General features: G+C 34.9%; 1 protein-coding gene and 1 pseudogene across 2 annotated transcripts; one reads left to right on the top strand and one right to left on the bottom strand.

Annotated features, from left to right (window-relative positions):
- Positions 1–20,745: 20,745 nt before the first annotated feature.
- On the bottom strand, positions 20,746–57,412 carry LOC149530290 (CO(2)-response secreted protease-like). 2 transcript variants are annotated; one of them, XM_089811050.1, is made up of 11 exons: positions 57,301–57,412; positions 57,001–57,143; positions 56,823–56,917; positions 56,646–56,743; positions 56,402–56,548; positions 55,072–55,174; positions 54,484–54,979; positions 54,278–54,378; positions 53,896–54,135; positions 53,482–53,810; positions 20,746–21,269 (listed from the first exon to the last, which is right to left on the bottom strand). In XM_089811050.1, the coding sequence occupies exons 1-11, from the start codon at positions 57,395–57,397 to the stop codon at positions 21,091–21,093; spliced, it is 2,028 nt and encodes a 675-aa protein (XP_089667176.1). In that variant the 5' UTR covers positions 57,398–57,412; the 3' UTR covers positions 20,746–21,090. The 2 variants fall into 2 exon arrangements, with proteins under 2 accessions (XP_089667176.1, XP_089667175.1); XM_089811049.1 differs by lacking the exons at positions 20,746–21,269; positions 57,301–57,412 and adding an exon at positions 51,723–52,436 and having other exon boundaries at positions 57,001–57,145.
- Positions 57,413–60,312: 2,900 nt separating this feature from the next.
- Positions 60,313–63,437, top strand: LOC149530289 (nematode resistance protein-like HSPRO2; annotated as a pseudogene).
- The last annotated feature ends 8,652 nt before the right edge of the window (positions 63,438–72,089 follow it).

The following is a 72,089-nucleotide window of genomic DNA, read 5'->3' as shown; positions in this document are numbered from 1 at the left end:
TCAAATTCAATCATTTTGATAAGTTTGCCTGAAAGGTTACACAACTTTGTACTTTTACCCTAGAATAATATCACAATTAACAATAAATTTCAAACTTAAAATAGTAAGTAGCATATGGGTATGTGCAGCATCATGGTGTGCCAAGAAGTGGTGATATGAAAAAGGTGGAGTTTTAAAACATCTAAAAGTGTTTCAAAATCTACTCTAACATTTTTCCACCCATCCTAATACCAAAGAAAAAAATGTGATACCATACCTTTTCGGGTATCTGATCCACTATTGTGTACCCGATCCCTTATCGGGTACTCAATCTAATATCAAGTATCCAATATGAGATAGGGTACCCAATACCTACAACCACAAAATTAAATCAAAAGATTGAGCACATTTTTCATTTGTTTTTCCTGTTGTTCTTGTTGTTTGTTAGTTACTAGGGCCCCCATTTCGACTATACAATCCCTGATTAAGTAGAGGATTTAGGCAACCTCAATTAAGTACTTTTTAAAAATTTATTTGATTATTTTCATTGAATTATATTTAAAATTAAATTTTATTTAATAGAAATTATTAACTTTTTTATTTTAATTAAAAACTATTAATACAAATAGTAATTTTTGGATTCTTTGTAATTTAATTGGCATGGCTAACCCAAATGATGTTGATAACACTGAGCCACAACACAATGTTTCTTGAAACCCTCTATATGTGGGAAATGTGGGCCTCAATCTTCACACACACTTCAACATTATCATTATATGTAGGATCATCCTAGAATGAACACTGAGTTGTTCATCCGAAACAATTTGACAAATCGATCTATTACCTCCTAACTAGATTTATTATGCTATTGCTCTCAGACTGAGAAGCTAGCAACCAACCCTCTAGTGTGAAGGATTTGTTTAAGCTAAATGTATGCAATTAATGTAGAAATAAAAGAAGCAAATTATGCTAGATGTATGCATTTTAAAGCTAGAATGATATTGTAATGCAAGAAAATGACAAGCTATGAATGTATGAGAAAATGAGTATTTCAACATAAAATTGATACTATCAAAATTATCAACCACCGTAATGAGGAATTAGAGGTTTCTTAAATAGAATCCCAAAATCGATCAATGGTCAAGACCAAGTAGAACAGATGATTGAGATTGGAAATGAGATTCAGTTAGAGTGGAAACTTCCTTGTGCAAATGAATTTAACCAATTCTCTTTTGCGTGTGAGAAAGAGTTAACTAAATGAATTCCAATTCACTCAAAGTTTCCATTTCTGAACTGAAGAAAGAATTTGGAGAGTATATTTAATTTAACAAAATTGAATAATTAACTTCAATAAATTAAAATGTGGATATAATCTTATTAAATCAAATACATTTCATTCCCTTGTATATTAGCAAAAAGATCATTTTAATTTAATTAAAGCATGAAGACTTGTAATTAAATTAAACTTAATTAATAGGTTTAATGTAGCCAACTTGAGTCAATACTTAGGGATTAAATAAAGAGTGTAATTAATACAGATTAGGGTTTTCTACATTTGACAGTTAGGTCGAGTATCAATTACCATAATTAGAATTACCTAGTAAAATAAGACTTAGCAATAGACCAAAATTGGTTTAGCAAGGCAATGTGCCAATTTTGGGGTATTACATTTGCCCCTCTTTGAATGAATGTGTGAGCAATGCGTTTAATTCAAATAAATTAGAAGTATGAAGCATAAATCAAGAAATGAGATTGGCTCTGAAATTGATGACACAGAAACTAATTGATAAGCTTTTTGTAGTGTCTGCCCCTAGTTCGCATTTTGTTATCATTGCTGAACTCTTTTAAGAGCTAGTTTCATGTTGATGGTTAGCAGCATTGTTTTGAGATTATCAGATATGGTGCTATGGGTTCAGTTTATTATGTGATGAGATTACTCAGACTCTACATTTCATGTATGTATGATGATTATTTTTAGTGTTCGCAATTATTGATGATGATCATTACATTACTTCCAGTTATTAATGATGATTAGTAAGATGGTTTATTATCATATGTGTTTTATTATGGATACTTACCCCATACTTGCATGTGTATGGTGTGTGTGTTTGCTTTGCATGTTTGCTTTTGTATGGCGTGTCTGATGTGGTCAAGGAAGGGAGTCGTAGTCACCTGCTAGTCGGGATCTACACGATGCACCACTTTCTGCCATTGCTTGTTTAGTTTAGTATATATTGTGCTTGTACATGCATGGTTTTTATGCAGGTTGCAGGTACCGGGTATCGACTTCCCTGAATTGCCAGGATGAGCGTACCCTATCACACTATCTCAATGATAAGAGAGGGGAGATAAATTCTCAAGTCCAAATCCCTACCTTTTAAGCCATTTTTTCTAATTGGAAAATTAGGACAAGTATCTGAGTTGAGTACCTTCCGAATATGTTGGATAACGTAATTCGTGATATTAACCCTTGGTTTGATTTTGTATGTATTTTGGCTATGATGGATTTCCGTATTTTTACCTTGTGAGTCTTTGATGTATTTTCTATTAATTAAGCCTAATTAAAAGATTTAATTAATGGTTTAATTAAATGGAAAATTAATATGGTATTTTAATATTTATTTTATTTAATTAATTGAGAAATTAATTAAATAAAATAATTAAATTTGAAGATAAAAGTTTAAAGTTTAAATTTGGAATGTGACAATATTTATTTTAATAATAATATAATTGGAGTTCATTTTTAAATAAATGACTAAATAATATTATTATTAAAGCTAATAAATATTTTAGCAATTAAGTTTTGGAAAATGAAATTTAAAAGTGGAAGATATATTTAAATTATTAAAAGATGCTAAATCTCATGTGATTAAAATATAAATATATTAAGATTGAAAAGTGGAATTATTAAAGTTAGTGCATGAGATTTAATAAATACATAAATTAAATTGGAAAGAGTAAAAAGTAAATATTAATTTAATTAATGTGCATTATTTTTAATATTTACTCACACATGAGTTGGCAAATTCTCGAGAGTTGTCATGTAGACAACACGGAAGTTTGCACTCTAAGAATGCATAAGTTGTCTACACTTAGAAGTTAGCATTTTTATTTAAGCACATGGTGTCTACAACCTCAAGACTTATCTAGAAGGTTGGAGAAGGCTCATGCTTAGTTGGCATGCTTATCTTCTAGTTGTTCTAGAGACATTCTAGATGCATCTTAGAGGCCTTTAAATAGAGGCTCTCCTAGTGTGTGTGGACAAGCCTTATGGAAGCTTCAAAGCTTACAGGCATTGGAGAAGCTCATATGTCTCTACATGTTTCTATGCTCCTTCTAGCATTTTTAGTCACTTGGAGATTCTCGGTTAGCTTGGATCTTGGAAGGAATACAAATGATGGAGAAGGAAAGAATTTTCTATGGACTTTTGAGGCATGACGGATTAGCATCAGTGTCCAGGTGCACTCGTGATAATATCACACTCTATTTGCACTATTTCCCTTCTTGTCTTCATCATGTCTGTTCTATGTGTCTGAATACTCTTGTTTTAGAATCTACAATTAAATTGGAATCTAGATATTCTATTTGATTGAGAAGAAAACATTAGAAAACCCTAGATCCAATTAAAGAGAAACTAGATCTAAAACGGGTTTGGGTTCGAATTAGAATTAAAGTGAGAAAGATGATTTCAAATTTATAGTTAAACCCATTGGATGAATTAATGGATATGTTTAGAAAACAATTATTTAAAAGGGAAAATTCTTGTTCTGATCTAAGTATATGTTCTCTTTTGTAAAATCTACATATATATATATATAAATATATAAATATATATATACAATGATAATTGATCATAAATTTTGTATATATATATATATATATACATATATGTATATATTTGTATAAATTGAAGTAAGAAACTTTACTTATTAAATCCAAATTTGCATATGGTAAAAGTGTTTTAAAATAAAATGGAAAATCGTTTACTAAAAATGATATTTTAAAATAAACATATTAAAATTAGGGAAATTATCCCTATGCCCCTTACCCTTTTTAATGGGCGGGTCAGGTGTGTACTACACCTCACTAACCCCACCGTACCTATGGTTTGGTAAGCGGCAACATTCGTGCTAAGTCGCACGGCTTCCATAGACGAGTTGATGTTTATTAAAGTGTTGAATATGTAGGAGGCCTTTTAAACAGTTTATATGTAACAACGTAGTTTTAAGGAAATTTATATAAACATTGTTATAATCGTTGGGTGGTATTATCACCAACCCCTCTCCCAGCGGCATACGTATACGAGTTTGCAGTGTACCCGTGTGTCCGCAGGGTACCGACGACCCGTGGGCCACACGGCCTTCACAATTATTGTGCAGCTTAAAGCCTGTGCCCGACACAAAAAGGGGTGTGTTCATATTTATGTTATAATATGATTTATAAGGTATGTAAATACAAAGAAACCGTTTGTTAATATGTCAAATTTTAGATTTATAATGTTTGTAACTCGACTTTAATGCATTCGGTTTTTATTAAGTTTGCTCAGGCTTAGATATTGAGTCATATAAGATTTAGTTATTGGGTAATATGTATATTAAAATGTTCTTTTGGAAGGATGATCTAATAAACAGTAAGGGTAGTTCTGTTGGGAAGATGGTTAGTCATCCTTTAATTATAATTATGATTAATAATTCAATTAAGAGATTCCAATTTGGATAATATTTAATCTAATCTTATTTAAGTTGTTTGAAGTTGCAAATGGCAAATTAAATGAGATTTAATTAAGTATTAGAAAGATAAAGAGTCATTGTTATATTATATCATTGCTATGTCATCATTAATACATAAATAACTCATTAAGAGTTGGTTAATGAAGCTTATGTTAAGTTCTTATCTGGATCGATTATTTATAGTTTATCATTTGTTGGGTCTACAAACTATTAATAAAAAAATGGCTAATTCAATTAGAATTAATCTAGAAGAGATTATTTAACGATTGGAGTTTTGTAAAGATGTTAGTTTTTGGATTTGAAGTATAATTGATTTTAATCAATTAATGAGTTGTCAATATAATTAAATGCGATAGAGATTTAACTAGGAAATGATTATCATTAATACGAAATCGTTAAGAAAGATGAATATGGATAAGATTTCCAAAATAACTTGTTAATATTATTATTATTAAATATTAATATTTGTGTATTGGATTGAGGTTGACTTTGACATACAAACTATTATTGGTTAATTAATATTCATTGGGTTGATGGTTTGAAATTATTTATTAAATCAATTAACTAGAGTTAATTGGATTTAATACTTAAGTTATAAAATGGAGATTTAATTAATATAAATCTTTTGACGAGATTGTAAATTATCTATATTGAGGTTGACAAGTCTTATGACTTGAATTATGATTTTAGATATTGTATGATTGTCAATGATGATAACGATTGAATTAAAAGGCTTAAATTTTAATAATATTTAATTAAGTCTTAATTAAGAATTATTAGAATGATAATAGGTCATGGATGGTGTACCTATGTTAATTGATGGATTTAATTGATCATTCTAAAGATATCTTATTCGAAGAATGATAATTGGTTCTCTTATAATTTAACGATTAATGATCCTTGATTTATGTGAAAAGTTGAAGTAACATTTAAGAAGAGTTAATTAATTAGAATATGGATCATGGTTAAAATAGAGAACAAATTTAATTAAGGGTCAATGATGATCAGTTTAGTGAATAATTATCCTTAAGTTATTCTTAGAATGTAATTCTTAATAAAAGAAGGATAATGCTATCGGGGAACAAATGGGTTGACTTGTAGGTCAAAAGATGAAACTTAGACATTTGAAGTATACTTGAAAATGGAAACTGAAACCCCTACACTTGAATAATGGAAAATGAAACTCTACACTTAATTCAACTATGAGATTATAGCAAAACCAAAACATGTGTTTGCATCGTGTATTCTATATGCTTCTTGTTTTGGGTTTTTGGGTTAACTAGTGTTGACCAGTCCTAGGTTGTTACCAGAGGCTCGGGGGTTATGAGATGTGTTGGCATGTTGATTTTATTTGGTCTCGATCTTTATAAGCCCAACCATGGTTATGTGATCGTATGCTCTATGAAATGTTTGTATTTATTCATCAGTCTTCATGTGTGAAGCTGAGATGTATATGTATCTGAGACACTTGACTTAACCATTAATTTTGAGTCATTGATCAGTTATCCTTGGTTTGTTTTCTAGTCACCATGATGGGACTATGATGTGGATTTATTTCTTGATGATGTCATGATGTGACATGTTTGACTCAACCATTTTGGAGTCTTTGATCAATATGATTTTGAGATATTCTTGGTTGCTTGTTGAGAACCAATGGATGTGATGATTTATTTTGGTTATTGAGAACCAATGGATACTTATGATTATCAGTGATGCCTTCAGTTGCCAATAGAGAACTGTTGTGGTCATGATTTTCTATGGATGTTTTTCCAGATGCTCATGGAGATTTTGATGATTCTTATCTTGGAGATTTGATGATTCTTATTATGGATATTTGATGCTTGTATTGTGGATATTTGATGATTCTTTTTATGGATTATCTTTTGGATTTCTTTACAGTCGCTTGTACAGGACTGTGGTGATTTATGGTTCCATGAGCATTAGGGTAGGTAATCTACTTGTAGTGTCGGGAAGTGGCTTGCAATGGGGGCCGAGGCCCTAAGTGGCTGCCAGGGTAACTCATTGTAAGTTTGGTTAATAAGTGATAACATTTACACACTAAATGGGGATTAAATGAACCTAAAAAGATAATTGTTTTGGATGTTCTCGCCCATGCCTTGAGCGCTTGTACAGGCCAGGATGGAAGTAGTGAGACGCATGGTTGCGACCATTGCATTCCATAGTATGCCTCGTCAGTATGAGAGGATACTAGTGGCCGCATGAGATCTGTATGGACCCGTGGAGTTTAGCTAACTGCCAGGGTAACTTGTACGAGATAAATGCGATGACACTTTTCTGCTTGCAGAGTAGGTTTCCTACATGTCATTGTTGTGCCTCTGGGAAGTAGATGTCTGTTTTGTGATTGGAACCTTTGAGTTAGTATACTTTTAGGATTCCTGGATTTATAGAGATTTATTCTTTGTGATTTGGATAGCCTGTTTGGGACTTGAGATTATCTCCTCAGCATGGTGGGAGTGGACCACTTAGGTACCACGCGGTCAGGTGGTAGTGTTTTATCACTCTTATCATTTGAGATCCGTCCGAGACACCGTGGTTGGAGTATTGTTGGTTGGTATTTATCTTCATTCTATTCTTGGATCATTATAGTAGGTGATATACCTTATGATGGATGAATTTGTTGGTATGTTTCTTATATTGATGGTTTGCATATGTTAGATGATGTTATCTTATGCTTTACTTTGCATGTTAGTAGGATGTTTTAGGAGTGACATTCCTACTATGTTAATAGCCGATGATCCCTTCGGTGCTTTGGAATGTTACACACTGAGGGATGGCTAGGATCCATGATGATCTAATGATGCTATTTACGGTTGGGAGGAACCGTGCACTTAGTTAATTATGTTTGTGATGTATGGTTATCATTTATGATGGATGATTATATCTTTATGATGATGGTGTATCATGTATGGTTATGGTTTCATTATGTTATTACATCATGGATTAATATTGGATGATGTTGTACTTTATTTACATGGATGTATGTTCTTTTAAGCTTTTCGTACCTTGTAACATGTATAGTGGATGATTGAGTAATCTAAAATGTACACTTGTATATTGTTTAAGAACATTAGATGTATCATTGTTATTTCATAAAGATGTGATGTTAGATGAATAAGTTATGGTTAGAAGTAATTCAACGTTAAGGGATCTTTAAAGAATGTAATCTGTTATGTTATGTTATTTTTAGTTGGATGTTACTATTGCTTCCGCTATCATGTAAGTGTTGTGTATGGTTTTACTTTCATGTTTTAAAAAAAAAATTGTTTGGCAAACTTAGTGAAATTCTTTGGATCCCTTGGCAGGGCATTACACTTTTTAAGGTTATCTCCAAAACGAAGCTTAGCCTTAGGGAATCCAGATAGAGCACCTAGATATCAACATCTGATGAGATTGTTTCCAAGATTGGTGACATGGAAACCAATTGATAAGCTTTTTAAGGTTATCTCCAAAATGAAACTTAACCTTAAGGGATCCAGATGGAATGCCTAGATACAAAAAATTGATGGAACAAAGATTGCCAAACTTCATAGAATTATTCCCAGAATGAGACTCAATTCTTAGGATTCGAGGTTAGACTGTCTCGATACCTGCTCATTAGAAGATGAAAAGATTAATTACAATTCATAGAATTATCCCTAGAACAAGGCTTAATCCTCAAGAGTCAAAGTTAGACCGTCCCAACACCTGTCCATTGAATAGTGATTAAAAGCAAGAGCTTAGAATTGTCCCCGGAAGAGTCATGAGTTGTAGAGTCATAGAGTCTCCAATAGATAACAAGACCTAATCATGAGTCATAGAGTCATCCCTAGAACAAGGCTTAATTCTTAGCACAAGTTAGGATTATCTCCAGAACAAAGCTTAATCCTTAGCAAGAATTTGAAATTATCTCCAGAAAGAAGCTTAATCCCCAGCAAGAATTTTGAATTATCTCCAAAATGAAGCTTAATCCTCCAAAGTCTAGATAGAACACCTGAATAATGGTCCATGAAAGAGATAAAAAAACCTAATCATGAGTCATAGATTCATCCCCAAAATGAGGCTTGATCCTCAGGAGTCAGGGTTAGACTGTCTCGATACTTGTCCATCAAACTTTGATAAGAACTGTTATAAGATTAATCAACTAATCAAAAGATAAGATAGATGGCATATGATGCCAGATAGAGAGGAATAAGATGCCCCAAGTGATGAGATGCCTCAAGTGATGAGGACATAAGATTTTGATTGAGTTGAAGCTAGTTTTGAAAGATTCAATGATGTAATCATCCTGCCCCCTTGGGAGCAAACTGAAAGATGACACACCTAAACAATGATGCAGAGTAGTATACTGAGAAATACTAAAGAAATCCAAGGTTTGAAAGAATATAGAAGAGATCAGAGGGATCTGAAGGAAATTTGAAGTCAATTCGAAGTGATTTTGAGGTCCAAAAGACCAAGTTGGACCAAAGTTGACTAGAGTTGACTTTTTCCAAAAGAAATGGGAAAATTTGAAGAAAATGTGATTTGAAAAGATTCCAAGATTCACAAAGTATTAGAAAAATGGGTTGCACAAGAATTTGATCGTGTCGGTCCCAAAAATTTAAAATGTGATTTTGAGTTTTTTAAATGTGTCAGATCTTGAATTTGATCCCAAAAATGAGTTCAGAGTAGTCAACTTAGCTAGGGGTGATTTTCACACCAATCAAAGCACTTTGAAAGATGGTGGTCCTCATGCATATGCATCGTTTTGAGCACTCCAAGCAACACAATCGACTGACGAACTACAAACCTCCGGTGAGTCATCAATAATCTTTCTTCACATTGAATTTTTCATGCATTTTGAGTTAGTTTTAGCATGTTTTTAAGATGTTTTCAATTTTTTGTGTTGATTCTTGCACGAGGATGTCATTCCTTGCACGAGTCCAGTCTCTCTTTGTGCGAAGAAGTACCAAGCCATTATTTCTTCGTCGGGTTTGGTGGGTTTCCTAGCACGGAAGATACCCATCTTTCACATGAGAAACCCTAAACTAGGTTGCTTGTTCACTGAGTCTTTTGGACTTTCTCGTGTGAGAAAGTGTTTCCTTGCACGAAGATGTGCAAGCTCGTGCAAGAACATGAAATCTCGTGCACAAATCTAATGTAAATGTGCAAAATTAAATCTTGAAAATTTAATTTTCACATTGATATTATACTCTTTCATTCATCATGTTCACTTATCTAAGACTGATTGTGTGCATGTTGTTTTCATGCGTGCAGGTTAGCTTTCCCAATGTCAAATTCAGATTGCATTACCTGCCATATGGAGCCTTCCTATGACAATTAGATGATGTTGATATGGCACATATTGATGCTCTAGGATTATCATATCTTTGCGTTATGTACTGGTTGAGTGTTTCCATTCAGAGATGAACACCTTACATTTGCCCCAGGGAGAGATGATGATCACACCAAAGGACATCTATAGGATTCTATAGATCCCATTCTATGGGCCACAAGTTGTCTATGACATAGTACCTCAAATAGGTATAGAGGCACTGAGAGCCATATTCGAGGAAGACCTTATCATGGGTAGAGCCATCACATGGGATGAGCCAGTACATATATATGAACCCACTTACAGGTTGCCATCAGTATTGGGTATATTTATCAGCTACTTTTTGATGCCTAACAGAGGTCAACATAGTTTAGAGTGTGGATGGGGAAGCATGTTGTAGTTGATGCTAGAGGCATCTGAGCAATACGAATGGATTTAGTGGATGCTCACTCACATATTCCATGAGATGCATAAGATCATATATCATGAGAGGAGCAGCATGGTCATCGATGTCTATGTGCTTCAGGTGTGTGCATGGGAGCATTTTCCCATGACAAGACCCGTTTTTGCAGATGAGAGATAGCCTATGGAGCCATATATATGTAGATATCGAGGCCAGTTAACCCAGATATCTCTGGGGAAGAATGAGCAGTGGATAGGTCGGCTAGATGACCTAGTAGCAGTGGTGTGGAGACCATGGAGGGAGACAAAGGCCTAGGATGATGCACCCACAGAGCTAGGATACATGTTTGCATCTTGACCACTGATTGGTCACTCTGTGCAAGTCATTGAGAGATTACCACTGGCACGAGTCTGGTGACAGTATGGTCAGCCATAAGACATCTCATAGGAGTACTACTCATATGTGCAGTTTGCAATAGATGTAGATCATGGGTGGTCAACTAGATTAGATCAGGGTCATTCAATGATCAATGTGTGTACCCTAGTGGTGACCAAATGGGACTACATGCTAGTGGTAGTAGATGGGGGGATGACTCCAGCATATTAGGCACACTTTATGATTCATCCCTTCTCTCGATTCACAAACCCATACAACTAGTATAGCCAGCACAAACACCACTATAGTAGCCATAGCAGGAGAGAGCTAGGGAGAGGACCCAATATATTTTGATTCCTCCTCGACTGATGGGGTTAGATCTGGATACTGGTGGTAGTGGGAGAGGACATAGATGTCCTTGCGATGAGATGGGATCACTATTAGTGATTAAAGGAGACACCTAGAGGCCACGTATAGAGGCAGAGTGGCCATTCGAGTAGCTAGAGTAGGGGCTAGGTGATGAGGAGATGTAGGATTAACCTGCTATTGGGCAATAGGGTAGATATATCCTAGCATAGACCCAGGATGCTCTTAGGAGGTCCAGAGATCAGGTGAGGACTACATAACGGTAGTTGGGAGAGATGCATACACAACTTGTAGTGTGAGACACATGGATAACAGAGCGAGATTGAGAGATCTGTGACTTATGAGAGTAGCTAGAGTGAAAGACTCACATATTAGAGTAGCAACAAGATGAGATTTGGCTATAGTTAGCAAGAGCAGCATACTATTATGCAACATATATTGTACTAGTGCTAGAGGAGGCAGAGCATGTTGGACTAAGTGCCGATGTTCCCCTTCGAGATTCGTGACATGGCTTAACTACCTCCTATGTTCTATAATTCTAGTGGTTGTATTGGGCATTAATAGGTTGATCTTTTGGTGCAACGACAACCCTAGCTTGTAACAAGTGGTATCAGAGCTTGGTCATAGGTTTGAATCTCCTCGAATAACGCTAAGGGGGGATTGTTAGACTAACTACCAACATTCCCCTTCAAGATTCGTGACATGGCTTAATCGCCTCCCATGTTCTATAAGTCTAGTGGTTGTATCAAGCATTAATAGGTCAATCTTTTGGTGCAATGACAACCCTAGCTTGTAACAGAGTGGTGCTTTTTTTAGTATGCTAGAGAGTCAAGAGGTGCACGGCCTCTAGCAAGACTAAATATGCCTCCTCCCTCATTAGTTGGGGGTGAGGGGGAAGGAGAGAGTTTTCTTTCTTCTGATTTTACTTTGGCTATGTATCGATTGGTGTGTTAGAACCATTTTGTATCATTTTTGAGATTGACAGTGCTTGAGTAGCGTATAGTTTTTCAGTGATATACATAGTTGAATTCACACACACACACACACACATATGAGATTTTTGGTTCAAGTACCTTTGTTGTGTCATCTTTCTCTGTTTATAGTTTTTTGTACATGAGATGTTAATGTTATGGTTATGAATGCAGATTTGATATGGGGCATGAATGCAGTGTAGATGAGATGAATCATGATAGAATGTATGAAATGAAAAATGTGAATGAACTAACATCTCATACAGTCTTCCATTTGGTTGACAGCGATAGCTATCCCATGAAGATCGATAGGACAAACCAAAGAACCAAACTCTTGTGTAGTCGTGAAGAAACATGATACTTTGAAGAAGCCGACAATCCCCCATTATGAAGGATGCAAGTAAATCAGTGATTGAACCATGTGCTTATGCAATATAGCCCTATGCTAGATGCAACCCTAAGTCTAGTTACCAAGATTCAAAAATTATCATCACTGAGCATTTAGCTAAATCCCAAGTGTCGTACAATTCCCACTAACATTGCAATCATGGAAATATGAATGGGACATATGTCCTAGTTTTGTCAGGATTAAATGTAAGCATTCAAGGCACAAGAAGCTAGAATGACCAGAACATTTTTCCCTTTTAATGTAGCAAGCTAACATAAGCATCAGAGCATAAGCGCTAGGATGACCAGAATGTTTCTTGCATGTAGACACACCAAAAACACACGAGATCCTTCTTATGTTAAGTAATCAATAAGTATTATGTCTGCAACAACCCTTGCATTCGTAACCTAAGATAGAAGTGTGCTAGGTATACTCACAGTGACTTGTGCATTTACTTAGCAGGACAAGTTTTAGTATTTACTATAGCATAAAGAGTTTACTCCAACAAGTAATGAAAGAACCAACCTCAATCAAGAGTCCATATAAAATGAGTCGAGGTACACATAGCCATCCAATACAAGATAGAGGCTCTTATAGTGGACAACCCTTTTACATGAATGCTTAAGATCGTTGGATTCTTGAACTTTTGTTTATTTTACAAATTTGGACAAGTTTAAAGACTCGAAAAAGACACACTTTATCCCTATAACCAAAAATGGTATAGGAAGAAAAATTTTTGTCTCACAACTTATGTGCATACGTTCACCTTACATAGTCGTGTCACCCCACTAGAGGGTACCTATGTTTTCGATGTATTCCAAGGACTCAATAACATATACTCTAAATGAACACCATTGTGGTAGGGGTCAAGCATGTATACCACCTTCCAATGTCCAGATACATGCCTATGGTGAGTATCTATAGGAAAGATTTTTCCCCCTCCTTACACAAAGATTATGCCCCCTTTTAGAGGTAAACTAGGTAGCAACTAACTAAGAGGTTTTTACTTGGCTTCAATTCATATTAACCCCTAGTGGTTTTGTGAACAAAGTTGAGGCTATCAACCCACACCAGCATTTGTAAGTGCACACACTTGACTAGTAAGACTAGGGCCAGCACCTACCAATGTAGTATATAGAGTGTCTTCTTGATATGTGATATTAGAATGAAGAAGAGGGAATTAACATGGCTTTAGATTCTTTTTCTCAACAAAGCTTCTTTAATATAGTGATTTGGAAACTCCAGAAAAAGGAATGTGCTCACTTGGATCGTTCCCAGATGTTGGATCACTCTAATAGGCCCTCTAAAAGGTTGACTCAAACTGGTGGTTTGGATCTAAGGGTCCAACTTTCTAATTTCCCGCAAGGGGAAAGAGTATACTCCTCTACCTTGCCACCTTACCCAAACACACTGAACATGTTGATCACCGACTTAGCTTATCGATCTTGACTTGTCTTTTCTCAAGATTTTTATTTCCTAAAAGGAATTCATCATCCCTTCATAAAAAAGACTCATATAGGAGAACCACTAACTTTCTTGCCTCCCTAGGGCACCGTCTTCCAAAGGTGCCTAGGTTTCTAATTTACTCAAGGGCATCACTTCCAAGTAGCAAAGAGCATACTCCTCTATTCCTTTGTCTAGAGCCCTACAAAGTTCACAAGCCCAATTAAACTGTGTAATAAAAGAAAACACAATGTTTAAGTAGGTTTCAACTAATTCTTTGACATGTGTATCTTTGAAAAACATCCTGCAATCAAATGGTCAGTATTGTTTCAAAGGTTTTTAATAAGGCATCTTCGACAAGCATCTTGCAAACCACTATTAAGTTGTTGAAAATCATAAATCAAAAATGAAATTGCTTCAGCAACAACTGTTAGTTAAATCATCATTATAAAGACAAAATCTAAAAGCCACATTTTGCATTTACTGATGCAAAATTTCATGTGAAAACCTACAAAAACCTGCATGAGAAAATGGCATGTATTGCACGAGAAACTACACAATTATACACTTTTTCATGTGAGGAAGTGTAGTACAAGGAGCAAAATCTCAGTTTCTTCACGCCAAAAATGTATGCAAGAAATGTGAGCCTCGATCTTCACACACACTTCAACATGATCATTATATGTAGGATCATCTCGGAATGAACATTGATTTATTCATCCAAAATAATTCAGCAAACTGATTTGTTGCCTCCTAACTAGATTGATTATGCTATTGCTTTTAAACTGAGAAGCTAGCAACCAAACCTCTAGTATGAAGGATTTATATAAGCTAGATGATACGCAAATTTAAAGCTAAATGTATCAAACTAATTTAGAAATAAAAGAATAAAATTATGATAGATGTATGCATTTTAAAGCTAGAATGATATTTTAATGCAAGAAAATGACAAGCTATGAATGTATGAGAAAATGAGTATTTCAACATAAGTTTGATACTATCAAAATCATCAACCTCCATAATGAGGAATTGAAAGTTTCTTAAATAGAATCCCAGAATCAATCAATAGTCAAGATCAAGTAGAACAAATGGTTGAGATTGGAAATGAGATTCAGTTAGAGTGGAAACTTCCTTGTGAAAATCAAGTTAACTATTTCAAACTTGAGTGTCATGGAGAGTTAACTTATTCTCTTCTGAGTGTGAGAAAGAGTTAACCGAATTAATTCAATTTCCAATTCCAGTTCATTCAGAGTTTCCATTTCTAAGCTGAAGAGAGAATTTGGAGAGTATATTCAATTTAACAAAATTAAATATGACCTCATAAATGCATAATCTTAATTAATTAAATAATTAAATTCAATAAATTAAAATAAGGATATAATCTTATTAAATCAAATACATTTAATTCCCTTGTACATTAGCTAAAAAGATAATTTCAATTTAATTAAAGTATGAAGACTTATAATTAAATTAAACTTAATTAATGGGTTTAATGTAGCTAATTTGAGTTAATACTTAGGAATTAAATAAAAAGTGTAATTAATACAGATTAGGATTTTCTGCATTTGACACTTAGGTCAAGAAGCAATTATCAAAATCAAAATTGCCAAGTAAAAGAGGACTTAGGATTGATCAAATAGACCAAAATTGTTTTAGCATGGCAATGTGCCAATTTTGGGGTATTACACCCTTCACCAAATGACATATGTCCCTAGGGGTCCTAGCATCCATAGGGACATTGTAATCGATTATATGGGTCAAAGGGGATCGTAGGCTAATCTATGACCCCCTTCAACCCATTTCATCATGACATGTGTCCCTGGGGTCCTAGGACCCATACAAACATATTGTAATTGATCATATGGGTCAAAGAAGGTTGTAGGTTAACCTATAACCCCCTTCAACCCATTTCATCACAACATATGTCCCTAGCGGTCCTAGGACCCCTATAGACATATTGTAATTGATCATATGGGTCAAAGGGGGTTGCAAGCTAACCTACTACCCCCTTCGACCCATTTCATCATAACATGTGTCCCTTGAGGTCCAACGACCCCTTGGGACATATTATAATTGATCATATGGCTCGAAGCTGGTCATAGGCTAACCTACTACCCCCTTCAACCCATTTCATCATGGCCTATGCCCCTAGGGGTTCTAGGACCCTTACAGACATATTATAATTGATCATATGGGTTGAAAGGGGTCGTAGGCTAACCTACAACACTTTTGACCAATTTCATTATGACATATGTCCCTAGGGGTCCTAGGACCCCCAAGGACATATTATAATCAATGATATGGGTCGAAGGGGGTTTTAGGATAAGCTATGACCCCCTTAACCCTATTTCATCACAACATGTGTTTCTACAGGTCTTAGGACCTCTAGGGACATTTTGTAATAGATCATATGGGTCGAAGGGGGTCCCTAGGACCAAGGTTATCCTATGACCCCCTTCAACCCATATGATTGATTATAAGATGTAAGACCCCTAGGGACACATGTTGTGATGAAATGGGTCGAAGGGGTTCGTAGATTAGCCTACAACCCCTTTTGACACATATGATTGATAACAATATGTCCCAAGGGGTCTTAGGACCCTAGGGACACATGTTGTGATGAAATGGGTTGAAGGGGGTCATAGGTTAGCCTACGATCCCCTTCAACCCATATGATCAATTACTCATGATGAAATGGGTCATAGGTTAGCCTACGACCCCCTTTGACCTATATGATTGATTATGATATGTTCGTAGAGATTCTAGGACCCTAGGGGCAAATTTTGTGATGAAATGGGTCAAAGACGCTCGTAGGTTAGCCTACGACCCCCTTCGACCCATTTCATCATGACATATGTCCCTAGAGGTCAAATGACCCCTTTGGATATATTGTAATAAATTGTATGAGTTGAAGGTGATCGTAAACTAATCTATGACCCCTTCAACCCATTTCATCATGACATATGTCCCTAGGGGTCCAAGGACCCCTACAAACATATTGTAATTGATCATATGGGTTGAAGGGGTTCGTAGGCTAACCTAAGACCCTCTTTGACCCATTTCATCATGACATATGTCCCTAGGGGTCTTAAGACCCCTAAGGACATATTGTAATGATCATATGGGTCAAAGAGGGTCGTAGGTCCCTTTGACCATTTCATCACAACATGTGTCCCTAGGGGTCCTAGGACCTCTAAGGACATATTGTAATCGATCATATGGGTCAAAGGGGGTTGTAGGTTAGGACCCGTTTCATCATGACATATGTTCCTAGGGATTATAGGACCCCTTGGGATATATTGTAATTGATCATGTGGATCAAAGGCCTTTTGACCCATTTCATCATGACATGTTTCCCTAGGGGTCCTAGGACCCTTAACACATATTATAATCAATCAATGGGTCAAAGGGCGTCATAAGTTAACCTACGACCCCCTTCAACCCATTTTATCACAACATGTATCCCTAGGGGTCATAGGACCCCTTGGGATATATTTTATTCAATCATATGGGTTGAAGAGGGTCGTAAGCTAACATACAACCCCCTTCAACCCATTTTATCACGACATGTGTATTATAATCAATCATATAGGTCGAACAAGGTCGTAGGCTAACCTATGACCTCCTTTGACCCATTTCACCATGACATGTGTCCTTAGGGGTTCTAGGACCCCTAGAGACATATTTTAATCAATCATATGGGTCAAAGGTAACCTACAACCCCATTCGACCCATATCATCACAACATATGTCCCTAGGGGTCCTAGGACCCCTTTGGGACATATTGTAATTTAATAAATTATATAATACTATGTAATAATTTCTAATACTGTGTTAAAATATATATTATAGTAGTATATTTAATAATATATTTTTAATATTATATATATAATAATAATATATAGATAATATTTATAATACTAGAGATAATATAGAATATTATATAATAATATATAGTACTATGATCCTAATATAATATCTAATCATGTTTAATATCATATATAATATTATAACAATAAAATTTATTATATATAATAATAATAATAATAATAATATACAAATATCATTATATCTTAAATGTAAAACATATTTAAATATGTTTTTAAGACTTTTGGTTTAAAATGTACAATTGGTCCCCAATATCTCAAATTTGAAATTTTGTATTTTGCCACCATTTTTTGGGTACCTAATCCCATATCAAGTACCCGATTAGGTTTGGTATTTACCAAACCTATTTGGTCAACTCGAAAAACATGTTTGAGCCATTTTTTTTTACATTTAGACTTCAACTGGTCATTTGACAACTATTTTTTCATCCAAATTCAATGAAACAAAAAGGATTTCTTGATAACACTCTCAATATTCCACCAATATAACTGTTTTCAAATTATGAGTTCGATAAGTATTTATTTTCTAATCTCTAATGAAGATGTATGTAAAGTGTTAATTGACATACTGATTGAAAAATAGCTATAAATTTCAAATGGTATAACATTTTTGAAATCCAAAAGTTGCATCACATTCTATGCTTCACCTAGTCTAAGAAAAGAAAAAGGAAAAAAAAATTATAAAGTTTTCAATTAGTTATGGTGATCAGACACAGTAGTTTTTTTATTTTGAAAAATTTATAGTAGAAAATTCATAATTAATTATTTATTTGGAATAAAAATATCCAAAAATATGTGTCAGATCCGAGAATGAGTCTACTTCTTATGTCTATAATTATATTAAAAGATATAATCATTTGATTTTGATCTAGGTGGTTAGACATACACCTACTTTTTATTTTTGTCCTGAAATTTTTGTAGTACTACATTAAAATCCAAAATCTTGACCAATCAAATATTTGTTTTCTCCAAATAAGGCCTAGTACTTTACAAACTAAATTCAATTTCATATAGATTTTTTTCATACAAATTTTTGATATATAGTTCATAACTACTTTAAAATAATGCATCAAATTAACATAACCTTGATTTGCTAATTTTTCACTACCACTAAAAGTCATAGTTTGGTTCACCATGATCCTGCACATACCCATACACATAAAAAAAATCTACAAAATTTTTTGACACCGATATTTAACTTGGAAAGCCAATTTGGGATAAACCACCAAGTAACATGCTACTGCTTTTCACTCTTTTGAACTGAGCTAGCTTAGGAGCCAACCCTATTAAAGGTTACAAAACACACTATTAGGTGTGACCTTGTTAAAGGATTTAAATCACCTTGTTAGGAGTGGCCTTATTAGAGGACTTTAGAACATTCCTTTAGAATGTCACCTTGTTAAAGGATTCCAAATGATTGTTAGGTCAACCTTAACCAAAAGGTTTTTACTACTACTACAATGATTAGAAAGTAAAAGCTAGGTTTGATCTGATAACATACAACTCACTTTGAAAATTTAGATCTCCATTCAACTCAATATCATTTCATTGACTAGAATCCATCTCTCTCAACAACTCAAATCTTCTTGGCATCTCTTCAAGAAATCTTCCTCATCACAAACTTCACACTTCTCCTTTGCAATTATGTTCTCCACTTGTCTTCATAAATTCTAGTCCTACAACCAACATAAAATAGCTCTTATGAATCCTTAAATAGGTTCTTAGATTTTTTCCCGCTTAAACATAACCATAGCTCTTAGGGTTATGATTAGATTCAACAAATTCAATGAATCTAGCCATCTTCTTCTTCTTCTTCTTCCTTCTTGAAAACTCTAGAAACATTCCCTCAAATATTAGGGAATGTCACCTTGTTAAAGGATTTTCGAATGATTGTTAGGTCAACCTTAACTAAAAGGATTTTACTACTGCTACAATGATTAGAAAGTAAAAGCTAGGTTTGATCAGATAACGTAAAACTCACTTTGAAAATTTAGATCTCCATTCAACTCAATATCATTTCATTGACTAGACTCCATCTCTCTCAACAACTCAAATCTTCTTGGAAGCTCTTCAACAAATCTCCCTCATCACAAACTTCACACTTCTCCTTTGCAAGTATGTTCTCCACTTGTCTTCAAAAATTCCAGTCCAACAACCAACATAAAATAGCTCATATGCCTCCTTAAATAGGTATCTTAGATTTTTTCTGCTTAAACATAACTATAGATCTTAGGGTTATGATTAGATTCAACAAATTCAATGAATCTATTTTCTTCTTCTTCTTCTTCCTTCTTGAAAGCTCTAGAAATATTCCCTAATATACTATCTAATCATGTTTAATATCATATATAATATCATAACAATAAAATGTATTATATAATATAATAATAATAATATACAAATATCATTATATCTTAAATGTAAAATATATTTAAATATGTTTGTAAGTCTTTTGGTTTAAAATGTACAATTGGTTCCCAATATCTCAAATTTGAAATTTTGTATTTTGCCACCATTTTTTAGGTACTTGATCCCACATCAGGTACTCGATTAGGCTTGGTATTTACCAAACCTATTTGGTCAACTCAAAAAATATGTTTAAGCCATGTTTTTCTAACATTTAGACTTCGATTGGTCATCTAACAACTATTTTTTCATCCAAATTCAATGAGACAAAAAGGGTTTCTTGATAACACTCTCAATATTCCATCAATATAATTATTGTCAAATTATGAGTTCAATAAGTATTTATTTGTTAATCTCTAATGAAGATGTATGTAAGGTGTTGATTGACATATTTATTAAAAAATAGTTATAACTTTCAAACGATATAACATTTTTGAAATCTAAAAGTTGCATCACATTCTATGCTTCACCTAGTATAAGAAAAAATAAGAAAAAAAAATTGTAAAGTTTTCAATTAGTTTTAGATTACAGTAAAAACAGGTTTTGAAGGGACCCTGAAACCCTTTCACATCCTCAAAAAGGAAAAAGCAAGACAGCCATTAGGAAAAGATTCCTTAAACCTACTAGAAGTAGCACCAAAATTAGGTTTTACAGGGACCTAAAACCACTTACATAGTCCAATTAAAGTACCCAGGTTTTACAAGGACCTGGAACCTCTAATACAGTTTTAAACTAAAAACCAAAAAATAGGACCAAACACAGGAACCAGAAGTAACAACCAGCAAAAAGGACCTAAACAAGAACCCAACTACAAAAGAAGACCCCAAGAAACTATTGCAGTTCCATGATCATCTTAACTGCCTCCTTACCAATCATAGTTGTATCCTGGATGGAGTTAGCGGCCGAAGAAGCAGCAACAATCAAGTCTTTCTTCCTCGAACTCTGTCTTGTCCTCTTGCTAGAACCCTTCAAAGATATGGTTCCTTCATTTGCTCTTTTGCCCAGGCTCACTGCAACAGCACAGATGCTTGAAGTTTTCAATTAGTTAAGGTGGTCAGATATAGGAGTTTTTTTAATTCTAAAAATTTTATAGTAGAAAATTCATAATTAATTATTTATTTGGAATAAAAATACCCAAAAATATGTGTTAGATTCAGGAATGAGTCTACTTCTTATATCCATAATTATATTAAAAAATATAATCATTTGATTTTAATTAAGGTGGTCAGACATACACCTACTTTTTATTTTTGTCTTGAAATTTGTGTAGTTCTGCATTAAAATCCAAAATCTTGACCAATCAAATATTTTTTTCTCCAAATAAGTCCTAGTACTTTACAAACTAAATTCAATTTCATATAGATTCTTTTCATACAACTTTTTGATATATAATTCATAACTACTTTAAAATAATGCATCAAGTTAACATAACCCTGATTTGCTAATTTTTCACTACCACTAAAAGTCATTGTTTGGTTCACCATGATCCTACACATACCCATACACATAAAAAGTATATACAAATTTTTTTGACACCAGTATTTAACATGGAAAGCCAATTTGGGATAAATCACCAAGTAACATGCTACCGCTTTTTACTCTTTTGAATTGAGCTAGCTTAGGAGCCAACCCTATTAAAGGTTACAAAACACACTATTAGGTGTGACCTTGTTAAAGGATTTAAATCACCCTATTAGGAGTGGCCTTATTAGAGGACTTTAGAACATTCCTTTAGAATGTCACCTTGTTAAAGGATTTCCAAATTATTGTTAGGTCAACCTTAACCAAAAGGACTTTACTACTGCTACAATGATTAGAAAGTAAAAACTAGGTTTGATTTGATAACATACAACTCACTTTGAAAATTTAGATCTCCATTCAACTCAATATCATTTCATTAACTAGACTCCATCTCTCTCAGCAACTCAAATCTTCTTGGCATCTCTTCAAGAAATCTCCCTCATCACAAACTTCACACTTCTCCTTTGCAAGTATGTTCTCCACTTATCTTAAGAAATTCTAGTCTAACAACCAACATAAAATAGCTCATATGCCTCCTTAAATAGGTATCTTAGAATTTTTTCCTCTTAAAAATAACCATAGATCTTAGGGTTATGATTAGATTCAACAAATTCAATGAATCTAGCCATCTTTTCTTCTTCTTCTTCTTCCTTCTTGAAAGATCTAGAAACATTCCCTCAAATACTAGCCTTTGATCACTCAACTAATATTTTCCATGCATTAAATAATCTATCACATCAATCCTTATCCTCAACACATTTTTATTATTTTGATAATTTAATTATGTCGGCCACAAATCTTGATTCTTTCTCAAATTGTTAATTTGTTGACACTTTGTCATAACTATGTTCTACTTCTCGGTCATTAAGAAATCACTTGGTCATCACTAATACTTATTTCTTGATTTACACTGTGCAACTCAATCATTTTTGTCACTTGACCAATAACGATACTCAGTCAACATTGTTCTGGTCAGCAATACTTAAGCTCCTTAATCTTTTGCTTCAAATACTTGGTTGCTTCACAACTCTTTTTCTTCTCAACTAATCTATCTTCCTTTCTTATTGTAATGAATAAACAACACATTATCTTGCCAAGTACAAACTTATCAAGTTCCCATTGTAATTCCATCACACTTTCACATCTCAACACAACCTTTCACTAGGTAATCTCATGATCTCTTCTTTTTAAATTCTCTTAATCAATCAAATGATATGGAACTCTACAACATTATTAAATGTCTTACCAGTAAGGTTTGACATCAATGAAAACATAACAATTGTTCCACAGTTGTAGTTCCAACAATCTCCCTCTTTGGAATTGATGGAAACACCTACAAAATAAAACATCTTTCAAGTGACCATACAATACAAAAAGTAACCAACACCTCAAGTTTATCACTGCTCATCTCCTTTTGTGTTTTTGTGCTCTCTTTCTTAGTTTCATTCTTATTTTCATCCATAATCTCAAATATGCTTCCTCTAGATATCAATACATACTATGTTTCTATCATATCTTTGTATGTCAACGCCTCAACACATCAATCAATGCATAACTTCTCCCCCTTGTACTAATTGGAATGGTGACTTCCATAAAACTCCTTCTTTATATACACTTGTATGGTAACTGATCATACTCTCCCTCTTTGACAACAATGCTAGAGATTTTGGTCACCATATCGGGTTCACTATTAGACATCTTTGTTTTTATGCAAACATCATATATTTTTATCTATAGTATTTCTTCCTCTATCATTAGGTAAAAACTTTTTTTTCATCTCTACTCACTACTTCACATCACTCCACACCTTTAGGCAAATCCTAAAGCGTGATCTCTTGCATCAATATGTAAGATTACTTGATAGCAATATTTGATGTAATTCTATATATCTGCTCAATTTTTTTTAGATAGGGTAATGACCCCTAACTTTCCTCTTTAAAACACATGTACCTCTTTAGGTACTTCCTTAGTGAATATTTCATGTATTTTCTCCTTTGTGTTCACATATTCAAGCCTCAATTCTTTATCTTATACTAACTCTCTTAAGTAATGACGCTTGATCTCAATATGCTTTGTCTTTGTATGCATCACAGGATTCTTTGAAATATTTATAGCACTTGTATTATCACAATAGATCACTATAGGTTTAGTAATTTCTCCCTTCAAACCTTTCAACAATTGTTTAATACATATAATATTTGAACAATTCACTACTACAACAACATACTCAGCTTCTGCTATAGATTGTGAAATACAATCTCGCTTCTTGCTTGTCCATGAAATCAACCTCTTTCCTAGAAGGAAAACACCTCCACTAGTGATTTTTCTGTCATCAACATTACCAGCCCAATCAGCATTTGTATGTACCTTCAGCTCAAACTTGTCACTCTTCTTGTACCATAGGTCATAATCTTATATGCCTTTCAAATATCTCATTATTATTTCCATAGCTATCATATGATTCTCTTTAGGATTAGCATTAAATCTTGTGACTATTCCAACTGTTAATGCAATGTCAAGTCTACTATGAACAATATATTACAATTATATAATCATTAATCTATACAATGTCTAATTGACCTCTATAGAATCGTTATTCTTTGATAGTTTGTGTCTAGTGTCCATAGGTGTTCTAACTGGTTTTGAATCTTCAATACCAAAAAAAAATTAGTATCTTCTTAATATACTTTGATTGTGTAATGTATATTCCTCCTTTCTTTTGATAGACTTATGAACCAACAAAGAATAATAACCTCTCCAAACATTGATATCTCAAATTCTTTCTTCATTTCATTTGCAAAAATTTTACACAATGAACCTTGTCCTCAAAATTTGATATCATCAACAAATATTTCAGGTAACAATACCTTTCTCTTAGATTCACTCTTCAAGTACAAATTGCCATTATTATTAGTTCTTGCAAAACAAATATTTACCAAATAAGTATGTAGCATTTCATACCATGCTCTATGGGCTTGCTTCAAACCATACAAATCTTTGTGTAACTTGCATTCCATGTTTCTTTTGCTAGGTTCAACAAATTCTTCAAGTTGTTCAACATAGACTTCTTCTTCCAATATACCATTCAGAAATGCAGACTTCACATCTGTTTGATAAACTTTAAAACCTTTGTAAGCAACATATGGAAGAGAGCTTTAATTTGTTTCCTTTTTTCATCAAAAAGAGAGCTTTGAGTGGAGATTTTTATATTAAATTAAAAGAGGGATTTTCTTTTAATAAAATGATCAAACCTTAGGAAATGTTGAAATTTTTCAATTAATTACGATTTGATCAAGAAAATTGATTTGAATTGAAAATATTGTAAGGCATTGACTTAGGAAATTGATAAATTGAAGAATGAGGGCCCATAGTCTAGGTGACCATTTTAGGGTGCATATACTTCCAACCTTGAAACTAGAGAAAAAGTCTCTCCATTGTCAATTCCCTCTTCTTGTGCATATTCCATACAAACTAGTCTTGCCTTGTTCCTTGTGACTTCACCTTTCTCATTTAGTTTATTTATGAATACCCACTTTGTTCCAATCACATTCTTGTTCTTTGGTTTGGGTACTATTAGAAAGTAAAGTCCACCAAGATAAGTAGGGGGGGAGTGAGGGGGTGAATCAATTATCTAATCAATACAACTTTTATAAACCTTATTAAAACTTAAACATGTGATCAATATGAAAAGCAACCATAAGAAGATATGCATACACAATAATGCCAAATATGTTAACTATGGAAACCCTTGATCAGAGGAAAAATCCCAGTGGAGATGGTACCCATAAAATAATACACTAATATAAATTTTCCTTGTAAGAGGATGGACTCTCTTAGAGAAATTAGGGATCAAAATGGCTCTTGAATGGAGAATAATTGAATTGCACATCTATGAAGATTATCAACTTGTTATAAACCAATTGAACAATGAATATCAAACAAAGGATGACAAGTTGATACCTTACAAGAAGTTGATAGATGCTATAAGGAACTATTTTACTTTTGTGACATTCCAGCAAATTCTTAGAGTAGAAAACAAGGTTGTCAATGCTATCACCACTCTAGCATCTATCCTCCAACTACAAGAACATGAATCATGATTTGAGTTCCTAGTGGAAGAACTATGTCATCTCACCTATGATTCCTTTGATAACTAGGTGATATGCATTGTTGTAGGTCACGATTCCTCCTGCTATGTGGCTATCTTCTCTTACTTGTGTGATTAGGTTATTCCTAAAACTTTCATGCACAACAAAAAATGCCAACTCCTCCACAATGCTTCACATTACACTTTGGTCTCTAGTGACTTGTATAGGAAGATTTTAGACAGAATGTTGCTTAGATGTTTAGAGCTAAAAGAGTCCAAAAAGGCACTCACTAAGTCCACAATGGCATTTGCAGAGCACATTCTAATGGCCTTGCACTTGCTTAGAAACTGCTTAGGGTAGGTTATTATTGGCCAACCATGCATGCTGATGTTGTTTGTTATTCCAAGTCCTGTCAGAAATATCTAGGTAAATGATTGGTTAAATTAGCCAAAATGTTGAGAACGGGGCTAATAGTCTAGATGACCATTTTTAGGTGATTGTAGTAAGGGGATGGATTCTCTTAGAGCTAGTGAAATAAATTCAATACGTATCAGTCCATATTAGGAGATTCTAACCCTATGAGGAGTTGTGCTAACCTCGTTAGGATTTATAAAAGGCAAATGGACCTACTGTCCAAACAACTTCAAGGGAAAGACCATCAAACTCACTATCCAACAAGCCTTTGTATTATACATATAAGATATTTTCATAGGGGTCCTAAGACCCCTAAGGACATATATTGTCATTGAATGAGATGAAAGGGGTCATAGATTATCCTCTAACCCCTTTCAACCCATTCAACCATATGACATATTTCAACATGGGTACTAGGACCCCTAGGGGCATGCATTTTTGTTGAATGGATCAAAAGGGGTCATAGGTTACCTAAGATCCCTTTCGACCCATTCAAACATATGAGATATGTCTACAAGGTCCTAGGAACCCTAGGGGCATATGTTTTCATTGTGTGGATCAAAACGGGTCATAGGTTTCTCTATGACCCCTTTCAACCCATTCAAACATATGAGATATGTCCTTAGGGATCTTAGGAACCCTAGGGAAATATTGTTAGCATTAATAGTGATGATATTCCAATGGATGAGTATCCTAACATTGTTGGGGAATTGGGGAGATTGTTATCATGACTGTGTATTGCATCTATGACTATATTTGTCATTGATGTCAACATACTAATGATTTTGTGAAGACTCATAGAGTAGAAAATGGAAATAGAGACTGTATAATTAAAGGATTGAAGATGAGATCAAGGGAAATTGAAGACATGTTCTATAGAGTGTCTTGATGGCATGGCTAAGAGCACATGCAAAAAATCAAAAACTGTAGCAAGTATTCAATATTTGAAGAAGATAGTGTACAAAAAGAGTTTATGAGAAGTGATTTCTGATAATTGGATTATATCTTCTTACAAATATAGAATCTGGTTTAGCACAGTTGGACAGTGATAGAAGACATCCTGATGATGACGTCAGTGAGTGCACAAAGTTTGAGGTCGCATGTGTGAAAGGTTTTTAAAGACTTTGATCTGACAGTATTATGTAATCATGAAAAGATGTATTATAGTGTGTATTGTTTTATCTTAATGAGGTCCTATTGTAATTGTATTTGGGAAAGCCTCAAAGTAGACTCAATGAATAATTTTGAGGAATCGGTACAAAGGAAAGTTATTTTCGTTGTGATTGAGTATGTGATGAATAAAGAAGAATTAGCACATGCGAGTAAGAAATCTAAGGGATTATTGTGATTCAAATTTTTTGATCTAGTATTGAGATCTGAGAAGTGTTTTAGTGCAAAAGAGGCATAGTGGGTCCTTCTACCTTCTACAACTCCTAACAGGGTTGGCACAACTCCCAATAGGGGTTGGAATCTCTTCACAAGGATTCAAAGTCTCATAACAGAGATTGACATGTACTAAATGTATTTCATTGACTCCTAATAAAATCCATCCTCTTACAAGAAACTTATATATTAGTACATCATTTTGTTAGTACCATCCTCACCAGGGTTTTCCTCTAATCAAGGGTTTCCTTAGTTAAATTATCTGTTGTTCTCTAGAGAGACTCTTCTTGGAAGATTGGAAGCAAAAAGAAATACATTTGAAATAGTCTAAAGATTTTCCTAGAGTTGAGACTTCCTTTAGTGCACTAAGTGTTTGAACTACCATATTTAGGAGTGCAAGCACCAGTGGAGATTATACTAGCAGTAGTAGATCAAGATCTGAGGAAGACAAAAAGATTGAAGAAGGAACTATCCTACTTTTGAGAAGAGAACCAGATGGTAAGGCAATATTTAAATGTTGGAATTGTGATGAATTTAGTTATTCTTCTTCTAAATATCCTAAAAGAGTGAAGTACAAAAAGAATTTCAAGTCTAGGAAGCCTAGAGAATGTTTGTATGTTGATGATGAACTAGATGAAAGAGTTCTGAAAGAAAGTGACGATGAATTTGGATTTGTTGATATAAAAGAAGAAAGCCTTGAAAAAGAAGTTAGAGAGGATCTAGCCTATGTCACAAGTTGAGAAAAAAGTTGATTGGATCATAGATAGTGGTTGTTCAAATAATATGACTAGTGATATGAATAAAATTGTTGAGTTCAACAGTTGTGATAGAGGAATTGTTAGAGTTGGGGACAATGTGGCTTGTCTTATTAAGGGAATAGGATCTATTACTCTTGATGGTAAAACTAACACAAATGATGTTTTTTTTTTGATGGACTACAACATAATCTTCTAAGTGCTAGATAGTTGGTTGACAAGGGATATTAATTACCGTTCACAAAGAAGACATGTATTATCAAGGATAAGAACGGTAAGATTATTGGTACTAGAACAAGATCAAGAGGTAATGTTTTTCATTTGAATCCTATAGAGATGACATGCTTGGTTTCTAAAGTTGATAACAATTGGTTCTAGCATAAAAAGTTTTTTCATATAAATTTTGATAGTATTGTGAAATTTAATAGCACACTTGTTGCTAGGGATTTGCCTAAAAATTTCAAGCCTACTAATGTTGTATGCAAGGAATGTGTTATGACTAAAAACAAGAAAAACTCTTTTCCTAGCAAGAAGTTCATTACAATAGAAAAGTTAGAGATTGTTCACACAAATTTGAGTGGTCCTACAAAAACAACAGGATTCTACAGTGAAAGGTATTTTATGATTCTTGTTGATTATTTTACTCGTATGATGTGGGTAGCATTTCTTATAGAGAAGTCTAGAGAAGTTTAAGGTGTTTAAGAAAAGAGTTGAAAATGAATCTAGATTAAAGATTAAGTTTTTAAGATCTAATTGAGGTGGAGATTTTACCTTGAATGAGTTTAACACTTTTTTTAACATGAATGGTATTAAGAGAAAAAATTTGGTCCCTAAAACACCTGATCAAAATGGTATAGTTGAGAGAAGAAATAGGCCTATAAAAAAAGTAACAAGAGTTGTGATGTTTGAGAATGATGTATCAAAGACATTCTAGAGAGAAGATGTTAATATAACAGTGTATAAAATGAACAGGGTAGAGATCAAGAAAGGTAAAAACAAGACTCCTTATGAATTATGGTTTGGACATGCACCATCAGTGAAGTATTTTAGAATTTTTGGAAGCAAATGTTATATCAAGAGAGATGATGCTATTGGTAAGTTTGATTCAAGAAGCAATGAAGGTATGTTCCTTGGTTATTCATTAAGGTATGTTCAGTGCAAGAAGTTGGGTCTCACTTTTGGCCAAAAAGTGGAAGTGTTTTTCCTGTTTTTAAAATTTTTTGTCAATTGATGTCAAAATTTGAGGTACTTAGAGATTGAATATTAAAAAACTCCATAAATAAAATTTTTAGTGTTCAGAATCTAGTTTTTGAATATGTAATTTATTTGTGCACCCATATGATAGATTTTTTTTTGGTATGGATCTTTAAAAATCACTTTTTCAAAATGCATGTTGCAAGACCATACCATGCTCGTGTACAGACACCATAATTTGACACAAATAAATGAATTTTTTCAAATCCTTTTAAAGAGAGTTACCTAATACACCTAAGATTGATGACAATATTTTTCCTTAATTTTTTATTGAATAATTTTTTTATTATTAATTATTAATTGGCTATAAAGGTAAATTTTAAAACCTCTCGTGTACGGACCACATAATTTGATCAAAATCTCACTTTTTTCAATTTTTTTTTTTTAACATCAAAAGAATTGTATGTAGATTAATGACGTATAAATTAATTTAAGAAAAATTATAAAATAAAAAAGTTATTAAAGTTTTAGTGAATGTCACTTTTTAACGTTTACGAGATAGTTTTGATTAATAAATAATGAAAAAATAGAAAATAAACTAATAACACTATAAAATTTACATTTTTGAAATCAGAACAGTAAGACCTATAATGGGTTTTTGTCTCGTAAAAAAAATCAATAGGAATGACTATAAAAAAATTACGACAATACCAGAAATTGTCGATTAAATGCCTTGGAAAAAAAAAAGGATCGCAAAGGCATGGCTTGGTGGGACCAAGCCTATGCCATGCCTTTCCCCAAGGCAAAACCCCATGCAAAATTCAGGAGCCATACCAAATTCCCGCTCACGTCTCATGAATCGAGCACCCGATTTGTAATTCAAAAATCGGGTGACCGATTGCTTTGAACCGTTGTACCTGATTTCTTAAAAATCGGGCACCCGATTCTTTTTAAAATTCGGTACTTGATTTATAAACGGGTACCCGATTTTTAGAATCAGGTGCCCGATTTTTAAAGAATCGGGTGCCCAATTTTTAAGAAATCGGGTGCCCGTTTCTAATGTACCCGTTGGGCCCCAAAAGCTACCCCACCGACCCAATTTCAATGATTGAAATGATTGAACAACAGTTTCGACCTGTAGCACCAAATTTCATCATGCTTATTCTATTTTCTTGTCCTCTTATACAATTTGCAGGTTACTGATTCAAATTTAAAATTGGTGCAAACATGGGATCAAAACAACGAAGAAAGAAGAAAGCAAGAGTTCTGACAGATGAGGAGATTGCAACAAATAAAGAGAATGAAGCACAATGTCAACGAGAGAGAAGACAAAGAATTAGAGACTTGAACAATTTTTCAAAGGAGAAAGACATTAAGGATACCACGATGGATGAAGAGGTCAAAGAAGAGAACCCAATACAAGAAAATTCAGGTGCACATTCTAATCATGTGTTCAATACAGGTGTGTCTCCAAACCCTCGAATTTTCTCTCATGATGAAATTGGTGATTTTTAAGAGGCAGGTTACGATTTAAACGATTTAGATTTTCTTCATGAGAAGCAATTGTCAAACGATCATGCACAAAACACTCCAATTGAAATGCCTGCCCCAAAAGAACTACCAAGAAAATTTGAAAATGATATTCAAATCCCAAATAATAGTGAAAATAGTAAAGTGTCTGAAAATAAAAATTGCATGAATGTAGACATAGAAACACCAACTACTGAACAAACATGTCAGGATGATAGTAAAGTGTCTGAACATAATTTTCATATTCCTAATGATGTGTTAGATAATCTTGAGGTATTGGTTTCATGGAGACAAATTAGGATACATGCTAATAGATTGTATATGCATTTTTTTTATAATAAGAAATTTGGGTTTCAATGTCAGCTAATGTTGCAACTAATTAAAATGTCTAAAATGCAAAAAGTAATGAGAAGGTTGGGAATGTATGCAAAATTCAAGAATAAAAATGAGTCTTTAAAACAAGTTGTATCCACTATTGCTAGTGCTTTTAATGTTATCAGAAAGAGAAGTCGGTCTAAAGATAAGACAAGCAATAACAATAGCTTTAGTTAACAAATCAGCATCTGACAAAAGATTGATTACCAACATAAGTGGATATCTTAATGTGAATCATAAGACTTAGAAAGAGCTGTAAAGAGAAGGGTTAACTTTGAATGTGATCCAGCAAATATTTTATTGACTTCTAGTGGTAGACTCCCGAGATGTGATATGAAACTTACTAGTGAAATCAAAAGTTTGATTGAAAATTTTTGGCATGATAATACAAGAGTATCACCTAATTCAAGAGATGTTCTTAAATTGAGAATTGGGTCAAAAATACGTGATCCACATCCTAAACACCTTTTGGACATGACTCAAACTGAATTATTTAAAAAAATTGTAGATGGTAAGGTATTAAATATTACCATTAGCCAAAGATCTTTTGAAAAGTGTAAACCATGGTATGTAAGGATTAACAAGGAAAGAATCACATGTTGTTGTAAAACTCATATTCAATTTCGTTACCATTATGATGTATTTCAATCTATACGTGGTACCATGCATAGTAAAGAAATGTTGCAAGAATGTGGTATAAAAATACCACCTCAAACTATAAAAGATTTCATATCAGGTTTGTTTTGTAAGCCACCTAATGATCAATACTTTCTTTTCAATGCATGTCTTTATAGTACATGTGATATGTGTTGCAATCTTTCTTTGTTAGATGAATGTTTGCATGAAAATGCTTTAACTACTTTTGGACAACAGTTAGTTGAGGTAAAAAGATTCAAAACTATTGAATATGCATTGAAGGATGGGAAGATTGGAAGAAGGTGTGATCTAGTTACAGATAAAGTTAGTTGTCATGCATTTATGGATGAGTTTAAGAGTGTGATCATACCAAAATATGTTAAACACTCTCAATATTCTAGATGGCTTGATGGACTATTTCGCGTATGTAAGAATACATTTCCAATTGGTACTATACTTTCAGTTGTTGACTTTGCAGAGAACTACACGCTTGCATCGCAAGAAGAGGTACAACCACGATATTACAATTCAGTGCAAGTAACAATTTATGTTCATATAGTTTATAGGCATGCACTTGATAGTACAGAGGAGGATCAAAAAATATTGAGCGAGTACCATTTTTATTTAAGTGATAATAAACTCCATTCATCTGAGTTTGTCCAATATTGTTTCAAGGTCTTTTATGATAATTTAAAAGAGAGACAAATTCAAATGACACAACATTGGATATGGTTAGATAATTGTATAGGACAATTCAAGAATGCTAGAATGTTCTATTGGTTGAGTAGGACACATAAGCAAACTAACATCCAACATGTGTGGAGTTTTTTTTAGGCTAGACATGGTAAAGGAGAACATGATGGTGCTGGTGCATGTGTGAAGAGAGTCGTTAGTAGAGAGCAATTAAAATTTGAGGAAAAAGCTAAATTCAAAAATGCACATGAGATTGTCGAATGGTGTAACAAATATTTATACACGGGATCAAGTCAAAACTCTACAATCAAATGTTTCTTCTACCTAGTTGAAGAAAATAATATCCCTTCAAGATATGATTGTGATATAATTAGTGGTTCAGCTAAATGGCATTCATTTAGGAGTTCAGATTCTAACACTTGGACTATATGGATTAGGGAGCTTGCTTGTTTTTGTCAATTTTGTCTTGCAGGTGAATAGGAAGAATGTGAGAATACATAATGGGTTGAAGATTGGCAACAAAGATCATTAGCACCTACTAACATGCATTTTGAAGATGATATAGTAAATGAAGGCCAGAATGTTACTTTTGCATCAAAAGACTATGATCGTATTTCAGACCTCATAGAACCTGGTATGCACAATTTAATTAGATTTTTTTGCGATCTCATGCTTCAACTTATATAATTTGCATATGTACACTCGTGTGATTAAAGTGTTTCTATACTTTATCTTATCTTGTAGGACATGTTTATGTTGTTATTGCACCTAGTGATAATGATGAACAGACTGAGTATTGGCTAGCTAGATGTGTGGAACCTAAGAAAAAATTGACATGTCATCAAGTAGACGATGATGGTTTTGAGTATCTAATTAGGTCTGTTGTTGTAGCTGGCACCTGGCTACATAGATACCTAACAAGAAGAAATGGTTTGCCAGCATTTGAAGACTACCAAACCGAAAAGAAGATTTTACACTATTCTCATTTGGTTGTGGCAACAAATATCAAATTAGAAAGATACAAAGGGAGACCCGCCAATAAGGTATTATGGACAATTTCAATAGACGAGCATGAGACAATCATAGATGCATTGCAAAAGAGAGAGGATGCAGATGGTACAATGGGATGACTACATTTAAATCAAACACATGTAAGTTTTTCCATTATTGTATTATTTATATATATATATGTACTTATATAATTTAATTACATGTATGTTTGTGTTGTCAATACCAATTTAGAGAACTTATATACCTGTTATTCAGGTCTCAATTATAATTTATGCAAATTTAAATGTTAAAGTGGATCGAACATCAACATCTTGTGCAATTACACATAGTAAGTACATACAAATTACACATATATATTTACATAGTTCAAACATGTGTGTTTTTGTTTTACATATTAATTTACAAGACCTCATTTGAAGAGATGTGTTCAACCAATTTTATGTTTCAAATGAGTTCACTGAACTATAAATATATCATTGACATTGTCTTACATATATTGTGAAATATGTTGTACAAACTAATTCAAAAATGAGAGTTTACTTCTATTTGAAAGTTAAAGGTATGTGCACTTGATAAATTATAAATTAATTGTCAATTTCAGTAATGACCTCCTATTTTGTTCCATTACTTTTACATTCAAGCATGTTTAAATTAATGTTTGTTTGAAGTTTCAAATTACTATTGATTGTAATATTAAAAACTTGCACATGATAATTTAAAGATTATTACTCATTGTATTGATTATATGTTAGATCATTACTCATTGTATTCATTGTATTGATTATATCTTACAACATAAAATACATCACAACATAATACATGACAAAATTACTATTTAATAAAATTTAAATCTAAAATTTATCGACTAGATCTATATAAATGCGCATATCTTTATTAAAATCATATCAATTAAATAAATAAAGTTAAACACTTAAGTCAAATTAAACATTAAATACTAAATTTTTAAGTCTAATCATAAAATAATAGTCCAAAAAAAAATATCTAGGTTAGTTCAAGGTTTCTTTTCTTAAAATAGGAGCCACCAAGCTAATTTTGCTTTCATGTACACTTATTTTGTGACACTAGGGGATTGTATGAACTCATTGTGGATTATACATGTTCATGTCTCAGGATGAAACAAAGTTAAGATTATGACAAGGTTATGGTTTACAATTTTGTTATGTTAACAGTTTTCATGATGGCTAAGCTTAAGATTATTATAATGATTGCGATCCTTTAATGTGAAGGAACTTACCTAGGATTATGGTTTTAGTTAAAATTATATTTACCTGTTTTGGATATTTATTATGGTCCTATTGTTTATAGGATATATAATAGATGGTGTTAAGACGAGAGTTAAGGTTACAATTATCTAATGAAAGCTTAGAGATAGAATTATGATTTGATTAAAAAATATTTATGATTGTAGTTTGAATCCTAACTATTATCCGCTTTTTAATGCAAACTATAAGTGTAGATCATGTCAGGTAATGAACTAATACATGTGAACCCTATCCCTAACCATATAATAATCCTAATTCTAATCATAATCCATAATTCATTACCTTATGAAGCTTTGGCTATCCATTTTATTGCCAGAGTAATCCCTTGGCTATCCACAAAATGTTCCTAATAGATTTATATAGAAGACCAAATTGATTTAAATAAAATGAGCAGGAAGAAGAGAAACTTACACCCAATATTCAAGGAGAGAATCTTTTGACATACTTGAATTCTACCAACCAAAGTGAGATAATTAGAGTTCTAGTTGTTGATTTTTCCAAAGATTTTCTTGTTGATATAAAGACACATTTCATTTATATGTTAGGGTTTACTACAAATGGAATCCCTAGGTACCTAATCACTTAATTATGAAATCTCCATCCAATACCATATTTACTACACAAGGTAGGGGACTCAATATTTAGCCCCAATAAGATAGATGTAGAGACATAAATCTTACTACCCGATACAAAGAAAAGAGGTCCAATTTGATCATTAAATGACTCGTGTTGCACTCTTCTACCTTAAAAAGAATACAAATATATTATCAACAAACTATGTATGTTAGATACTTATTAATTATTTGGAGAGTAGATCCTCTAACTTTTAGAGACAACTGGTTATCTCTAAGGAGATAATGTAATGAGTCAATGTTCAACAATAAAAAATAAAGAGGATGCAAGAGGACACCCTTTCATAATTGATCTAGAGAGTCCTAAAAATTATGATCTAACCCCATTAATTTATTTACTAAAACCCTGACACCAATCATAAGAGAGGACACCATTTGACATTTAATATTGGATGGAGGGCTTGCAACATCATCATAGTGAAACTCCATTCCACCCTTTTGTAGACATTTTCATAATCAATTACTTGAGCATGCCTACACTCTATCCTAGAAATGTTTCTCAATCCAAAGTCTACCAATAGGTTATCAAGTTCTCCAATATGCATAAATATCCTTAACAAAACACTTTTGTGTAGGGTTAATGATCTTGGGTAGGATATCTTCTAGTCTAGAGGCTAAGACCTTGGCAATAATTTTTTTGTATGATATGTATTTAGGAGTGTCCTATCTCTAATTTTTAATGAGATTCTTATCTCCCCTTCGGGATCAATTGATTACTTAACCTAGGGATTTTATGAGCCCTCTGTTGATCACTTGATCAATTTTATGAGCCCTCCATTGATTACTTGACATAGGGATTTCTCATTACTAATTTTTTGGATGGAGGAGTTGATTTATGATAGAAATGGGTTTATCACTTGGAATAATGCATCTTCATTCTAGGAATGATGGTTCTCATTTTATCCCTATCTTCTAAATCATTTTGAACTATCATCATCTTCCAACCAAAAAAATTGATAGTAAAATTAGGAAAAACATCTTACTATATATATCACTAGGGGGTGGGTATTTCTTTTTATAGAATAAGGCAATATTTTGTTATGTGGCCTTCCATTCTGCAAAGGTAATAAACATTTAGGCTACCCATACAGGAAAATAGGAAACAAATAGGGGAATCTCCATTCTCCAAAAAGAACTTTTAGGCACTTCCAACCCAAGATAAATAGAAATTAGTCCACCCTAACATAATTATCTAGTTAGGGATTGGGGTGTTAGAGTGCTTCAATACCCTCCTAATTAGATATTACATGATGAATACTCACTTATGATATAAAGGTTTAGGCATCCAGTGGAAAGACAAGTTATTCACTTCTTTAGATATATTCTTAGGCATTTAAGGGTCTAGTTTGGGCTCCTACTCGCACTGATGTGGACACCTCCACCTCTTGATGCTCAGGGAGGGTTACTTAATTAGATGCCTGATTCGTTCAAGTCTCTTCTAATTTTTTTATGATTCATCATTTTGAGACCTTGATATCAATGTTTAATTAGTTTTAAGATTAGGGCTCAATTTGGTTTGTACTATTTGATTAGGTTTACATGCTTAGGTTTCAATTAGGACAAGAGTTAATAAATTGAATTAAGTTTTAAAGTGCTAAATTTGGTTTTAGATATAGAATTATAGTTAGAGCTTTTAGATTAAAAACCAACATTAATTCAAAAAAGTTAGGTTTGAATTTTGTTTTAAAGTGTTCAATATATTATTGAGTTCTAGTTTAGGGTGATTTGGTTTAGTCTTAAGGTCAACGTTTAACTTGGTTCAATCTTCTAAGGTAATGGTTCAATTTGGTTAATGGTTGGGGAAAGGATTTTTAAGGTTAAATTCAAGGTTTCTACTCTTAAGTTGGGATATATAATTAGGTTTATGAACATGGCTTAATTCAATTTGGTTTATAAGTATAATATTTTAATTAGTTAAGGACCAGGGTTACCTTTCAATCTTAGGGTTTGACATTTATAAAATTAGTACTCAAGGTAAGATAGGAAAGTTATTTAATTATTTATATATTACCTGGTGTAGGTTTTAGTAAATTAAGATTAAGGTTAAGATGATAGTAAAGGTTATGATTAGAGTTAAATTCAATACAAATTGACATTATAGTTAATCCTAAATGACGCCCAGCCAAGAGATCCAAAGAACTAATCAAACGTTTTACTAAGCAAGCAATAACATACATACAATAATTTACATTTATAAAAAACATAAGAGATTGCATTCCTTAATGAGCACATTTACATTTCATTTTTAAATAATTATAAACTACTAAAAGTAAAATAAATAAAACATCCACATGAAAGAATATTAACTACTTCAGTTCAATCCATTTAAATAATTTATATACATTTGTTTCGAATGCCACTTGGAAAATTAATTTAGAATGCACAATCATCCACTGTACATGTCACAGGGTATTTAAGGCTGAAAGAATATACATTTATAAAATAGTTTACATCATCCATTTTCGATCCATGAAATAAAGTACAATACAATTTAAGTAAAATCATTTTAAATACTATGAGTGTTTTGTTTGGATCCCTTGGCGGGTTGTTATGTGATTAAGTACTTTATATATGTTTAAGGTTTTATTTATATGGTTAGGTCGAGATTATAGTTTAAACAATGAATTTACATCTAATCTAATCATTCAACATTGAAATAAATACATAAATTAAATACATTTCAAAACATCTAAAATAATAATTTTTTAAATAAACATTTACGAAACTATATTTTAATTAACAAATACAAAAATTTAAACATCTAAGTTCATTAACAATGTAAATTTACAATTTTATCTACATATTAAAAGTGAAAAAACAATAAATTAACATACATATTAAATTGAAAATTGAAAAAAATAAAGTAAAATAATATAAAACATATTAAAATACCTGGTGTATCGAAACTAGCAACAAGGGGGTAGTCGGTAGGGCTAAAAATTGGGCTCCCATTTTTGAGGTCATGAAAATGACCTAAAAAATGCCAAAAAAGCGGTTCTATAAACTTTTACAAATCGGGTACCCAATTTTTTAAAACTCGAGTACCCGATTTGTAAAAGGGCGGGCACCCGATATTTGAGTGGCTTGGGCACCCGATCCGGTTTTCAATATCGGGTACCTGATTTTTAAAATTTTGCTCAAGTGCCTGAAGCTTAATTTTAGAAACGAGTACCCGATTTTTAAAAAATTGGGTACCCATTTCTGAGAAGTACAATTCCACGGATTTGACTTCCGCGGAATTGTGACCCAACTTCTTGCGATCACCCAACTTATAGATGTTTTAATCATAAGACTAAAACTATTGTTGAAAGCACAAATGTAAAATTGGATGAGAAGTTTGGAGTTCAGAAAATGGTTCTGATGAAGAAGTTAATCATAAGGCTAACCAAGAAAATATTGAATTATTTTATATAAATATTTTTTTTCAAGAATGGGATTCAAGTTGTGGAACAAAGAGAGGAACCAAGATCTAAACTTAGAGCAGAAGTAAGAGTTGAGACAGTGACACCAAATAAGAATTTGACAAAGAATCACACTACTAATCAAATTATTAGAAATTAAGATAGAGGAGTTATGAAAAGAAACAAAGTACATGAAGAATTATGTTTGATTTCTCAAGTAGACCCTAAAAGTATAGATGAAGCTAGCAAAGAAGGCTTTTGGATTCAAGCTATGAGAGAGGAGTTAGATCAGATTGAGAAGAATGATACATGGAATTAGTTCCTAGACCGAAGGATAAGAAAATTATAGGAACTAAATGGGTTTTTAAAAATAAAATGAATGAACAAGGTGAAGTTGTGAGAAACAAAGCAAGACTAGTATGCAAAGAATATTCACAGCAAGAAAGTATAGATTATGAAGAGACAATTTGCACCTATTGCCAAAATTGAAGCAGTAAGAATGTTTCTAGCTTATGCAAATAACAAGAAATTCAATGTGTATCAAATGGATGTGAAGTAAACATTTCTTAATGGAGAACTTGAAGAAGAAGTCTATATTGAGCATCCTAAAGGATTTTCTTTAAAAAAAGAAGGAGATATGGTCTCCAAGTTGAAGAAAGCATTGTATGGTTTGAAGCAAGCACCTAGAGCTTAATATGCAATGTTGGATAAATATTTGGCAAATTTTGGATTTGCTAAAGGTACTACAAATAGTAACTTTTGTTTGAAAGTAATTGAGAAAGGTTTGTTGATTATTGAAGTATTTGTGGATGATATAATCATTGGAGGAAATGATGAAGCAAGTGAAGCATTTGCTAATGAAATGAAGAAAGAATTTGAGATGAGCATGATTGGTGAGATGAAGTACTTCTTAGGTTTGCAAATTTTTTAGAACAATGAAGTTATTTTAATTTCTCAAATTAAGTATTTGAAAGACTTATTGAAGAGATTTGGTTTAGAGAGTTGTAAGCATGTCGGTACACCTATGGTAACTGGTCATAAGTTATCTAGCAAAGATGAGACACCTACTATTGAGAAGAAGTACATATCCATGATTGGAGGTTTGTAATATTTGACTTATACAATACCAGACATACCTAATGCAGTTGGAATTATTGCAAGATTTCAAGATGATCCTAAGGAAGCACACTATTCAATAGTGAAGAGGATTTTTAGATATTTGAAGGGTACACCTAATTTTGGGTTATGGTATGATAGGCCAAATGACTATACTCTATGTGCATATAGTGATGTGGATTGGGCAAGCAGTATGGATGAAAGAAAGAGTACAAGTGGTGGAGCATTTTTCTTAGGAGGAAGATTGGTCTCTTAGCTAAGAAAGAAACAATATTGTATCTCGCAAAGCTGAGCATAAGCAAAATATGTAGCATAAAAAAAACAATTATAATCAGATCATGTGGATGAAAAAAATGTTGAACGATATTGGAGTTATTTTTATTGAGCCTATTGTCATACATTGTGATAACACAAGTATAGGAAGTATGTCTAAGAATCATGTATTAAATTCAAAGATGAAGCATATATCTATTAAATATCATGTTTTGAGACAAAGTTGCAAAGAAAGAGATTAGACTGGAATATGTTAGTACAAAGGAGTAGATTGCAGACATATTACAAAGCCTTTACCTAAGGATACATTTGAGTATTTGTGAGGTATGCTTGGGGTTATGCCCTTGTCTACTTTAGAGTAGATGATGTAGATATTGCATTAGTACTATGCCTTTACCTAAGGATACATTTGAGTATATGCAAGGATGCTTGGGGTTATGCTCCTGTCTACTTTAGAGTAGATGATGTAGATATTGCATTAGTCTAGTGGTACAAAGAACTATTGTTTATTTGGACTGAATGTTGATGCTTCCTTTATGGAGGAGTATTTGTAGTCGAGTTGAGTTATGAAGGACTCTTGGTAGTTGGTATTGAACAGTGTCATTGGACACTTGAGCTAATTAAATTGAATAGAAAATTGACATAATGAGTCATTTGTCATTGATTTTAATAGGGGAGATAATGCATGAAAAACATTTCCTATGAACAGGGAAGAGAAGTATCTCCTAAGAATGGGGGAGATTTGTTCATAAGATGAAAAAAATATTGATATAAATGGGGGAGTAGTAGTACTGATGAATAGTTGTTACTGAGAGATTTAGACTTGATTGATGAAGAGGATTTGAAAACATGAGAGCAGCAACAGTAGTAGAGTTGTATTTGGTACTCATGGAACTTAGATACTTTTTATCTATGTTTCCATAAATGCCAAGGGGGAGATTTTTAGCATGAATGCTGAAGATATTACTATGGGGGAGTATCCTAGCATTGTTGGATCATTGGGGAGTTTGTTAGCATGATTGTGTGTTACATTCATGACTATGTTTTTCATTGAATGTCAACATACTAATGATTCTGTGAAGACTAACATAGTAGAAAACAAAGATAGAGATCATATGATTCGAGGATTGAAGATGAGATCAAGTGAAGTTGAAGACATGTTCTACAAAGTGTCATAATGGCGTGGTTAAGAGCGCATGTAAAAAATCCAAAACTGGTAGTAGTTATTCAAGATATACAAAAAATAGTATATAGTCAAAGTTTCAAAGAAGTGGTTTCTAGTAATTGGATTATATCTTCTAATAGGGATAGAATATGGTTGAGTGCAGTTAGACAGAGGTAGAAGACATCCTGGTGATGATGTCAATGGGTGTGTGAAGTCCAAAGTTGCACATATGAAATATTTTTAAAGATTGTGACAATATTATTTATTCACGAAAATATGTATTGTAGCATGTATTCTTTTATCTCAATGAGGTCCTATTGTAGTTGTATTTGGAGAAGCCTCAAGGCTGACCAATGAATTATTTTAAGGACTTGGTATAAAGGAAAATTTCTTTCCTTGTGATTATGTATGTGATGAATAAAGAAGAATTAGTACATGTTAGTAAGCGATCTAAGGGATTATTGTGATGCAAATTTGTGGATTTGGTATTGAGATCTGAGAAGTATTTTGGTGCAGAAGAGACATGGTAAGAGGACAGTGCAAGAGTATGAGTTTTTGAGATTAGTTATATTTGGTATTATTCTGCAAGGGATAATACAAGGCTAGTTGGATAGTGAGTTTGATGGTCTTCCCCTAAATTTGATTGAACAGTGGGTCCTTCTTCCTTCTACAATTCCTTACAGAGTTGGCACAACTCTTAACAGACATGGAATCTCCTCATAGGGATTCAAAGTCACCTAACAGGGACTGACATGTATTGAATGTATTTCATTAACTCCTAATAGAGTACATCCTCATACAAGGAACTTATATATTAGCACATCATTTTTTGGGTACCATCCCCACTGGGGTTTTCCCTCTGGTCAAGGGTTTCCCTAGCTAACATATATTGTGTTATTGTGCATGCTTATCTTCTTATGGTTTTTGTTTATGTTGATCACATATTTGAGAATTAATAAGGTTAATAAAAGTTGTATTGATTAGATAATGATTCACCCCCCTTCCACTCAGTTATCTTTGTGGAATTTACTTTCTAACACAAATGTTTTCATCAAATGGGTTGAAAGGGATCATAGGTTTCCCATGACTCCTTTGGACCCATTTAAACATGTTAGATATGTCTCTAGGGCTCCTAGGACCCCTATGGACATATATTGTCATCGAATGGGTTGAAAGGGGCTATAGGTTTTCCTATGACCCCTTTTAACCCTTTTGAACATGTGAGATATGTCCCTAGGAGTCCTAGGACCACTAGGAACATATTTTATCATTAAATGGGTCAAAAGGGGTCATAGGTTTCCCTATGACCGCTTTCATCCCTTTTGAACACATGAGATATGTGCCTAGGAGTTCTAGGACTGCTAGGGATATATGTTGTCATCGAATGGATAGAAAGGGTTCATAGGGTACCCTTGGGGTATTGACGACACCTAGACACATAGATAATTTCATCAAATGGGTCAAAAGGGGTCATAGGTTACCCTTTGACATCTTTTGACCCATTCAAACATATTGTTTTATAAAATAGGTTGAAAACCTATGACCCCTTTTGACCCATTCAATCATACGAGATATGTCTCTAGGGGTCCTAGGAATCCTAGAGACATATGTTGTCATCAAATGGGTCGAAAGGGATCATAGGTTTCTCTATTACCCCTTTTGATCCATTCTAACATATAGGATATGTCCTTAGGGTCTTAGGATCCCTAGGGACATATTATCATTGAATGGGTTAAAATGGGTCGTAGGGCACCCTATGACCCCTTTTGATCCATTCAGACATATGCGATATGTCCCTAGGAGTCCTAGGCTCCCTAGGAACACATGTTGTCATCGAATGGGCCAAAAGCAGTCATTGGTTATCCTATGACCCCTTTCAACACTTTCAAACATAAGAAATATGTCCCTCCAGGTCTTACGGACCCTAGGGACATATAGTGTCATTGAATGGGATGAAAGGGGTCATAAGTTGCCATATGACCCCTTTTGACCCTTTTTAACACGTGAGATATGTTCTTAAGGGTCCTAGGACCACTAGGGACATATGTTGTCACCAAATAGGCAAAAGGGGTAATAGGTTTCTGTATGAAGTGATTTCTAGTAATTATATTATATCTTCTAATAGGGATAGAATATGGTTGAGTGCAGTTAGACAAAGGTAGAAGACATCCTGGTGATGATGTCAGTGGGTGCGTGAAGTCCAAAGTCACACGTGTGAAATATTTTTAAAGACTATGAGCCGACAATATTATGTATTCATGAAAATATGTATTGTAGCGTGTATTTTTTTATCTTAATGAGGTCCTATTGTAGTTCTATTTGGGAAAGCCTCAAGACTGACTCAATGAATTATTTTGAGAACTTGGTATAAAGGAAAGTTTCTTTCCTTTTGATTATATATGTGATGAATAAAGAAGAATAAGTACATGTTAGTAAGCGATCTAAGGGATTATTGTGATGCAAATTTGTGGATCTAGTATTGAGATCTAAGAAGTATTTTGGTGCAAAAGAGACATGGTAAGAGGACAGTGCAAGAGTATGAGTTGTTGAGATCAGTTATATTTGGTATTATTCTGCAAGGGATAATACAAGGCTAGTTGGATAGTGAGTTCGATGGTCTTCCCCTGAAGCTATTTGGAAAGTGGGTCCTTCTTCCTTCTACAATTCCTTACAAGATTGGTACAACTCCTAACAAAGGTGGAATCTCCTCATAGGGATTCAAATTCACCTAACAAGGACTAACATGTACCGAATGTATTTCATTAACTCCTAATAGAGTACATCCTCATACAAGGAACTTATATATTAGTACATCATTTTTTGGGTACCATCCCCACTGGGGCTTTCCCTCTAGTCAAGGGTTTCCCTAGCTAACATATATGGTGTTATTGTGCATACTTATCTTCTTATGGTTTTTATTTATGTTGATCACATATTTAAGACTTAATAAGGTTAATAAAAGTTGTATTGATTAGATAAGTGATTTAGCCCCCTTCCACTCAATTATCTTGGTGGAATTTACTTTCTAACACATATGTTGTCATCGAATAGGTTGAAAGGGATCATAGGTTTCCCCATGACTCCTTTGGACCCATTTGAACATGTTATGTATGTCTCTAGGGATCCTAGGACCCCTATGGACATATGTTGTCATCGAATGGGTTGAAAGGGGCTATAGGTTTTCCTATGACCCATTTAAACCCCTTTGAACATGTGAGATATGTCCCTAGGAGTCCTAGGACCACTAGGGACATATTTTATCATCAAATGGGTCAAAAGGGGTCATAGGTTTCCCTGTGACCCCTTTGATCCCTTTTGAACACATGAGATATGTCCCTAGGGGTTCTAGGACTGCTAGGGATATATGTTGTTATCAAATGGATTGAAAGGTTTCATAGGGTACCCTTGGGGTATTAAGGACACCTAGACACAGAGATAATTTCATCAAATGGATCAAAAGGGGTCATAGGCTACCCTTTGACATCTTTTGACCCATTCAAACATATTGTTTCATAAAATAGGTTGAAAGGGGTCATAGGTTTCCCTATGACCCCTTTTGACCCGTTCAATCATACAAGATATGTCTCTAGGGGTCCTAGGAATCCTAGAGACATATGTTGTCATCAAATGGGTCGAAAGGGGTCATAGGTTTCTCTATGACCCCTTTCGACCCATTCTAAAATATAGGATATGTCCTTAGGGGTCTTAGGGTCCTTAGGGACATGTTATCATTGAATGGGTTGAAATGGGTCATAGGGTACCCTATGACCCCCTTTTGATCTATTCAAACATATGCAATATGTCCCTAGGGGTCCTAGGCTCCCTAGGAACACATGTTGTCATCAAATGGGCCAAAAGGGGTCATAGGTCATCCTATGACCCCTTTCAACACTTTCAAACATAAGAAATATGTCCCTGAAGGTCTTAGGGCTGCTAGGGACATATATTGTCATTGAATGGGATGAAAGGGGTCATAGGTTGCCATATGACCCATTTTGACCCTTTTTAACACATGAGATATGTTCTTAGGGGTCCTAGGACCACTAGGGACATATGTTGTCATCAAATGGATCGAAAGGGGTAATAGGTTTCTGTATGAACCCTTTTGACCCTTTTGAACATGCGAGATATGTCTCTAGTGGTCCTAAGGACATATGTTATCATTGAATGGGTCGAAAGGGATCACAAGTTCCTTTCTGATCCCTTTTGATTTATTCGAATATATGATATATATCCCTAGGGGTCGTAGAACCCTTAGGGACATATGTTGTCATCATATGGGTTGAAAGGGATCATAGGTTTCTCTATGACCCCTTTTGACCCATTCAAACATATGAGATATCTCCCTAGGGGTCCTAGGGTTATATGTTGCCATTGAATGGGTTGAAAGACATCATAGATTTTCCTATAACTCCTTTAGACCCATTCGAACATATGAGGTATGTCTCAAGGGGGGCCTAGGACCCCTAGGTATATACATTGTAATCAAATGGGTCAAAAGGTGTCATAGGGTACCTATGACCCCTTTCAATCCATTTGAGCATATAAGATGTGTCCCTAGGGGTTCTAGGCTCCCTAGGGACATATGTTGTTATTAAATGGGATGAAGGGGTCATAGGTTATCATATGAAACATTTCATTTCTCTCAAACATGTGAGATATGTCTCTATGGGTCCTAGGACCCCCAGGGACATATGTGGTCATTAAATGTGTTAAAAGGGGTCTATGGAGATGTCTCATCATGGAATGGGTCAAAATGGGTCATAAGATACACTATGATTGATGCAGGAGCATCTTGAGTTTTCTTGGTGACTACTTTGGATTTCATGAGAGGAGGCTCAGTAGTTGCTTTGGAGTGTGCTTGGTCTGGTGCTTGACATGCTCTGGGAGCTCGACATGGTCTAAGGATCTCGACATCGTCGTTAGAGGTTGGCATGGTCTTGGAGCTTGGCATGGTCTATGGAGCTCAGCATGGTCTTGGAGATTGGCATGGTATTTGGAGGTTGGCATGGTCTTGGAGCTTGGCATGGTCTTGGTTGCTCGACATGGTCTGTGGTTGCTCGACATGATCTGTGGAGCTCGGCATTGCTTAGGAATTTGGTGCCTATTGCAGGCCATATAACTAATTTTCCACAATGATTTAGAGGATTAAAATTTTCAAGATTGAAGAGGGCCTAGATTTATACCTATGGTTTAAAGCATGAGTTCTAATTCATTCAGAGCTAGGAGATATTATGATTTTTCTAAGACATCAATTTTGGGAATTTAATTGTTGTTGTTGGCCAACTTGTGGCATTTAAGCTATGTATTTGTATTTGATTTATGTTCTTTGTTGACGTGTGGCTTAGATTGGTATAAGTAGGGGTTGGGGGGGAAGTCTTTAGTCATTATTCACCATCGTAGAGAAGTGGAGGAGCTTGGAAGAGCGAATTTGGAGAAGAGCTACTAGCTGCGGCTTGGAAAACAAGGAGATTGCTTGGTGGGCTTGTGAGCACAAGTTGAGATCTTCCTTGGGGGTTTCTATCAGAGCATGGATTTGGACTAGCTAGGGTTTGGGATTGGATTTTGAGGGATCTTGCAGAATTATTACTTGCTTTGTATTTGGCTGTAATCGGGAAGGCCTTACAGCCCATCATGTTGCATGTAATTAGTTATATTTTATGAATATATTATTGTGATTTGGTATTAGATCTTGCATTTTTGCTTGTTGTTGTTGTGTTTTTGTTGCATGGTTACATAGCTGGGGGCTAGGACATCTCCTTTGGGGATTTTCTCCTACCTTACGTTGTATCAATGACCCCTTCCAACCCATTCAATCATGTTATATGTCTCTAGGAGTCCTAGGATCCCTAGGAATATGCTTTTCATGAAATGGGTCAAAAGAGGTCATAAGATACCCAGTGACCCCTTTCCACCCATTCAAACAAATGAGATATGTCCCTAGGAGTCCTAGGACCCCTAAGGACGTATGTTGTCATGGAATGGGTCGGAAGGGGTCATAGGATACCCTATGACCCCTTTTGACCATTTTGAACAAATGAGATATGTCCCTAGGGTTCATATGACACCTACAGACATATCTTGTCATCAAATGGGTCTAAAGGGGTCATAGGATACCCTTTCACCCCTTTCGACGCATTTGAACAAATGAGATATGTCGCTATAGCTTCTAGGAGCCCTAGGGACATATGTTGTCATGGATTGGGTCAAAGGAGGCATAGGGTAAGGTCATAAGTTACCCTATGACTCCTTTCAATCCATTCAATCACATTATATATGTCCCTAGGGGTCCTAGGACCCCTAAGAATGTATGTTGTCATGGAATGGGTTGAAAGGGGTCATAGGATACCCTATGACCCCTTTCAACACATTCGAACAAATGAGATATGTCATTAGATAATTATTGTAATATATACTATATATAATTACTATAATATTATATGATATAATTTAATATATACTAAAAAAAAATTAGATATATATATATATAATTTAATATATACACTATAATATAATTAAATATACATAGTATATAAAAATTGTATATAGTATATTAAATTTATACTATATAATTACTATAAATGCTAAAATATATATTATAAACAATAATGTATAATATCCTATATCCTATATAATATAATATAATACTATCCTATATAGTGTATGCTATAAACTCATGATATTAAATATATGCAACAATCTATAATTAAAAAGAGAATTAAAAGACAAATTTCTTTATTTGTCTCATTCTATAACAACCAAAAAGGCATAAAGTTGACCAATTGAATTTTAATAACATGGATCAAGGAGGAGAGAATCTCAAACCTCTCTCTAAGTTTGAATCCAAACCCTCCAATTTCCATGGGATTCCTCTAGTAAGAGTGGCAAAGGATCAGGTACCTAATATATTAGGTATCCTATATATCGGGTATCCAATTTTTTGAGGTAATGATTTTTTCCTTTGGTATAAGGATTGCAGGGGGGGGGAAGCCAACACGATTTCTAAAGCGCTTTTGGACATTTTTAGACTTGTTTTTTTTCGCATCACCACTTTTTGGCCCACCATGATCCTACACATACCCATGTACATTAAGCTAAAAAATGAAAAGGAGAATTCACCAAAGCATGCAGAAGATGCTAAATGAGAAGAGTCATTAATAATGCAAAGATTCTTGTCAAACCCAGACAAGGAGAAATCAAAACCAAGGCAATTAAGAAGTCTATTCTAAATAAGGTGTAAAGTGAATAAAAATTGTTGTGAAGTCATTGTGGACAACAATAAACAAATAACATAGTCTCCCAAGAGATGGTGGATAAGTTGAAATTGAAAAAGATTCAAACACCCCAACCCATAACAAGTTTTTTGGTTGCAAACAGAGAGTGATTTGATGGTGAATGGAAAATATTTTTTAAGTTTCATATTGGTAATTACAAAGATGAAAATACTTGTAAGATGATGTCAATAGGTGTATGCCATTTACTATTGGGAAGACTGTGACTATTTGATAGACAAGCTATGCTTGATGGTGAACTAAACTCATATATAATAAAGGAAGACAACTAAGCATATACTTTGAATCTAGTCAAGGGTAGGGAAGAAGAAAGTAAAGATAAACCAAAGGTGTGTTTTATTTCTAAGAAGAAATTTGTAAAAGACTTATAAGAGGAGTCATACTTGGCAGGTAACCCAAACTTTTCAAGAGTTGAGCTTGTGAAGAAAGATGAAGAAAACTAACAATTAGGAAAGACGAAGAAAACCAATAATTGGGTAAGATTAAATTCGATTATTCCTCTCATATAAATTTATTTGAAAGTTACATTATGCATGTAACAAAGGAAAGCTCAGATAAAATGCAAATATATAGTTGCGAGTGGGAAAGACATTTCAATGATGGCAAAGAAGGTTTTTTTTTTTTTAAAGTTGATGAATTTGCATCTAGATGAGGTGGTGAGACTAAAAGAAGATGTTGGAACAAAATACTCTGAAGAAGAAAAATAAATGAATTTGAAGGGACAAGAAATAAATTCTAGTGAAGGTAATTTTGATTTGGGTTTCATTGAAGTAGTGAGATGAAAGGAAGATTGAAGAACTAGAAATTATGAAATGGATTTGATGGAATCAATTTTTTCAATTTCTATATCAAAAAATTACAATGGATTAACGAACAATGGTGGGCATATGTTCATAGGAAGAAGTCACAAAAAAATGGCAAAAGAAGAGGAAAATCACATTGGTTAATTCTTTACATGTGTAATGTTCCCGAATAGAAATAAATGTATTTAATTATTTTTGTGTAACAGGCCGATTGTTTAATTTAACTTGGACCCAAATTTAATTTTTGTCATAGTAGTTTGTGTCACCGTCGGCTAATTTTTGTACACCCTCGGAAAGCTTTTCCCGATGGGTATTTAAGCACGGCTCGTAGTAGTCAATAGGTATGCTTTTGGAATTATATTTTCTATACTGTGAATTCCTACTAGAGTTTGGCATTGCTCGCCATTTCAGAAGTGAAAGACCTTCCCTATTTGGCTCGCTCGATTTCGGTGGGAATAAACCCTCACCCTATTCTGTTGATGTTCATCTATTTGTATCTAGCAATTTGGAGTGCTCTCATTGATTGCAATTCGTATCGATCTGGTAGATGTTCATTCATATTGGTATGGTCATTACATTATTATTCTTCATTGATTAATAGCTGATGGTGCACTTTTCCCTCCCTCCACCTGCAAATTACATTGATAGTTTACGCCTCACCTCCGAACGTATGGCTCCATATTTCCATCTCTGCCATCTCGTACGGACTCCACACCTTCCTAACGAACATCTTCTATACTGTACAGACATCACCATACGGGTGTCTTAGTGTACGGACAATTTTCCCCCTTCACTGTACTCACAACCTGTTCACCATATAGTCACCCAAGACATCGTACGGTCTTCCAAATTCACCGTACAACAAACTTCCCTGCACTACCGTACATTGACCCCACCCCCACTTTCTGTACGGCCTCACACTCCTCTTCACCGTATGGTGACTTCAATACCCGTACAGCCATCCTTCTAACCCTTACACCAAACGTCCATACGGTCATTTCTACTCTGGTATAGCACGGGATCTTTACAACATGTTACGTTCAAAGGTAAACATCTATGTAGGAGAAGAAATAGGTTTTGGGGGAAATAAAAAGGAATATGAATTGTGGAGTGTAGTGTGTGGAAAAAGAGCCATAGTGTGGAGTCAAAAAGGAGTCATTATCCAAATGTAAGACTTGACGAGGATAGAAGAATGTGTAGGGGAGAGAAGAGGGTGAAAATGCAATCCCAAGGAAAGATAAAAGAAAACCAAACACTGTCTATTTGCTTAAGAATCTAGCATAGAGTGTAGAAATTAGTTTGAATCAACAAAACAAAAATGTGCTAACAACCATGTAAAGAATGGACAGTGTGAAAAGAGGAGAGTAGAATTGCTTGGTTATACAAAGGAATGGTTTGGGAATAGATTATGGATAGAATATTTTATATTTGTAATAAAGTTCTTGGTGATTTTAATAAAACAATCTATTTTCATCTCAGTTTAGCAAGATTCTAGAACATTGTTCTGCATTATTATTGGTACATTCATCTTGCACAAATATTGGAGCATTTGTGCATAAAGGTTGAAATTTTTGACATCGTTGTAAAGCACAAGTTTAGGGGGCATCTTTAAGTAGGTATGGAACAACACTTCAGACCACTTTTTAACCCTTGCACACATAACGAATGCCCAAATAATAGCTCAAAGTAGCTATTAAAACTTAATAAAAAGAAAAAAAATTAAAACTCAATATATTGTTTAGAATTTATGAATGCATAAAACTAATTATAATAATTGCTAATAGACTTCCACTATATAAAGTTTGTTTATATTTTCTATTCAATAAAAAAAAAAATTGCATATTAATATACATGAATAAAAACTTCGTTGTGAGCCTAGTGAACATTAGAAAAGATCATTCAAGAACCCAATCACCATATTTCTAGCTATAGTAATAATAATAATAAAAGACTTGAGAAAGGAATAGACAAAGATTGAGGGGAAGAGGTGGAAAGAGCAAAGGGCAACGAGCACTCTTGACCCTTGCATAGAATTACAATTGTTTTTCACAAGACATTGACAGCAAAGGGGGTCCGGACGGTGTGGGACCCATCTTCCCAAACTAGGGATCCAAAAGCATAGCCCTTCGTGGTGGCCTTCGTGGCAGTGAAAGCGACGCGGAAAGTGAGTTTGTTGGACGTGGGCGAGAAAACAAGTCTGTCAGGGGAGACGGCCACGGCTAATCCAGCTGGCGAAATCACGTTGACCTTGTACAGGGCGTCCGAGTTGGACCCCACGTTGGTCACTGTCCTCGTCACCGATGACGTGGCTGTCAAGTTGGCAACAGCGATGGTCGGGTAATTGATGTTGCTGACCAGTTCGGGGCGCGACTCAGCCGGGCACTTGGAGGAGGACACGTTGCTGCTGCCCCTGCCCGCCATGGCGTCGATGTCTGATTGCTTGTATCCCAAGTAGCACAGAAAAGTGACGTAGTCTGCAGTGGTGGTGTCGTAGACGAGGCCCGGATTCAGTGCTCTCACCGGACTCATTTCTCCTGCCCCGAAATCAAATGGCGTAGCAACGATGTTCGAATCGTTCGTCATCGCCTGCCCCTCGTTGTTCATACTCCTCGCTGCCATCACATTCAATTCAACAATTCCTTAGAAACATTTACACAAATACACACCACCTACTTCGGACTATTCATTATTCATCATTCTCGTGTGTAATTATTGGACGTCTTCAATTATTGTCGCATTTTCTTCTCTGTCCTGGAGGTACATGGTTTCCAGTTGTTTGTTTGTTTATTATTATTATTATTGCTTGTTGTTTTCAGAGAGATTTACCAATTTCTACGTCTGATTAGGTGCATGCATCATTGGGGTGCTTGATTGGAGTTTTCTTCCGTGAATGCCGCCAAGTTACCTACGTTTTTTGCGGCTTGGGTTTGTGCCATTTTACATGTCTTGGCTTGCCCAGCAAATCTTGTTTTAAATTATTGCTTTGGCAAATCGAACTATATTTGTGATAAAAGAGCAGGGATTCTTCTTATTATTATTCTTATTCAATTGGAGATTACTTCACACAATCAGTTAACTATTATTTCATCCGCATGTTTATTGTGAAATAAGTTAACAAAGTATGGGAAGAAATGATCTGTTTCTTTTGAATGACAAGGTGAGTTGAATCAAAGTTCTACTTTATTTTAAAGTAGAATGATTAGAACAATATGTTTGGTTAAAAGATCTGTTCAAAACAGATAAAGTTAAGAAAAGAAGAGAATTAAACTTTTAAGATTTCTAGTCCATGGATTAATATAGCTTGTATGGTTTTGAAATATATTATGCAAGTATTTCTCAATCAATATTTATAATCACAATATATGATCCACAGGGATAATAAGAGAATAGAATTGATAATGAATCGATAGCTGAAACATCAATGAAAAAAGAAACATATAATTTAATTTACATAGCTACAAATTAACTGAAAACTGTAATGATTTTGACTTTTTACAACCCATAAATTCGATCCCTACTACTTTTAAGATGAAACTGTGTCAGTTGTTCTACTATTATTTCGGATAATCCAGTCATAATTTTACGTCTCTGCATCTATCATCCAATAATGGCAAATGAAAAAAACACATACTAATATCTTGTAATAAAAAGAAGTACCTGTAGTGATGAGGGCAGACCTAATGGCAGCAATGGTCCAGGAAGGGTTGACAGATTTGAGAAGAGCGACAGTACCGCTGACATGAGGGCAGGACATTGATGTTCCTGATTCGAACACATAGTACGCCGGCTTTGTGCCGCTCGGAACGTCAGCAGACTGATTGTTTGGAACCCAAGCTGCGAGTATGTTCACACCGGGCGCACTTATATCTGGCTTCAGTATATTCTCCGTAAGTGGACCGGGACCTCTAGAAGAAAAATATGCAACCTTGGGAGCCGGTTTATAGCTTGTCACGGTAACTGTTCTAAGAATCGTTGCTACTGGATTGCTGTGGCAGAGAAAGCATATTACGTAAAGACATTGGACAATGAATAAGCTGAGAGTGTGAGTGGACTCTGGAGAAGTATTCATACCTTGTTGATTTTATGTAGGAGAGAATCTGGTCCCCATCTGCACTACTTACGGCAGATGAAGGAAAGGTGCCGTAGTTTGAAGCCACTGATCTTCCCAAATTGTCCACCACGATCATTCCTCTGCCCTGTGAGCTTTGCACTGCAGCTTTCTTCATTCGTTTGGAGATAGAGTACCCATCTGAACATACAACGATCTTACCCTTTGCCTTTTCAGGGTCCAGAGATCCAGTGTAGCAATTGCTGAGAGAATCCATAAGAAGGAATATCAATTGTTTATGCTAATCCAATCAATTTGTGCAGTCCAAAGTAGATAAACAGCTCAAAATACAGAGCCGGGGAGTCATACAACTTGGATTTTGTTCTAATGAAGATCCACCATTACCTTGCATCATCACTGGAGCTCACATTGGAAGGAATATCTCCCGCAAAGACAAGAGGGTACATGGCGGAACGGCTAAGATTGGAAAAATTGATGGCTTCCCCCTGAAGTTTGAACAAACATCAGGCAGAGGATGTATTAGATGCTAAACCACAAGCAAAAATTATGAATTCACAGAAACAGGGGAGGCTGAGTTCAGGCGGTCTCACTTTGAACACTTTCCCATTTCCCAAAACTATGTCGGACTGAAAATCTCTATCCATTGTAGTCGCAGCCACCGTCATAATCCAGGGAGCAGTATTAACAATGGAGTATGAATCAGGGCCATCGTTTCCCGCCGAACAGACCACGAGAATCCCCTTCTGAGCAGCGTGGAATGCTCCAATGGCGATGGGGTCGCTGGGGAAATCCAATTGGAAGACCGAGGCGGATCCGAGCGAAACGGAAATAACATCAACTCCGTCGTTAATGGCGTCGTCTAGGCCGGCGAGAATGTCAGAGCCGAGGCATCCATCCTCCGAGCAGACTTTGTAAACTGCAATTCTGGAGGAGGGAGATCCGCCCTTTGCAGTACCGGAGGCGAGGCCGTAGTAATCAACGTGGTCTACGGGGGCTCCTCCTGCAGTGGATGCCGTGTGAGTTCCGTGCCCTTGCGAATCCCGAGCAGACTGACTCCCCTTGTAGAAGCGCGCGCCTATGATTTTCCTGCTCAATACAGTATTCATCTGTATGAGGCTGAGCAATGCATTGAACAAACAAATTCTCTTCTTTCCTTTTCTTTCCTTTTATATTCATACCTATTGCATTTGAAGTCCTGTCCTCCCATGCATTCGCCCTTCCACCGAGACGGAACTGCTCCAATCCCGCCATCGCTGAAACTCTCCGATTCAGGCCATATGCCTGATTAATGTTTACCCATTGCAAACTATAATTATATTTCTGATTTCTTCTCTGTCAAACAGATCTATCGAGCTTTAAAAAGGATCACAGAGCAATGAGCATATGACAATAATGAAGGAAATATCACAAACCATTACTGGATTCGTGTTGAAGAGTATAAACAACACAATTCTCAATGGTTTGAATTCTCAAACTGTACAAAAGACGGAGAAAAGAGAAGAATTGCATCTGACTCAAATCTATCAACAAAGTCTACACAATGAAGATAAAAGACATTACAAACCAATGGGGTTCATGGCCTCATATTGAACACTGTAATTAAGAGAATACAGAATCTTAGGAATTTTCAAACTGACCAAGAACGAAGCAGAAAAGAAAACAATTCCATAAAATCTTTCAAACATGGTATAAAGCTGATTCATTAGCCAATGCTACTAAGTGCAATTAAGTGACAAAATCCACCTAGGTTTCCTTCATAGTCTGTAGAATACTATTTTGGTTTTAAGATAAAATTGCTTGTGCTCTTCTTAGCATTCCCCCACTACTTATTCATCCCCGCTGCTTTCATTAATAAAAAGATTGCATGGACTTCCAAGATGTCTCGCAATATTTTCAACTTTTATTTTTTTGTCAATAAATTTGCTAATACGATTTCTTTGGGGGCCCTGACAGGACCTAATCTCGGAAACGTTGTTTTGTGCCGATTATGAGAATGGAAAAGTTTGGCATAACCTCTAGTACTATTATTTATTATTGCTATTTCTCTGCAAGAACTGCAATTGCTTTTTAATGGGGTCTGGAATTGCTTTTAATGGAACTGTGCCGCTTCTTTGTCCTGACCCACCACTTGTTCATCCCTGCTGCTTCCATGATTAAAAGAGATTGGAGCTCCAAGTTGGGTTGCCAGGCGTTAGGATCATTTGCAATGCTTGTAATCAATAAATTTGCACATGACAGGAGTGAAAAAATCTTGCATAAGCTACAGTTCTATCAACTATTATTGTTTTTTCTCTGCAAGAACTGGAATTGCCTTAAATGGGCTCAGAAAAGTCCCTCTTGAGCCATTGATGATTTGAAAGAAAAGATAAGAAATCTAATCCTTAAATCCAAAGTGTAAAAACAGCTGCCAAAATGAAAAACATGAATATCTTTTGTCGCAGAAAACAGAGGCTGTTCATCAATAAATTTATGTGGGCCAGAGTATAGAGAGGAAAGGGCAATGAATACCTGTATCAAGCATGCCGATGATGGTATCAGAAGAAACGGCATAAGAGGGAGCTGATACGCCAGATTGAGTCTGAAGGAAGTCCCATGAGTGGGTTGTGTGGAGCTCAAACACTGGATCAGGGAATACGGACACCACTCCAGCTTTCCCTGCCGAGTTCGGTACGAACCAGAAAACCTTGTGACTTATTTATTCCATCTACATATATATGTATAGACAAATTAGAGAGCAGCTGTGAAAGCATACCAGACATGGCAGCAGCTACCTCCTTCGACATAACTGCAGAGAATCCCGTGAAAGCATGTGTGTAGCTATACACAAGAGACATCTGCGCATCCTCCTCACTACAAGTACATGCCATTTGCCACCATTACTAAATTGATTTTCCCACCATTAAAACCAAAAACAGTGCTATAAAAGTACCTTCCGAGGAGAGAGGAGAGCAGTTCCACATGGCTAGCTACAATGGATTCCCTTTCTCTTCCATTATCAGAGCTCCCCATGTAGACAATGTACATCTGACCACATATACATACCTTGTTCAACATTCTGAAACGGCATTCAAGTTCAGAATTCATACAAGCAGGGAATTAGAGCTTACCTGTCCATCCTCTGCGTTGATCTTGAAGAACAGGGGATCCGAAAGCAAGGTGAGGAGAACAGCAAGTATAATTCTGATAAACATCATCTGAATCTTTTGACGCTTCCCAGCAGATCCTTCCAAAACTAAAATATTCTTCTCCACTGCAATCAGGGTGTGTGTGAGCAAAATAAATACAGATATGAGGTTTGTTTGTCCATGAATGTGTTGGCGACAGTAGTAAAAAAGAAAGAAGAGAAAGAAAAAGTGACCAGTTATCTAATGTCCGTCATGAGGAGCACTGAGAGATGGAGGACCCACAGGAAAACGAGTAATTGAGACAGGGCCCATTGAATGGAATAACAGCACTGATAATTCCCCTTTCAAAACACCGGATGAGTCGGGTGGTGGACTCCATTGATGTCTCTTGTTATTTCTTTTCTCCTTTTTCAAAAGAAATTATTCTCCCGCAATCTTTTATTGCGGAAATTGTTGCCTCTAAATTTATTCCAATCTTATCATAAGGAAAAGGAAATAAGGAATCTTTCTAATAAATTAGAATAAATAGATGATTGCTCAAGCTGTTTAATTATTTTGGGTCTCTTCACATTACAAGATTGAATGTTTAACGGGGCATTAACATGATGCCGTTTCTATGTGGTTATCTTGCTCTCAAAATTAAAATTATATTGTGATGCTATTTTGGAAGATCTTTTGTTTTTTCCTCTTTTTTTAGGCTTGGTAAGTATAAAACTTATACCGAGACCACATTTATAGTGAGGTCATCATCAAATATTTTGTATCAACATTTATATTCTTAAGTATTGAATTATAAGATTGGTTGTTTTGTGTCTACCTTATGTCTCCCACACAACACCCACCATTATCATTCGAATTGAAGCTTTCACTCATTTATCTCTCATGGTGGTTGATCCCTTTATCTATCAGAAACTATTTTTATCCTTATGCATCAAAAGGAGAGATCCCTGATCTCTCCTTTATGCTGTTATTTTTTAAAGTTTTTAATGGAGATAAAAATAAGTCAAAAGTGGTTACCCTTGGAAATTAATCTAGAGATTTTTTATTTGATCCTTCAATTAATTATTTGTTGTTATATGAATTAGAGTCAACATGTTTACTCTTAGAAATTTAAAATATAAATTGAATGTATAAATATAAATGGAAATTTTGTTTTTTAATATAGATGCTTTAATTGATCCTTGAATTTATTAGTTATTATTGAAGGTAGGAATACTAATGCATCCATCAAATTTTCTCCATTTATCTGTGATATGAAGAGGATTGAATGATTGGTTGTATGGCTAAATTCTATTCTTTCTATTTTTTTTCTATTCATAAGCCTTGTAGTCGCATTCATTCTAGACATATTGATGGATGAATGTTAGTGAACCTTCATGTCTTGAGGTTAAAGACATAATCAATTTATCTAATTCATTGAATACCTTTTATGAGGGAGTTGTACCTCTCAATTCAAAGGAGAGTTATCAATAAATGATAATTCATCCAACTGTTGGTAGATTTTTGTTCTTCCATTTCGGCATTTTGAGTAATATTTTGCAATTCTTTTTTAAGGACAAATTTGTTTACTAACAAGTACGATGATGAAACTTGCCCTCTATAATATCCCTTCACAAAAAGTATCATACAACCACAGAGAAAGTATCCTAGTTATAAAATCAAAATCCAAACCTACAAATACAAAAAGAGAAAAATGGAGCTAAACAATGATGTCTAGCCCCATGGTGGGAACCAAAAATGTATACCAAAAAGAGGGTACATTTCTATAAACTATTATACTTGAGAATACCCATGATGAAGAACATCTCAATATGATGTGCAAGTGCTATGAGATGGTGGCTCTCAAATGAATCTAGCTAAATCAACCCTTGCAAGGTGCACCATAGAACGGAAGATTCAAAGAGTAGAGGCAAGAATGCCAATATCCAACAATCAAGAGTAAAGTGCAATGCAAACACAAGCTAAAGTAGAATGAGCTGCTAGACTAAGCTAACAAGTATGAAGAGTTATAAAGTCAACACATAGTTAAACTATGTGAGCTACGATATGTATAAAGGAAATCAAAGCTACAAAGTATGCAATGATGAAATGAAAATGAAGACTAAGCTAGAATGCAAGAATTCTCCAAGTGCTCCAAAATCACCAAGAAAACATGCAACATAACAATAGCATAAACTATAACGATGTGAGAGAGTGAGGAGAGAGCCTCCTTAAAAGAAAAATGGATGGTAGAGATTAAGAAGAAAAATCAAGGATGGAGAATGAGCCTTGAGTGGTCCATGTGCACAAGAATCTCACCTAAGCAAGATCAATGGTGGTGTTTAAGAGGTAAATGATGTGGAAGGAGAATAAATATTCTACCCACCTTGGAAAGTGTGTCCCTCATGTGAGACAAAAATGTATTTTCTTTTATTTTTTAAATAGGAATAATATTTTTAATATGCACACTTAGGATAAGTGGGATTTTAGGGACTTTATTTAATTAAAAGGGAGCAAGTTATTTCAATTAAATAAAAGACTTAGGATAAAACAATCAAACTGTACACTACTACATTTAGGCTCGAATTGTGATGGCAGGCCATCATAGTTACGACGCCCACCTGTCGCCCAAGCAACAGAACCACAAATTGACTCACGTCGAATGGGTGTCAAACTCTTGTTGTCGCAAATTGTGATGGCAACGGGTGTCGTCACAATTGTGATGGATAGAACTGCCATAACTTGGAAGAAGGAAGGGACAAGAGGTCATGTTGACATCATCGTAATTACGACACTACACCATCGTAATTACGACGTCTTAATCTAATAGTCCTCCATTGCAATTGTGAGATCTGTGTGACAGTTGTGATGTGGAAGCGACATCTAAATGTCAGAACTATATGTCATAGTTGCAACAATGTTGCGACAACTATGTTGTGGGAGCGATGGTTATCTGTTGGAACATGATGTCGCAATTGTGATAGATAGTTGAATTAATTTTTAAAAATGGTTGCTTGTACATCCCACACAGCTAAAATGTCATATTCACATGTATCTAGATTTGGACAAGAGAATACGACTGAATTTAAGGATTTATAAATATTGCTTCCCTTTCTAGATTTAGGGTATGATGTAATGGCTAAATTCAATGTTTTAGAGGTATGTCATCCATTTTTGAATCATTCGTATGATGTTAAGGCTCAATTTACTATTCTACAGATATTAAATCTGTGTTTGAATCATTGGTATGATGCAATGGCTAAATTTAATGTTTTACAAATATTGCATCCCTATTTGAATTAAGGGTGTGCGATAATGATTGAACTCAATGTTTTACAAGCATTGCATCCCTATTTGAATTATAGGTATGAAGTAATGGTAGAATTTAATGTTTCAATTATGGGTATGATGTAATGGCCTAATTCAATGTTTTTTAGGTATTGTGTCCCTATTTAAATTAGTTGTATGATGCAATGGCGAAAGTTTATGTTTTGCATCTTTCTTTTAGAAGTCTTAGTAATTGAGAATGCTTTGGATTTATCTGGGTACATGTGTTTTAGTATTTTGGATTATGAAAATATGGGCTCTCAGTTTAAGTAATGAATTGTTTTCTTTCATTGGTGTTCTGTCAAAATAATTGAATATGAATAGTAAATTACAATTTTATGATAATGCATGTGATTGATGTGACTGGGAGATTAATATGTCACTCTTAATTACAGAGAATCTTTGGATATACAACTTAAAATTTGACAAATTTTTTCTTTGGATAAAACACCCCATCTAATATTTCTCAACTATGTATTCTCTCACTCAAAAATCCATCAATAACAATAATAAAAGGTATCAGTTGCATCTTATCAGTTTTAGATTTTTTGGCCAACAATTGGAAATAATGGTCTCAAAAAATGAAAGTATACATTCAAATTAATAGTTTCCTTCAATCATCTTTTGGGGAATTTGATCATCTTTATTAAGGAGGTTCTATCATTTCTAAAGGTTTGAAGGTTTGCATCTCAATGTATTTTGTAGTCATATTATTGTCCTTTTAGGTTAAAGAGAATATGGCTGGCAATTGAATTTCATATGCAGAGACTTCCTTTCACATTAGGCCTTAGGGAGGAAAACCAAGCATGGAAGCCTGTTATTGAGTATTATAGGATTCACAAGCCAAGATATCCATATTCCTTCAAGAAGTAATCTTCGTCATTAATCCACAATGCAGAGGAGGATCACATAATTTATACTATCCATCAGATCTTTGAGGGTTGGTTGTTTGCAACCAATGTTCTCTTGAAGATAATACATCAAAGGATAGACCATGACGATCCTGTAGGAGCATCCAAAGAATGTTGAACCATCAAAAGGATTTGGAAATTGCTTGCTGGCATTCAGAGTTTGTTCATGTTGGTTGATCCACATGACTTTTTAAGCCTTTTGAATGGTGCAAAGAGGGGTGTGATTAGTATCACCAATGGTGCATATTGCCTTAACTTTGCTTCTTTGAGAAGCCTTAGGGATGCCTACAAGGATCTAAGAAAGTTTGTGCCAAAAGTTATGGATGTTGAGGCTAATCCAAAGGATGGAACCTGGCTTCAAGAATCAGTCATGAAGTTGTTTGATTCAAATAGAAAACATCAAAGTGCTCATCATCATCATGGAAAAGCTCAATTATTGATGGCCTTTTAGGCAATTGAATTTGGAGTGAGAATTTTCTTCTTCACTTATCAGTAGCTTGTGATTGTTGTTATGGGAAGGGCTAAATTAATGAACGGATTTATAGCATATTCAGCTGCTTCAAATGGTCTCAGTTTAAGTAATGAATTGTTTTCTTTCATTGGTGTTCTATCAAAATAATTAAATATGAATAGTAAATTAAAATTTTATGATAATGCATGTGATTGATGTGATTGGGAGATTAATATGTCACTCTTAATTGCAGAGAATCTTTGGATATACAACACCCCATCTAATATTTCTCAACTGTGTATTCTCTCACTCAAAAATCCATCAATAACAATAATATGGGCTCTTACTTTAAGTAATGAATTGTTTTCTTTCATTGGTGTTCTATCAAAATAATTGAATATGAATAGTAAATTACAATTTTATGATAATGCATGTGATTGATGTGATTGGGAGATTAATATGCCACTCTTAATTGCAAAGAATCTTTGGATATGCAACTTAAAATTTGACAAATTGTTTCTTTGGATAAAACGCCCCATCTAATATTTCTCAATTGTGTATTCTCTCACTCAAAAATCCATCAATAACAATAATAAAAGGTATCAGTTGCATCTTATCAGTTTTAGATTCTTTGGCCAACAATTGGAAATAATGGTCTTAGAAAATGAAAGTATACATTCAAATTAATAGTTTCCTTCAATTATCTTTTGGGGAATTTGATCATCTTTATTAAGGAGGTTCTATCATTTCTAAAGGTTCAAAGGTTTGCATCTCAATGTATTTTGTAGTCATATTATTGTCCTTTTAGGTTAAAGAGAATATGGCTGGCAATTGAATTTCATATGCAGAGACTTCCTTTCACATTAGGCCTCGAGGAGGAAAACCAAGCATGGAAGCCTGTTATTGAGTATTATACGATTCACAAGCCAAGATATCCATATTCCTTCAAGAAGCAATCTTCGTCATTAATCCACAATGCAGAGGAGGATCACATAATTTATACTATCCATCAGATCTTTGAGGGTTGGTTGTTTGCAACCAATGTTCTCTTGAAGATAATACATCAAAGGATAGACCATGGAGATCATGTAGGAGCATCCAAAGAATGTTGAACCATCGAAAGGATTTGGAAATTGCTTGCTGGCATTCAGAGTTTGTTCATGTCGGTTGATCCACATGACTTTTTAAGCCTTTTGAATGGTGCAAAGAGGGGTATGATTAGTATCACCAATGGTGCATATTGCCTTAACTTTTCTTCTTTGAGAAGCCTTAGGGATGCCTATAAGGATCTAAGAGAGTTTGTGCCAAAATTTGTGCATGTTGAGGCTAATCCAAAGGATGGACCTAGGCTTCAAGAATTAGTCATGAAGTTGTTTCATTCAAATAGAAAACATCAAAGTGCTCATCATCATCATGGAAAAGCTCAATTATTGATGGCCTTTTAGGTAATTGAATCTGGAGTGAGAATTTTCTTCTTCTCTTATCAGTAGCTTGTGATTGTTGTTATGGGAAGGGCTAAATTAATGAATGGATTTATAACATATTTAGCTGCTTCAAATGCTCTCACTCATACTTATTTTGACTCTTAGATTTAGATTATTGAAACATCATCTAGAGGTCCATCTGATCATCTCACGGAGATATATTCTAAGCCTCCTTATTTCCTAAGTGTGGATGTTGTCAAGGCATTGCTAAGTGACTATTGGCTCAACAATCCTACAAACATGCTTTCAAAGATAACTTCTTCATGACAAAAAATCTTTGCATACTCTATTCGAAGATAAAAGAAAAATATATGCAAAGTTTTGGATGTGGATATATTCCAACATCAATTAAAAATCGGTGTGAAATTTTGGATGTGATTATATTCGAAGATCAAAGAAAACTCAATGTAGAATTTTGGGTCTGATTATATTTGAAGATCAAAAAAGACTCCTACATAATTTTTTGTAGAAATTTGGATCTGATTAGATTCTTAATAAAAATATCTTTGCATACTCTATTGGAAGATAAATATTGACACCATTATAAACTATAGAATTTCATGAAAATTAATGTCTTTGTCAATAATAACTAAAGAATTCATAATGACATTTAAAAAAAACTTTTCTTAACAAAATTTATCATCTATCCTTATTTATTTTATGATATATATTTTGTTCAAAGTTGTTTAAATCAAAACATCTTAGATGATTTAAATATATATAAATTCATGGTATTATAACCTAATCACATTATTGTGTTTTACAATTATATATACCCAAAATGAAGATAGAAAGACCTTGTAAACTTGAACCTTATTTGGTATATCATTATGAGGTTAGTCAAAGACACAAATCCGCTCTAATATTTTGCCTTCTTGGATAAATCATATTTTGGCATACTAAAAACAATTTATCATTAAATTAAATTAGAAATGCTGAAGAAAAATAGATACCTAAGAAATCAAAAGATGTCTGACCATTGGTGAAGCGACCAATTGGATAGTGAAAAAAGAGACACCATATGGTTGAAAGTTTGCTATCACAGTACTATTAGGAATGAAGTTGTTGGTGCCCATTACCGACATCTTCTAAAGAGTCCCCAAACACATACATAATGTTGGGTAATCCATCACTATAAGGTGAATGAACTATTTACACATTAAGGCCTTGTGCCAAGTTCAAGCATAGATTTTGAAACCTTACTATTATTTACTATTAATTATGATTTAAGATCATTCTTTCCTTTGACCCATGGACTTTGAGCCATTTAGACATACATGGTAATTTTTTCAATAATTGAAAACTTTGAAGCAAAGAAAGACAACAAAAGCCTTTAGGAATTTTTTTTTTTATTTACTCACAATTTACCTGCCAATTTCAAGTCTTTGTATTTTGTTGTTGTGTGTAGGGATCGTGATGCAGCAAAGAGAGAAACCAAATCGATTTACATCTATCGAGGTGTTATGTATGCATCTCTCTCTCTCTCTCTCTCTCTCTCTCTCTCTCTCTCTCTCTCTCTCTCTCTCTCTCTCTCTCTCTCTCTCTCTCTCTCTCTCTCTGTATTTCCAATTCTTATTTATCAAATCAAGTTTAGGCACTTTGAAAGTTCCCAAAAGATGTCCAAACCCTATTAACTTATTGGATTGGAAATATTTCAGAAAGCTTGGCACTTTACCTTAAGTTCAAGATATGCCACACACTTTTATTCTCCAAATAGTTAAAATCATTTTTGATAAAGGTAATAATGCATGCACCATGTACACCGATTTTCCTCCAATAACCATGATATGCATTCAAAGACTACCTCATGCATAACAAACAATTGATTCCATTAAACCCAAAATATTTGAAATGCATGGTACAAAAAATGTTTGGATGCAGATTCACCACATAGGCTATAATATATGAAAGAATAATGTTACAAGATTTTGAAGAGGAAAGAAGTACTTGCTCAAATGCCCAATCATCTTCATTTAGATTATATCTATTTGTTGCACTTCTTGGAGACCACATGATTCCATCCGACAAGCCACTAATTTTATTTTGGCTGTCTCCTAATATGGCTAATTCTCTCTGCACGTCATCTCATCCATCCTATATACATCATAAACTAAGAAATGTGACATCTAAACTCCTGTTAACATCTATAATTCATTCATTCTATTAATAAAATGTAACATTCATGAGCTGCCTTAGTAGATTCAACTCTACCCTCATGTAGTTTACTTGTCAAATAGATCACTAAATTTGAGGCAATCCCATAGAAATCCATTCTTTTGACTACTTCATACACTACAATAAAAATTCATAAATCAATGAGTTTGACTTTAAAAAGTGCACATGATTCTAATAGCAATATCATAATTTGACATAATTCAAAGAATATCGCCTACTTATCATGGATCTATCAATTAAAACTCTACAAAACACCTTACAATCAACTAAACTTGTTAATGCAAAATTGTAGATGTGAATGACATTGTACCATTGATTTGATAAACTTGCGAATGCGAATCTGAATGCTCCACCTGATGTCAAATGCATATGAATTGAGATTGCATATTGAACTATATTGTCCTTCTATATTGCCTAAAACTAAGAGATTCACACAATTAGTTTTCATGCAATCATAGGTTAATATTGAGCTTCAATTGGTTTTAAAGGGCCAACCAAATGAAGTTGGAAGTTGTGCACCCCCCCCCCCCCCCCCCCCCCCCCCGCCCCTCCCCCACACATCATCTAAATTTCCCGTTAACATCTAAAATTTAGTAATTGTATTAATAAAATGTAGCATTCATGAATTATCACATGATAACATTCATTAACACATAAGTTTCATTAGAACATTCACATTAACATTAAAACATAAGGGTATTTGCAGGATCATGGTCAACCAAACTATGGCCTTAAGTGGCAGTGAAAAATCAACAAATCAGCATTATGTCAACTTGACACATAATTTTATAGTGGTTCTGTACTTTATATCAAAAATTTGTAAGAAAATAATCTATAGGAAATTGAATTTAGTTTCTAAACTACAAGGCCTTATCTCGAGAAAAAATATATTTGATTGGTCAAAAGTTTGGATAATGCAGTACTATAAAAATTTCACAACGAAAATAAAAAGTAGGTGTATATCTAACCACCTTAATCAAAATCAAATGCTAATATTCTTTTAATATAATTATATATATATAAAGTAGACTCATGCCCGGATGTGATGCATATTTTTAAGTATTTTTATTCCAAATAAATAATTAAATATGAATTTTCTACTAAAACTTTTTTGGAATAAAAAAACTATCATGTCTGACCACCTTAACTAATTGAAAACTTTACCAAATTATTATTTTTCTTATACTAGGCAAAGCATACAATGTGACACAACTTTTGGATTTAAAAAATGTTATACCGTTTGAAATTTATAGCTATGTTTCAATCAATATGTCAATCAGCACTTTACAATCATCTTCATTGAAAATTAACTAATAAATAATTATCAAACTTAGAATTTGATAAATATTATACGGATGGCATCTAGAGAGTGTTATAAAAAAAACCCTTTTCATTTCATTCAATTTCTATAAAAATAACATTGTCAAATGGCTACTTGAAGTCTGAGTGTCAGTGAAACCCTTCTCAAACATGCTTTTTAGATTGACCAAATAGGTTTGGTAAATACCGAGCCTAATCAAATACTCGAATTCAAATCAGGTATCCGACTTCAAATCGAATACCTAATATGAAATTGGGTATCTGATTACTCTGAATATTCCAATTGGGAGGGAAACCACCCACATTGGAAATTTTGGATGGAAATTTTAGTGAGAAATTTATTTTCGGGAAGTGTGGGTATTATTATTATTACATATGATTATGATTATTATTATTAACTATTATTATTATATACGATTATAATTATTATTATATATAGTAATAAGTATGATTATAATGATTATTATTATTCAATATAATATAGTTATAAATATAATTACTATTATAACTAAATATAATATAGTAATATATATGATAAATATTATTATTATTATTACATATATATAGTAATATTATATGATTATTATTATATATAATAATGTATATGGTTATTATTATTATTAAATATACAATCTAGTAATATATATAAGAATTATTGTTATATAATCTAATAATATATTATTATTATATCAAAATATACAATATTATTTTATTATTATTAAATATAATATTGTCATCAAATGCGTCGAGAGACTTCATAGGTTAACCTATGACCCCTCTCAACGTATTTCATGACAACATATGTCCCTAGGGCCCGTAGTGACCCCTTTCGACGCATTTCTAATGGGTCCCTAGCGGTCATAGGGCCCCTAGGGATATATGTTGTCATCAAATGCATTGAGAGGTGTCATAGATTAACCTATGACCCCTCTCGACGCATTAGAACCAAACAAATGGGTCCCTACGGGTCCTTACGCCCCTACGGACATGTGTTGTCATGAAATGCGTCGAAAGGGATCATAGGTTCACCTATGACACCTCTCGACACATTTGAACCAACCAAATACATCCCTAGGGGCATTAGGGCCCTAGGGACATATGTTGTAATGAAATGTGTCAATAGGACTCATAGATTAACTTATGACCCCTCTCGACACAATGGAACCAACCAAATGGGTCCCTAGGGGCCCTAGGGACATATGTTGTCATGAAATGCGTTGATAGGGGTCATAAGACCACTAGGGATGCATTTGGTTGGTTCTAATGCATCGAGAGGGGTCATAGGTTATCGATGCATTGGAACCAACCAAATTGGTCCCTAGGGGTCCTAGGACCCATAGGGACATATGTTGTCATAAAATGCTCCGAGAGGGGTCATAGGTTAACCTATGACCCCTCTCGATGCATTAGAACTAACCAAATGCATCCCTAGTGGTCTTAGGGCCCCAGGGACATATGTTGTCATGAAATGCATTGAGAGGGGTCATAGGTTAACCTATGACCCCTCTCAATGCATTAGAATCAACCAAATGTGTCCCTAGGGGCCCTTAACCTATGACCCCTCTCAATGCATTAGAATCAACCAAATGTGTTCCTAGGGGTCCTAGGGCCACTAGGGACATATGTTGTCATGAAATGCGTTGATAGGTGTTAGAGATTAATCTATGACCCCTCTCGACAGATTGGAACCAACAAAATGTGTCTCTAGGGGCCCTAGGGCCCCTAGGGACATATGTTGTCATGAAATGTGTCAAGACCTATGACCCCTCTTGATGCATTCGAACCAACCAAATGCATCCCTAGGGGCCTAGGGGCCATAGGGACATACGTTGTCATAAAATGCGTCAAGAGCGATCATAGGTTAACCATGCATTAGAACCAACCAAATGCATCTCTAGGGGCCCAAGGGCCCCTAGGAACATTCGTTGTCATGAAATGCATCGAGAGGGATCACCCTTCTCGACACATTAAAACCAACCAAATGCATCCCTAGGGGTTCTAGGGCCCCTAGGGATATATGTTGTCAGGAAATGCATTGAGAGGGAACCTATGACCACTCTTAATGCATTGGAACCAACCGAATGCATCGGCCCCTAGGGACATTCATTGCCATGAAATGCATCAAGAAGAGTCATAGGTTAACCTATGACCCATCTTGATGCATTGAAACCAAACAAATGTGTCCCTAGGGGCCATAAGGCCCCTAGGGACATATGTTGTCATGAAATGCATTGATAGGGGTCATAGCATAACCAATGACCCCTCTTAATGCATTGGAACCAACCAAATGGGTCCCTAGGGGTCCTAGGGCCCCTAGGGACATATGTTGTCATGAAATACATCGAGAGGGGTCATAGGTTGACTTATGACCCCTCTCAATGCATTAAAACTAACCAAATGTGTCACTAGGGGCCCTAGGGGCCCTAGGGACATATGTTGTCATGAAATGCATCGATAAGGGTTATAGGTTAACCTATGACCCCTCTTAATGCATTGGAAACAAACAAATGGGTTCAACATATGTTGTTATGAAATGCGTCGATAGGGGTCATAGGTTAACTTATGACCCCTCTCGATGCATTGGAACCAACCAAATGGGTCCCTAGGGACATGTGTTGTCATGAAATGTGTCCCTCTCGATCATTGGAACCAACCAAAAGCATGCCTATGGGCCCTAGGGTCTCTAGGGGACATACGTTGTAATGAAATGCATCGAGATACCTATGACCCCTCTCGACACATTGGAACCAACCAAATGTGTCTTTAGGGGCCCTAAGGCCCCTAGGGACATATGCTATCATGAAATGCATCAATAGGGGTCATAGGTGAAATGCGTCAAGATGCATTGGAACCAACCAAATGGGTCCCTTAGTGTCCTAAAGCACCTAGGGACATATTTTGTCACGAAATACATCGAGAGGGTTCATTGGTTAACCTATGACCCCTCTCGACGCATTCAAATCAACCAAATGCATCTCTAGGGACCCTAGGGCCCCTAGGGACATATGTTGTCATGAAATGCATCAATAGGGGTCATAGGTGAAATGCGTCAAGACGCATTAGAACCGACCAAATAGGTCCCTCAGGGTCCTAAAGCCCCTAGGTACATATGTTGTCATGAAATGCATCGAGAGGGGTCATTGGTTAACCTATGACCCCTCTCGATGCATTCAAACCAACCAAATGCATCTCTAGGGACCCTAGGGCCCCTAGGGACATATGTTGTCATGAAATGCATCTATACGAGTCATAGGTTAACCTATGACCCCTCTCAGTGCATTAAAACCAACCAAATGGGTTCCTAAGACTCATAGGGCCCTTAGGGACATATGTTATCATGAAATGCATTGAGAGGGGTCATAGGTTAACCTATGAAACCTCTCGACACATTGGAACTAACCAAATGGGTCCCTAGGGGTCCTAAGGCCCCTAGGGACATATGTTGTCATGAAATGCGTTGAGAGGGGTCATAGGTTAAACCCTAGGGACATTCATTTTCATGAAATGCATCGAGAGGGGTCATACATTAACCTATGATCCCTATCAATGCATTGGAACTAACCAAATGTTTTGCCAGGGGCTCTAGGGCCCATAGGGACATATGTTATCATGAAATGCATTGATAAGGGTCATAGGATAACCTATGACACCTCTCAATGCATTGGAACCAACCAAATGGGTCCCTAGGGGTCCTAGGGCCCCTAGGGACATATGTTATCATGAAATGTGTCGAGAATGGCCCCTCTCGATGCATTGGAACCAACCAAATGCGCCCCTAGGGACATACATTGTCATGAAATGTAATGAGAGGGGTCATAGGTTAACCTATGACTCCTCTCGACACATTGGAACCAACCAAATGGCTCCCTAATGGTCTTAAGGCCCCTAGGGACATATGTTATCATGAAATGCATTGAGAGGGGTCATAGTTTAAACTATGACCCCTCTCGATGCATTAGAACCAACCAAATGTGTCCCTAGGGGCCTAGGGCCCCTAGAGACATTCATTGTCATGAAATTGGAACTAATCGAATGTGTCAGTAGGGGCCCTAGGGCCCCTAGGGACATATGTTGTTATGAAATGTGTCGATAGAGGTCATAGGTTAACATATAACCCCTCTCGACATATTCAAACCAACCAAATGGGTTCCTAGGGGTCCTAGGGCCCCTAGGGACATATGTTGTCATGAAATGCATTAAGAGGGGCCTGCAAACACATTGGAACCAACCAAATGCATCCTGAGGGGCACTAAGGCCCCTAGGGACATATGTTATCATGAAATGCATCGATAAGGGTCATAGCTTAACCTATGACCCCTCTCGATGCATTGGAACCAACCAAATGGTTCCCTAGGGGTCCTAGGGACAAATGTTGTCATTAAATGCATCGAGAAGGGTCATAGGTTAACCCATCACCCCTCTTGATGCATTGGAACCAACCAACTGCATCCCTTGGGGCTCTAGGGGCCCCAGGGACATATGTTGTCATGAAATGCATTGATAGGGGTAATAGGTTAACCTATGACCCTTCTCGACGCATTGAAACCAACCAAATGGGTCTCTAGGGGCCCTAGGGCCCCTAGGTACATATGTTGTCATAAAATATATCGCCCTCTTGATGTATTGGAACCAACCAAATGGGTCCCTACAAGCCCGAGGGCCCCTAGAAACATATATTGTGATGAAATGCATTGAGACCTATGACCCCTCTCGATGCATTGGAACCAACCAAATGCATCCCTAGAGGCTCTAGGGCCCCTAGGGACATACGTTGTCATGAAATGCATCAAGAGGGGTCATAGGTTGACTTACAACCTCTCTTGACGCATTGGAACCAACCAAATGTGTCCCTACATGCCCTAGGGCCCTTAGGGACAAATGTTGTAATGAAATGCATTGATAGGGGTCATAAGTGAAATGCATTGAGACGCATTGGAACCAACCAAATGGGTCCCTAGGGGTCCTAGGGCCCCTAGGGACATATGTTGTCATAAAATGCATCGAGAGGGGTCATAGGTTCTTGACACATTCGAACCAACCAAATGCATCTCTAGGGGCCCTAGGGCTCCTAGGGACATATGTTGTCATAAACTACATCGATAGCTTATGACTCCTCTTGATGGATTAGAACCAACCAAATGGATCCATAGGGTTCCTAGGGTCCCTAGGGATATATGTTATCATGAAATGCATCGAGAGGGGTCATAGGTTAACGATGCATTAGAACCAACCAAATGGGTCCCTAGGGGTCCTAGAGCCCCTAGGGACATATGTTGTCATGAAATGCATTAAGAGGGGTCATAGGTTAAACCCTAGGGACATCCATTGTCATGAAACATGTCGAGAGGGGTGATTGGTTAACCTATGATGCCTATCGATGCATTGGAACAAACCAAATGTGTCCCTACGGGCCCTAGGGACCTA

Source organism: Cupressus sempervirens, chromosome 11 (genome assembly GCF_028749045.1).
Source record: "Cupressus sempervirens isolate cs-2001-9-10 chromosome 11, ASM2874904v1, whole genome shotgun sequence".
Taxonomy (NCBI): Eukaryota; Viridiplantae; Streptophyta; class Pinopsida; order Cupressales; family Cupressaceae; genus Cupressus; species Cupressus sempervirens.
Note: the sequence above shows the minus strand (reverse complement) of the source record. Positions and strands in the feature narration are given on the sequence as shown.

Coding starts and splice junctions, on each gene's coding strand:
- LOC149530290 (XM_089811049.1), bottom strand. CDS start 57,087: ATGATGTTTATCAGAATTATACTTGCTGTTCTCCTCACCTTGCTTTCG. Junction 54,980..55,071: donor CAGGACTTCAAATGCAATAG/GTATGAATATAA, acceptor TGTATTGAGCAG/GAAAATCATAGGCGCGCGCT. Junction 53,811..53,895: donor TCCTACATAAAATCAACAAG/GTATGAATACTT, acceptor TCTCTGCCACAG/CAATCCAGTAGCAACGATTC.